The sequence below is a fragment of the Callithrix jacchus genome, chromosome 13, assembly GCF_049354715.1.
Source record: "Callithrix jacchus isolate 240 chromosome 13, calJac240_pri, whole genome shotgun sequence".
Taxonomy (NCBI): Eukaryota; Metazoa; Chordata; class Mammalia; order Primates; family Cebidae; genus Callithrix; species Callithrix jacchus.
This window is the reverse complement of record NC_133514.1, coordinates 44,179,479-44,250,187: the sequence shown is the minus strand read 5'-3', so window position 1 is coordinate 44,250,187 and position 70,709 is coordinate 44,179,479. Positions and strand designations below refer to the sequence as shown.

Here is a 70,709-nt window from a genome sequence, read left to right as displayed (position 1 = left end):
TGGCTCACTGCAACCTCTGCCTCCCGGATTAAAGTGATTCTCCTGCTTTAGCCTCCTGAGTAGCTGGGATTACAGTTGTGCACCACCACGCCTAGCTAATTTCTATTTGTAGAAGAGATGGGGTTTCACCATGTTGGTCAGGCTGATCTCGAACTCCTGACCTCATGATCCACCCACCTTGGCCTCCCAAAGTCTTGGGATTACAGGCGTGTGCCATTGTGCCCAGCCAAGTTTGGGTAGTTTTAAAAATTTGGTATTTGTCCAGTAGCAGACAGACAGATTATTGGGATAAAATAGTCCAGAAACAGACCCTTGCTTTTATAGGAATTTGGTGTAGATAGATGTGGTCATTTATCAAATCAGTGGACCGGGGGCAGTTGTTAACTATATTGTACTGGGACAGTCAGCTTCAATATGGAAAAAATTAAGTCCCTCCACTTCACAGTATGCACAAAATAAATTCCAGGTAGGTTAAGGAATTAAATGCAAGCTTTATAATTATTAGACTAAATAGAATTTCTTTTTGATGAGAGAGAAGGGTAAATCCTTTTTTAAAAACTTCTCTTCTAGTTTGTTTATTATTTTATTTTTGGATTTAATTCTTTAATCCATTTGAAAATTATCTTGGTTACCAGGCACAGTGGCTCACGCCTGTAATCCCAGCACTTTGGGAGGCCAAGGCAGGCAGATACCTGAGGTCAGGAGTTCAAGATCAACCTGGCCAACGTGGTGAAACCCTGTCTCTACCAAAAATACAAAAATTAGCCAGGCATGGTGGCAGGCGCCTGTAATCTCAGCTACTTGGGAGGCTGAGGCAGGAGGATTGCTTGAACCTGGGAGGCAAAGGTTGCAGTGAGCCGAGATTGCACCGTTGCACTCTGCCCTGGGCAATAAGAGCGAAACTCCATCTTAAAAAAAAAAGAAAAAAAATTATCTGGATATACAGTAATGTTTATCTCTTCAAAATAGTTTTTCTAGCACCATTGTATAATTGTCCCTTTTCCCTGTTTTAGAATGACATTTCTGTCTTGTCCTGTCTTATTGATTCTTGGTCTGTTTTTAGGTTTTCCTGCCTTTTCCCTAGACTGCTCTGATTATTATATCTTGATGATACATTTGAATACTTAGTTCCTCTTTTTAAGAAGACAAATTTGGTGGTTTCTTCAATATTCTGAGTTTATTTTAAGCCATAAAAACGTTGTTAGTACCTGAATCATTTATGAATATTATGAAGTTAGTTAAGCCTGTATCTCACCTTAATCTAGAAAAGGGGAATCTGAGAACCACTTTTGAAAAGCCAAAATGGGCCTGACACATTGGCTCACACCTATAATCCCAACACTTTGAGAGGCCAAGACAGGAGGATCACTTGAGCACAGGAGTACAAAACCAACCTGGGCAACATGGTGAAACCCTGTCTTTATAAAAAATACAGAACTTAGCCAGGCATAGTGGCACATGCCTCTGGTCCCTGCTACTCTGGAGGCTAAGGTGGGAGGACCACCTGAGCCCAGGAGGTCTAGGCTGCAGTGAGTTATGACTGTGCCTGTGAATAATCACTGCACTCCAGCATGGGCTCCATAGGAAGACCTATCTCTTAAAATGATCTTTTTAGTCAGGTGTGGTGGCTCACACCTGTAATCCCAGCACTTTGGGAGGTTGAGGCAGGTGGATCATAAGGTTAGGAGTTCAAGACGAACCTGGCCAACATGGTGAAACCCCTTCTCTACTAAAAATACAAAAATTATCCAGGTGTGGTAGCATGTGCCTGTAGTCCCAGCTACTTGGGAGTCTGAGGTAGGAGAATTGCTTGAACCTGGGAGGCAGAGGTTGTAGCGAGCTGAAATCGCACCACTGCACTCCAGCCTGGTCAACACAGCAAGACTGTCTCAAAAAAAAAAAAATTTTTTTTAAAGAGAGAAAAAAAATAAAACAATCCAGGTAATGGAAGAAGGAAATATAATTCAAACTAATTTATTTTATCCTTTTGAATTTTTTAAAAATTTTATGCCTGTAAAGGAAAAAAACAAGTGAAGAAATTGGTCTCTAATTCTTGAAGACAGAGATCAAATTTGTGTTTTCCTAAGTTTTAGTATTGGAGCTTAGGAGTGAGACAGATCATGTTGATATATACATTTTAATATCTCCCATAAATGTACCTAAGAACCTACCTCAGGCCCAAATACTGTTTTTACCCATGAAATGTTTATATCAATATGTAGATTACCAACTCTGCTGAAAGCCAATACATTATTTAAGCTGCAAGCTATTGTGGAATCTGAGATACTAAGTTCAGGTTACTTTCAAAACCAAAATATGATGTCTGTTTCTCAGGGGACTTTTTCTTAAACCTTTATTCTGCTTGAAGAGGCAGACCAGATGACAACAAGGGGTTTTAAAAATAGACTAGGTTGCCCTATATGGAAGTTGGGAAAACTCTCACCTTTTGTTTGAAAAATTATTCAATTAAACACATGAATAATGGGAGCATAGAAACATCTAGGGAAGTGTTCTGTGGTTTCTAGAGTCAAATTGCTTTTAAAATACAGTAATTTTAATTGTCTTAGGAAGCACCAATGTGGGTGACCAACTTCCCACTGGGCAGCTGTCAGTGGTGCCTTGGCGACGGACTGGGGTGAAATACACCAACAATGAGGCCTATTTTGATGTGATTGAAGAGATTGATGCCATTATTGATAAATCAGGTAGGTGCTTTTAATATGTTCTCAGAAATATGAAAATAGAAAGGGGCCTCTTTCATATAATGCTTGTAGTTTCAGAATTAATCTCCATTCAAGGTTATCCACTTTAATTAGGTGCCTACTTTGTGTCAGGCACTGTGCTGGGTATTGGAAGTGGACTTTAATATTACAATGCAGACCAGGGTTTATTTCATACATTTACTTGCTTTATTGGTCTTAACCGCTTGAATAAAAAAGAGAAGTAACAGGCCAGATGCAGTGATTCATGCCTGTAATCCCAGCACTTTGGGAAGCCGAGGTGGGAAGATTGCTTGAGCCTGAACAACATAATGAGACACTGAGCGGCATAGTGAGTCCCCGTCTCTACAAAAAGTGAAAAAAATTAGCTGAGCATAGTGGTGCATACCTGTATTCCCAGCTTTGCATGGGGCTGAGGTGGGAGGATTGCTTGAGCCTGTGAAGTTGAGGTTGCAGTAAGCCCTGATCATGCCACTGCACTCCAGCCTGGTCAACCGCAAGATCCTGTCTCAAAAAAAAAAAAAAGAAATAAAAAATTAATTTCTTATTGATAAGATTTCCTTCTTGAAAGTATTTGACTCCCAGTTCTGATGGCAGAACTAAAGTTGTAATCACAAAATTCAGGGAGCCTTCTTTTTTATGTGTTCTGAATTAGGTAAAAATGACTAGAAGTCCTAGAGCTTTGGAATTTGTAGAAGTCAGTGCTGGTGGTATGCACCTATAGTTTCAACTATTGGGAGGCTGAGGTGGGAGGATCACTTAACCCCAGTAGTAGGAGACTGCAGTGAGCTGTTGTTATACCTGTGAATAACAACTGCACTCTAGCCTGGACAACATAGTGAGACCCTGTCTTTAGTTGAAAAAAAAAAAAAAGGGCAGGGTGCGGTGGCTCGCGCCTGTAATCCCAGCACTTTGGGAGGCCAAGTCAGGTGGATCACAAGGTCAGGAGTTCAAGACTAGCCTGACCAACATGGTGAAACCCCGTCTTACTAAAAATACAGAAATTGGCAGGCATGGTGGCTTGTACCTGTAATCCCAGCTACTCAGAAGGCTGAGGCAGGAGAATTGCTTGACCCCGGGAGGCGGAGGTTGCAGTGAGCTGAGATTGTACCACTGCACTCCATCTCAAAAAAAAAAAAATTTGTAAAAAGTTCTCTTCACATTAGTGAACTTATTCATTTAACAAATGTTTATTGAAAACTTGCGTCATAGCAAAGTGCTAGATAGTTGGCACTTGATGATGAGTAAGACATAGTCTGTGGCTGCAGAAAGCTTAGTTAAATCTAGTGAGGGAGAAAGGAAGTTAAAAAGGTGGAGTATATGAGAGAGGTACCCACCCCTGAAGAAAGCGTAACGGAGACATGGGAGGGTTTATGCTTCATCGGTGTGAAATGAAATTATTAAGATATGTGGATTTGGAAGCAAATTATGCACAAACATCACAATATTGAGCAAAAAGTCAGATGTGTAAGATTATAGACAGTGGGATTACATGTATATGAAGTTTGAAAACAGATGCAATTTAGTCTAAGGTAATGGAAGTCAGAATTCTGGGGATGTGGATTACCTGGGATGGTAAGAGGGAGTGCTTGGTTGCTGAAAATGTTTCTTGGTGTAGCCAGTATTTGCATAAATGTGCATATATTTAAAAAATCATTGAGCTGTACATGTTAAGATTTTTACATTTTACTGTTTTATCTCAATGAAAGAGTAAAATATATATGGCCAGATCATGAAGAACCTTGCCTGCCACTTTAAGGAGGGCAGTTTTGAGTGATTAAAGAATTTTAAGTTGGGGAGTGACTTGATGAGACTTGTAGTTTAGAGTGATTAGTCCAGCTGTTGTGTGGAGAATGGCCTGAAGTGGGGCAGGCGTGAAGGCAGGGAGCAGCTAGGAGGCTGCTGCTGAAGTCCAGGCCCAAAGCATAGATGTCCATAGTGCAATGAGGATAGAGAAATGCACAGACCAGAGAGAGGTGAGTCCTAGAAAAGAGAGGAGCTGATCATTGACTGGACACGGGTGGAGGAAGTGGACGTCATCAGGATGCACCTGTATTTCTGGCTTAGGCAGTGGGATAGATGGTACTGTCACACAGATGTGGAAATGGGAGCAGCAGGTCCAGGGCATGAGAGAATGGACTCACTTCTGACATGTGCCTCAGTGACATCCAAGTGGAGAGATCTATTAGGCAGGAATGGGGCTGAACTTGAAAAGGAATAGGTAATAATAGGCCACAAATGATCATGGAAGCCTTAGGAAGTACGAGAGTTAAAGAAAATAGACATTCAGAACTGAAAAAGCATCTAAGGGAAGTGCAAAGAAAGAAAACCTGCTGAAGACATCGAGGAAGAGGAGCTGGGAAAATAGGAGGACACCAGGAAAGGTTAGGACGGAGGGCGGAAGTGATAGACAGTGACACATGCTACAGAGAGGCCCTGTAGGATAGAGACCAGGAGTGACCACTCACTTTAGCAGCAGAGCTCATTGGTGACCTTAGGGAGAACAGTTTCTGATAGGAAATTTTCTCAACGGTTGGCTGAAATAATGATGCTCTGTTTAATTCTGATACTAGACTGAAAACTCCTTTTGGTTAGGAACTACCTCATTAATCTTTTTATTACCATTACCTCATCATAGTGTCTCATACTTGATATGCAGTTGATAAGTGTTCAGAATGATGGATAGATGGATTGTATAAATGAATTGGATGGTTAGACAGAAAGAAAGAAAGGGAGAGAGAGAGTAAGGGGAAGGTAAGAGGAAAAGAAGGAGGGATGAAGTAAGTTTGTTGAGAAGGACAGAGAAGTATTCAGTAATCTGTGCTCTTTTTGTCTTATTCCTGTCTCAGGCTCGACAATTACTGCTGAGATCCAGGGGGTGATTGATGCCTGTGTCAAGCTGACTGGCATGCCAGACCTTACGCTTTCCTTCATGGTAAAATCCTGGGCTGGAGATTGAGTTCTTGAGAAATGAAATGCTACTGGAAAGACAGAGTAGTGGGAATGGAATAGAACAAGAAGAAATATTTAGGACAGCCACGAAGCTTGTATCAGGCTTGAATTTCTAGAAGTACTACATGATTTCTGTGTGTGTGTGTGTGTGTGTGTGTGTGTGTGTGTGGTATTTTAATTAAAAAAACAGCTTTTAAATTGCTTTCCTGAAAGCACCGTGGCTGTTTAATTCCCACTTCTTGCTTCTCCTCTCCTGGTGACTGTAGAACCCTAGGTTGCTGGATGACGTCAGCTTCCATCCTTGTGTTCGTTTCAAGCGCTGGGAATCTGAGCGCATCCTCTCCTTCATCCCTCCTGATGGAAACTTCCGCCTGCTCTCTTACCATGTCAGTGCACAGAAGTAAGCAGCTCTTATAATTTTAAGAATGGAATCTGTGTATGTATGTGTAGTGGAAACTGTATCTGTAGTGATTAGGAACTCAGGCTCTAAAGTTACCTGGGTTCACATTCCAGCTTCTGTGGTTACTAATTGGGTAACCTCAGGTAAGTTGCTTAACCTCTCTCTATCTGTTATCTCATTTGTAAACTGAAAATAATAAAGTGCTTTGTTCTGAGGATTGAATAAGAGAATCTGAATAGTGCTTAACACGAAGTGCTCATTAAGTTTGCTGTTATTTTTGTTGTCACATGTCTAAACAAGAACATTATTTTTTCAAATCAGAATCTGATTGTGTTCTGATTTGAGAAACATTATTTTCTCAAATCAGAGTCTGCTGTGTTCAATACCCCTCATCTAAAAGAAGCATTAAGTTATGCTGTGAAAAAGCAGAAAATTCAGTGATTTTTGGTCTTGAACATTCTCTTTAATTTGGAATCTAAAGGGTTTTGGAAGCAGTGTTGTATAGCATAAGGCATACAGACAGAAGAGAGTCAGGAGACCCCAGAGTCACAATTCCCTTCTCATGGAATAAATCATTTGGGAAAATATCTGAGTGTTTGAGGTCAGAGCCTCTGGAGTCACACTCCCTGGACTTAAACCCCATCTTCAGTACTTAGAACCTTGGGCAAGATACTTAAGGACATTCAGTATAAAATCAGTACCTACTGCATAGTTACAGTAGCAGTATCTACTTCATACTTATTGGGAGGATTAAACACAGTGGGGGTTAAATGGATAGAAACCATTTAGCATAGTGACTGGCAGACAGGAAGTACTCAATAAATGTTAGGAACTGTTATTACTTCAGGAATATTCTGTGACTTCTCTGAGTCCTTTTCTTCTGTCAAATCATGACAGCCTACTTTACCTTATGGGATTTTTGTAAGGACCAGATGAGGTCAGATGTGCTCAGATGAAAGCATCCTAAAAAAAGTGTATAGAGACAGGTGGATCACGATCCCAAGAGTTCAAGATCAACATGGGCAACATGGCCAAACACGGTCTATACAGAAAAAAATATAAAGATTAGCTGGGTGTGGTGTTCTCTGCCTGTGGTTCCAGCTACTCAGGAGGTAGATGTAGGAAGATCACTTGAGCCCTGTAGGCTGAGGCTGCAGTTAGCTATGATCATGCCACTACACTCCAACCGGGTAGCAGAGCCAGACTCTCTCTCTAAAAAAAAAAATATATATATATATATTTAATATATATATATATAAAAGATCCGTGAGCTATGAATCTTATTCTCCCCAGTGCAAATGATGATTGGTCATATGTTACAAGTTAAAAACAGACATAGTGACATACATTTTTGTACATTATGCCTTTCTCATAGTAGTATACTCTTTGATTTTGTTTATATTATTCAGAGTCATCAGAAAGGTTAGTTTACTTACTAGACAGTATCTTAGCTTTTCAAAAAGAAAAAAATAGATTACTGGGGTTTTTTTCTGTTTATTTTTTCAGATAAAAAGTAAGGACATAGTTAAGGGAGAAGAAGCTACCAACAGGGCAGAAAGAGTATCATGTGGAAGGAGGAAACACTGCTATTTTCCCAGTGCACAAATGAAATGGCTCTTTGTCTCTCCGTTCCAGTCTGGTTGCAATCCCAGTGTATGTCAAACATAACATCAGTTTCCGGGACAGTAGTTCTTTTGGACGCTTTGAAATAACGGTGGGACCCAAGCAGACAATGGGGAAGACCATCGAGGGAGTGACTGTCACCAGCCAGATGCCCAAGGGGGTCCTGAACATGAGCCTCACTCCATCGCAGGGGACTCACACATTTGACCCAGTCACAAAGGTAGGAATGGGTAGGACATCTTGAATTGCTGATGTTAAGCACAAACCAGTCTGCAGGCTCTCTCTGTGTAGACTCTAGACCTTGTTTAGAAGGCGAGATGAATCGAAGGGAACTTGTTTTCTTCTGTGAGATAACTTAAAGTAACACGTAGGATTCTCAATGGAAAGCTACCCAGAGGTAGCTTATAATATTTTGAAAAGGTGTCCTGAGATGAGATCTCGGCCACCTCAAATGCAGGATTCTGCTGTAACTGTTTTTTGGAAAGACAACTTCTCCATTTTTATTTTCTTTGAAGATGCTATCTTGGGATGTAGGAAAAATAAATCCACAAAAGCTACCAAGTTTGAAGGGGACCATGAGTCTTCAGGCTGGAGCTTCCAAACCAGATGAAAACCCCACAATTAACCTGCAGTTTAAGATACAGCAGCTGGCCATTTCTGGTAAGTGACCCAGAGCTCAAGAGGCTCCAAAGGGAACAAAAACGGCTTTCTCCCACATGGCGCAGACAGCAGGAAAACATTCTGGGCTTCCTGTTTACAAGGTTTAGTTTCATTACCTGATATACAATCGTTAGTAACATCTTTTCTGGCACATTTCTGGGGAAAATTTACAACCCTTACTTTGAAGTTGGCATAAGTGACCTGAATAAAAGCGCCTAAGACACACTGAGAAAGAAACAGTATTGATAGACAGAACTGTTCACCAGCCTTTTTGAATCATCCTAGGGTTGTTCATTTCAGGTTCCCAAGGTTTTCAGTATGAGAATGCGTGTGTATTCTCAGCTATACCTGAAAAGAGGAATTTCCACTCCTTTCTCCTAATTTCAGAAGACTTTCATATTTGCTCTTATTTCTATTTTGGAACCACTGGGCCTCTAGGTCAGTTCGTTATAGTCTGTGCCGACTATAGCACAATAGAAATCAGTTACCACTTTGGGGACATTTACTATGTACCAGGCAGTGTTTTAAGCTCTTTTCATATGTTTTCTTTTTTAATCCTTAGAACAACTCTGATGTGGAAATGAGATGATTTTAGCTTTGGAGTTTCTGTTTTTCTCTACAAACAGGCCTTATACAATTTATGTAATTGAAATTCATTTAAATTATAAACTCTTCCATCTTAAAACAATAAAGCTCTATATGGTATAAAATATTTTTGGCTTAGGCTAGTGAGAATACTTAGGAAATATTCATCTATTAATTCATTACTTTTGATGTTAATTCCTTTAGTTATAATTTACTTCACTATTCATTTGTTTTGTTATGAATTCATTTATTCCATCCAATAATTTGAGAAAAATCATGCAGCGGTCTAATTTTTTCCTTATCTTCATTTCAGTCTGCACATCACTTTGTGCCCTTTCCACTTCAGGGACAGGTCTTCTCATAGGTAGCTTTTCTGTTGGAGCCTTTTTTTGCTGTCAGTGTCTGTCCCAAGACTGGAGAATCCATCTGCTCTGCATAGTGGTTCCCTGTCACAGAGATGCCCATCCCACTGACCTTGGTGTATTGAAGTGAATGGAAACAGTTACGCGGCCTGCTCGTTTTGAATAATCCTCATGTCTTATTTTCCCTGTCTCCCTCCTTTCTAGGACTCAAGGTGAATCGTCTGGATATGTATGGAGAAAAGTACAAACCCTTTAAGGGTATAAAATACATGACCAAAGCGGGAAAGTTCCAAGTTCGAACCTGAAGGGAGCGTTTGCAGAGGGAATCGTCTTGCACACTTTTTCATTTCTTACTTGTCTAAAAGTAAAAAAATACCAGCCTGTCTCCTAGGTCCGTCCCCTCCTGGACTCACCCGCTCCCTTTTTTCCTTAGCCTTCAGTGCCATGGAACTAATCAAGGGAGGAAAAGGTCACCAGGGAGAACTGGGCAGAACTGAAACACAGCAACACCAGTTCTCAAGGACGAGGTGTGTGATGAGGGTAGGATGCTTGGTGCTTATGTAGCCATTTTAAACATGGTTTCTATAGGAAAGACCAGCATTTGTTAGCTTGCTAGGCTTTAATTATCTAAAGCCAATGAAATTCTTCTTTGTTGGATTTTTAAGGTAGAAAGATTAGAAAGAAGGATGGGAAGAAAATGAATGTTAGTCAAGGAAAGGCCAGTTACGGGTCTGATCTGTGAAGAAGAAGAAAGAGGACATAGAAGTAAAGGAGTTACGAGGAGACACTTAAGTGAAAGATTGGCAAGAAAAGCAGTCAGACTCTACCTTAAGGAGGGATGGGAAGGAAAGAGTTGAGTTGGTTTCTTTCTGATTCCTCTACTCATATGTAGAAAACACTTGTACTTCTGGAAACAGACTGGAAACTTCTTAAATTTGAGTCCACAATTGACATGCAAACCCCAATGGAATCAGATTTTCCCTCGAAGACCATCATGGTATCAAACTGGTTTTCAGACACTGCCTGTTGCCGGCCATCAGCACTTGGTGTCTTATCTTCAGTGAGAAGGTGACCCGTCTTCTTCCCATGATGGCTGCCTAAGATGCCTCTTTTCTCACCCACAACAGTTCTACTCCCTTCCTTTTGCAGAGTTCACCAGCCATTTTCCTGTTACCTGATCCTTCCACAAGATTTTTGAAAAGTAGGAGAGTTTCAGAGAAGCCAATCCTGTAATCCCAGTGCAGTCAGGGTTTGTGTGTCCTCATAGTGGAGTAGAGGGGGCCGACTCATTTCCCATGAAGATGGGCACAGCTGTGAGTGAGCTCATATGGTTACTTGTCAGTGCTGGACTGGTACCGGACCCTAACCTTCCCATTGGAAACTTTTCCATCTGTCTCCCTGGGAAAAGAGAAAGCTTACCGTCAAGGGCGTGGTTGATCCTTGAAACTGCCTGGTAAAATTATTTCTTCACAGTCTTGTTTTGTACTCGATCATGTATTCATTAATATCCACCAGTCCCTTTTCATTCTGAGACAAAACATTTCCTCTTAATCTGAATAAAATCAGTAGGAAGAAGGACTGTGTTGATCATAGGTGTAAGCAACCCAGTTTAAGAAACATGGCAACTAAAGGAATACCTCAGGTTTTCTTTCCCAGTGGGTCATTTTTGTCCTAGTTCAGTGTGTCTATTACTATTTAAATATTTATTCAAAGGCTTTTTGTTTAATTATAGCTTAAGAAATGATACTGTGCTCTGCTTCGTGTGTGGAGAAAAAGGAAGACCCTAGCTCTCCACACCCTAGAATTTTTCTCTAATACTTGTGCAAAGTTTTTGCTAGTTTTCTCTTCTGACTTTGGGATTAGTTTTGCTGCAGAGTTGTGTTGCTTTGCGATTTCCCTATGGGATAAACTGTGCTATCCACACATAACTCTGCAATTTGTCCTGGAGTGACATATACACCGACCCCGGAAAGAGAAGCATTTCTGCCTGTGGATTCCCAAGTCCTTGGAAGCACTTTTCCTGAGGGACCTACAGGATTCTAAGGTTTCCTGGGTCACAGAACAACTAATCTTGGTCCCTGAATATTTTTAGGTTTGTAAGTGCAGCTGTTTTATTTCCTCTAGAACTCAGCCTGTTTCAAGGGCAGTGCCTAAGAAGAAATAGAGTGTTTCTAGAGTAAGGTACCTGCAGGTGTAAGCACAGATGAAGTGACTGCCCTGTCACGTGCAGCAGGCCGTGGAGTGCAGCGGGCATTGCCGTTACCATCCCTGTGGTGTCAGCATAAGTACAGGGTGTCTCCATCGAGCTGTTCGGTTCCATGTGTGTTTAACGTGCAGAAGTAGCTTCAATGTTTGAGTTTAATAAAGTTGAGTTTCACCAGTCCTCTATGTCCTCAGTGATTTGTTACCAGGACTAATAATAATACTATGCCACTCACATCTTAGGAGAAACTGAGTAAGGAACTCAGCAACTCAGGAGGATCTTGCTGTTTCTGTCCAGCCAGCAGACCTGAAGCATGTGTTTTGATTCCAGATTCTCTAGTCGCATCTGGAAAATAGCGGATGCTGATATTAATGTCATTTTTAGGGTTCTGAGAAGTAAGGTCCAGATCCATCTAGTTATTTTTCACCAGAGTGTAAAAGACAAAACCATTGAAGCTGCAGATGCTTAGCACTTTCCCCATTCTCTTAACCTGCTTCCCTTGCTCTGTTAATTTAGGCGTGAAACAGGGTGTTGTGGCACTCAATGTCTTTATTCCAGGAGAGGCTTCATACAAGATAAGGCACTGGGAGCCAATTGTTATGCCACACCTGTAACGATTTTCTGTAAACATCTCATGACCGTGAAAAGATCTTAAAACTCGTGCATACTCCCTTGAGTGTTCAGGGCCTGCTAGTGCCCCACCCCATCTTCCTCTCAGCCAGCAGTGACTGCCTCTTTGCCCCTGCTACCTTGTTTCTGTGCCCCTGTGCTCTGACCTTGAAGATGGGACGGGAAGTTGGTTGTATACATGTACTTTTATCTCTGGCCAGTAGGTGGGGACTCCGTATCATCAATACTCATTGTTTTGTTAGAATTTTTTTTTTTTTGAGACGGGTCTTGCATTGTTGCCTGAGCTAGTGTCCAGTGGCGCGATCTCTGCTCACTACAACCTCCGCCTCCCAGGTTCAAGTGACTCTCCTGCCTCAGAACGCTAGCATTACAGGCGTCTGCCACCATGCCCAGCTAATTTATTATTTATTTTTAGTCGAGACGGGGTTTCACTATATTGGCCAGGCTGATCTCGAACTCCTGACCTCATGATCCTCCCACCTCAGCCTCCCAAAGTGCTGGCATTACAGGTGTGAGCCACCACGCCTTGTCCATTGTTAGAATTTTTAAAAGGAAATTTGACCAGCCTGGCCAACATGGTGAAACTCATCTCTACTGAAAAATATAAAAATTAGCCAGTCGTGGTGGTGGGCACCTGTTATCCCAGCAACTCAGGAGGCTGGGGCAGGAGAATGGCTTGAACCTGGGAGTCGGGGCATTGCAGTGAGCCGAGATCACACCACTGTACTCCAGTCTGGGCAAAAAGAGTGAGACTCCATCTCAAAATAAAATAAATAAAAGAAAATTTACTTTCAAACTCTTAAACACCCTCCAAGATCCTAAGTACTGAGGATTGTATGAGTCTTTGGCTTTTGAAGTTAGGTGGAACCAAAAGTTCGTACACTTTTTGATAAACAGATGGGACTGGGGCTCTGGGAGGGTACAGTGTCACCATGCGAGTTCCTCTAGGCCTTCTCCCAGTAAGAAGAGTTGCACAGGTCTTTCTTGTTCTCCAGGACTGTTACCATCGATTTGTTTTATTAACCAGCTGGGAATAATGAGGAGATGATATTTAATTTCCATGACACCTATTCCGGGTAATGATATGTTGTTCTTTGAGCATGTTTTAGTATCTGCCTCACTGGGCTGGGACTCTGTCCTGTCTCTCAGTCAGGAGCCTCTTCTGAGCAATTGTCTCCATCTAGTCTGTGGTTTCAAGACTGCGTGGGAGGAATGCTGGGGTCTTTTAACCTCACATTTTCATTCCCAGGGGCCTCACTGCCTCAGTTCATTTCACTGACCATGAAGAAGAGGGGAGGGGTTGAAACCAGAATTTCTGCCAGAAATTCAGTGCCTGGGGGTTCCATCTTACTGGCCCTCAGTATTTTTCTTTTCTTTTTTTGAGACAGCCTTGCTCTGTTGCCCAGGCTGGAGTGTAGTGACACAATCTTGGCCCATTGCAACCTCTGCCTCCCAGGCCCAAGCAATTCTCCTGCCTTAGTGTCCTGAGTAGCTGAGACCACAGGCCTGCACCACCACACTCGGCTAACTTTTATATTTTTAGTAAAGATGTGGTTTCGCCATGTCTCAGGCTGGTCTTGAACTCCAGGCCTCATCTCCACCCACCTCAGCTTCCTAAAGTATCGGGATTACAGGCGTGAGCCACCGTGCCTGACCTCAAATGATATTTTTCTGAAATGGCTGAGATACACAATCTGTCTAAAGATTGTAGAACAGGCCGGGCGCGGTGGCTCAAGCCTGTAATCCCAGCACTTTGGGAGGCCGAGGCGGGTGGATCACGAGAGATCGAGACCATCCTGGTCAACATGGTGAAACCCCGTCTCTACTAAAAATACAAAAAATTAGCTGGGCATGGTGGCGCGTGCCTGTAATCCCAGCTACTCAGGAGGCTGAGGCAGGAGAATTGCCTGAACCCAGGAGGCGGAGGTTGCAGTGAGCCGAGATCGCGCCATTGCACTCCAGCCTGGGTAACAAGAGCGAAACTCTGTCTCAAAAAAAAAAAAAAAAAAAAAAAAAAGATTGTAGAACGTGTAAGCAAGCAGTCTGTGACTTAAGTCTCTGTGGCCTGCATTTATTTACTGGCCTGGGGACTTCAACACTTCAGAGATGTTCCCCGCTATCTCCCCCTATCCCAATCAAGCTCTTGGGCATTAAAGAATCTTTCTTGGCCAGGTGCAGTGGCTCACACGTAATCCCAGCAATTTGGGAGGCTGAGGTGGGCGGATCACAAGGTCAAGAGATTGAGACCATCCTTGCCAACATGATGAAACCCTGTCTCTGCTGAAAATACAAAAATTAGCTGGGCATGGTGGCACGTGCCTGTAGTCTCAGCTATTTGGGAGGCTGAGGCAGGAGAATCACTTGAACCTGGGAGGTGGAGGTTGCAGTGAGCCAAGATCGTTCCACTGCACTCCAGCCTGGTAACAGTGCAAGACTCTGCCAAAAAAAAAAGAATCTCTGTTTTGTGAATTTAAATGACTTTTCTTCCAAGACCTTCTAAACTGAGCAGCTCTAACAACCCCACCAGAGAGATGACCACCTTCCTCCTCTCTGAGGAGCTGTGTCAGCATATCCCCAACAGCAGCACTGCAGCATTCGATTTATTCTTGGAACTAGAGTGTCAGCAAGAACAAAAGCTGCCTGCAGCAGCCAGGAATAGGAGTTGCATCTTACAGGTAGAAAGTAGTCTAAGAGAAGCAGGATGCAACATTACTTAGATAACATACTTGTGTGGACTGGTCTAGGGGTTCTTTCTAATGAGCAGAAAATTAAGGCAGGATGGGAAACAGGAGGTCCAAATACCAGCTTCTAGGCCAAACCAACAGTTGGGATGTTGCTGTGTTAGCAAGGTCACAGTGGGGTTCTTCCTCCCTGTCCCCCAGCTTTCCTCTCCTGCTGCCTGCCCGCTCGCCAGTCACCTCGTGGTTAGGTTTCCTAGGCCATGCTCAGTTCCTCATTTCCCTGAGCAGAAGTCTCCTTAGCTCCTTGTTGCCTACAGAATTGAGTCAAGTCCAAACTCAGTTTGGTGTTCAGAGCCCCCATAATCTAAATTCCAGCCTCTGTTCCTCTTCCTGACGTTCAACTTCAGACAAGCTCAACTCCCTATTTCTCCCTGTACTCCCGTCTCTTGGCCCTCTAAATATTCATACCTCCGTGGAGAGTGCCTTTTCCACACTGTCCACAGTCCACATTTCACCCAGTTTGTAAAAGTCCTCCCCCACACTGCACCATTCTGTTTTTTCCTTAAGATTCCCCAGTCCCTCTTGCAGCTAAATTCCATTACAAGTTTCTGCCCTTTTGTGGCCAGCTCCACTGTACCTTGGTACTTCTCTAAATGCCGTATCATCCCATCAGACCCGGCATCCCTGTTCCTCCTTTTCCCTGTCTGGGGAGCACCTAGCCCATTGCCTTGTATGTTATGTGTGTGTGTATGTTGAGTGAATGAAGCAGACATTCCGAATGATTTTAGAATGTGAACATAAATAAACAGTGGGATACAGCATCCATAACAAAACCATTCCACTTTGATTTTGGAAAAACTGTGAAAAATAGATCTGAATTTATTAAGTACAGTATAATACAGGGTTATGGCAACAGAAAGTAAAAACTAACATGGATTGCTATAAATATGCTGAAGCCTACTTGTTCAAATAACACAATTCTCTCGTTCTACTCTAAAGTTTATAAAGAAAAAAGATTTACACTTTACACTGTACACAAAAGGAATACCTTCCCAGAGCCAAGGAGTGGGGAAAGGGGAAGGAGACGTGATGTCAAGGGTGCTTTTGAGGAACATGACTGGCTGCCCTGCCCGCCCCAACTTTGAGGCCCTGCTGGGCTCTCATGACTATAAATATACAGTTTCTTTCTAATGCAATCTGTCTTTCCTGAAAGATCTTGTTTTACTATTGAGACATGCTTTTGTCTTTGTGGTCCTGTTTCCAAAGGTGCTCATGGTGACAGGTCAGGAGGTTGGGCTTAGCTGAAAATGGTGGCATGCCCACTCTGCCCTGGGAGGAGGTATTCCTGGAGAGGTGAGTGTGCATTCATGTCTTCCCATCTGACAGAGTATCCTGAAATCAGACCAACTCCTGAAAACTTCCAAAATGGGAAGTATCTGGGAAAATGCACCCTTCCCTCTCCTGGAGGCTCTCCTCCCACTTCTGTGGTGTGGTGGGTCTGGAGAAGTCTGTATGGAGAATCACTCCAGCTTTGCAGTGTCTTCTGAAGAAGAGGAAGAGGCTGGGTCTCATTTGCTTTTGAGAAGTCGAGTGTTCCGGGTCATGGTCGCATGTTGTCTTGAATCCAGTCTAGGTAGTTGGTAACCTTGGTATACACACCTGGGACATCCTTCTGTCCACAGCCCAGGCCCCAGCTGATTATGCCCACCAAAGTCATGCGGCCATCCTTCGAACACACCAGGGGGCCTCCCGAATCGCCCTGCAAAGGAGATGGCAGGTTTGGCGTTTGCAAAAAGAGCAGACTATGGGGAAAGTCAGTATGTGTAGCATGAACACTGTATTCTTCAAAAGACTTTTAAAAAAATCTATTTCTGTCTGGGGACACTGCCTGGGTTTTGTCCAGGTACTCCAGTTCCCTTCCACATCCCAAAGCTGTGCATGTTAGGCCAGCTGAGGATATGTCTACATGGGCCCGGTCTGAGTGAGTGTGAGTGAGTGTCAGTGGCTCTGCAATAGGATGGCGTTGTCTGTCCAGGACTGGTCCCGCCTTGCATCCTGAGCTGCCTGGTGGCTCTGGCCACCCCTACCCTAGACCCTGAACTGGAATAAGCGGGTTGGAAAATGAATGAATGAATGAATACAAAGTGTTGTAAAGTAAAAATCTGTCTAGTCTATGATAACTACACAAATGAATGATGATAAACCATGTGGTGAGGAGGCAGTCAGGAAGCCTGCCCTATTTGTGATTTTTTTTTTTCGAGACAGTCTTGCTCTGTCACCAGATTGGAGTGCAGTGGTGCAATCTCAGCTCACTGCAATCTCCACCTCCCGGGTTGAAGTGATTCTCTTGCCTCAGCCTCCTGAGTAGCTGGGACGACAGGCACAAGCCACCATGCCCAGCTAATTTTTCTATTTTTGGTAGAGACAGGGTTTCATCATGTTGGCCAGGATGGTCTTGATCTTTTTGACCTTGTGATTCACCTACCTTGGCCTCCTGAAGTGCTGGGATTACAGGCATGCGCCACCACGCTCAGCCTGTGATTGTTTTTGAACTTCATGGTAGTGAGAAGTGTTCCTTACCATTTTTGCTTTGCAAACGTTTATTCCCTGAATTAACACCCCCACTATTATGACTACCATCACTCACTTATTCTCCAAAAATTGGGTAAATAAATACGATGTTTGTCTTTATTAATCTTTCTTAAATATATGTATAGCTCACATTTCTTTCAACAATGAATATTAGAAGTGTTTTGGGTCTTTGTTTAAAAGTTTGCTGATGTTTTTATGACTAGAAATATTGCCACAGGAACTTTACTTTTTTTTTTGGAGATGGAGCCTCACTCTGCCACCCACTCAGGCTGGAGTGCAGTGGCGCGATCTCGGCTTGCAACCTCTGCATCCCAGGTTCAAGCATTTCTCGTGCTTACCTGCATGCACCACCACACCTGGCTAATTTTTGTGTTTTTTTAGACATAGGGTTTCACCATGTTGGCCAGGCAAGTATCGAACTCCTGACCTCAGGTGATTCACCTGCCTCAGCCTCTCAAAGTGCTGGGATTACAGGCATGAGCCACCTCGCCTGGTAAACTCTTGTCTATATCAATTAGCTGATGGTAAAATTGGTTTTGTTATACATCATTTCACTTACAGGTGCAGTTTCTAAGAACCTGTTTTTTCCAGGCATGCTGTTAAGTGGAGGATTAGGCTGTATCTATTCTGGCAAAGTAAATTGTTCAAATGTTTCTGACTTGGCTCCACCACTTACTAGCTGAGTGGCCTTAGACTATCCATGCTTCGGTTTTCTTATCTGTACCATAGAGATAATATTAATACTAACCACAGGGTGGTTATGGCATTCAGTAGAAGAATGCATGGAAAGCATGGAGACAATGGAAGACATAAAACTCTTGGTAATTGTTAGCTGTTCTTATATTGAAATAGATTTTTTGTTTTTGTTTTTAACTAAGCATGCAGATAGATAATGGTTTCATTTTGGTACAACCTTTTTCTTTTTGGACTGTGAGCTAGGTGATATAGCTGAGGTTTCTGAAGAAACCATTCAAAAAGAAACCAAATACGTCAGGGAATCAGAGGCGAAACCGCTGATATGACTGCCTTGCAAGAACAAAGCCTGCCCATCCTTCAGCGCCGGAGCCTGGCCTTGCTTCTCTTTGTATCTCTTCTACCCCCAGCCCCTAAAGGAGAGTCTGGCACGCTGCAGGCACTGAAATGTCTGAGGAAGAACAATCCTTGGCTATGTGTGGGTCTTAATACTAGCAGGCTGGCCTGTCCTCCAGCACCCCAGTATCTGCTTAATCATGAAATATAAGTACTAATTCTGATAAAGCTGCCCACACAAAGAACCTGAAGTAGTGTACTTTCCCAGGGTCTTAGGGCTGACTGTGAGGTCTGAAAGCTTCTTTCTCACATCATCTAGATCCTGCTTCCCAGTAAGTGGCCTTTCTGCCTTCTCCTCTACAAAGCAGACTCCGATTCTCTAGCACCAACAGAGGCAAACATTTCTCAATTGTGTGGCTCTCTCCATCCCTTCAGTAGTCAATCAATTGCTTGGGCTAAAAGGAAATCCTGCACAGGTGGAGTTTCCTGTGCAGACCTCGGGGAAATTTCCTGCAGTTTAGAGTTCTTAGGCTTAGGTGACTTTGATCTTCCTCCAGTTGCTTTATTCTCTGAGGGCCCCATCTAGAATCCCCAGGGGTATTGCTAAGAGGAAGTCACTCCACTCTGGTGATAATTTTTTTCCTTGGTGAAGACCTGTTGTCCCAGGGGGATTTCCCCCAGGTTGTGCCCAACGTGGGCACAGCACTCCTGGTTACCTGGCAGGCGTCGTGCAGGTTCGCCTGGGGCCCGCCACTCCGAGTGTCTCCAGCACACAGCATGTTGTTGGTGACCGTTCTGTTAAATAAATGTTGGGATGTGCAGCGGCTAGATGGGTACAGTCTGACATGAGCCTCCTTCAGCCGCTCCGAATAGAAAGGAGAAGCTGAAAGGGGAGAACCATCATACGGTTTTAGGGAAAGTTATTTATGAACCTTTTAGAAAGAGAAAGTCAAATTTTCCAATAATAGCTAACAGCAATCAAGAATCAACATGTATTAGGTCGAATCCTATGACATCGCTGGCATTTTATTGTTTTGACCCACAAAAACAGCAGGATTCCAGGATTGAACCTGTGGCCTCTCTGTAGTGGAACTGAGGCTTCTGGCCAGGCAGGTCCCTGTTGTGGGGGAGGGCACAACCCTGCATCCCTGGCTGCACTCACTGAAGGCCAGTGTCAACCCTCAGCCTGAGCTATAACAACCAAAAATGTCTCCAGACCTTACCAAATGTTTCCTGGGAGGGGCAAAAGCACCCCGGCTGACAACCATTCATTCAGTATTATCTCATTTAACACTCCTCATCTAATTAGGGAGCTAGTTCTGTCTCCACTTTTCCAATGAGGAAACTGAGGCTGGGAGCAGTTCCAAATAAAAATGCACGTCCACGGTCACACAGCTCAGCAAGTGGGATTTGAAATTGCGTCTACACAATTTCAGCTTCCCAGAACCCACATGCTTGGTGACCGTACTCCACTTCCCACTCAGAACCTTCCCGACACCTGCAGCACTTCGAAGCCCTCATGCTGTTATGCCCTTTCCTGGCCTGCAGTGTCCCTGGGAGGCAGGGACAACAGAGACGGGCGCCCATGGCACCGGGAGATGGGACTGGCATCAGTGCCTAACCCGGGGCTGGAACCTTGCTCTCCTGACCCCATTTTCCTCTGGTCCACAGCAGCCTCCCCTGCTGTCCCGCAGACAGGATGGGGCTGAGACTTCCTCCCACTTACTGGCCTCATGCTTGCCATAGCCAGACAGCTCACACTCCGTCCAGTCAGGCAGCTGCAGATCAGCCACCGGGAGGCACACGGTGCGGACCACGTTGCTCTCTTGGGCACAGTGGGACGAATCAGACTTCAGCTGCAGCAGCGCTGGGAGGGAGAGAGGAGGAGTGAGCCAGGTGTAAAGGCTGTGGCCCCATGGGAGGGGAGGAACACACATGAGGGGCAGGGGCTGGAGGAGGAGGCCCGTGTGTGCAAACACAGGTGAGTGCACATGGGTGTGCCGTGTGATCTGGAGTGTGAACTGGAGCCGGGAATAACGACCTCTTACCAATGTCATTGTCATAAGTGTCATCATCGAATTCCTTATGGACAATGTATTTTTCTACTTCAAATTTCTGCTCCTCCTCACCAGGGACCACCCGGTATGTTCTGCCCAAGATCACCGTCAGGTGGTGGGGCGGAAACCTGGTAGAGAAACAGCCTTAGAAAGCTATTTTTGCTGGGGGATTTCCCCTAAAGGATTTCATTTCTAGGCTTTAGAGGGTGGAAAAACCCACTGCGTTCCTGGGCTCCTACCTCTCCTGGAAGCAGTGGGCGGCGGAGAGAATCCAGCAGGAGCTGATGAGGATGCCCCCGCACAGGAACCGCTCTCCTGGCGACCTCCTGTGCTTGGCGAAGATGGCAGCCTGCCAGGGGTGGGAGGCGATGTCAGCAAAGAGCCCTCCTTTGATGCGGAACTGAGGCTGGTTGTACTGTCTCAGGCCACAGGTGGCTGGGGAGGAAAGGATGAGGAGGCCGTCAGACCGTCAGGCTTCCTGCACATGTGTAGGTAGAATGATGGGGTCATCTGCATGGCTGTAAAACCACAACTTTCACTTGTTGGGATCAGCCTGCCAAGTGTTGTCCATACATTCTTTTTAGTTCCCACAGCAGAGTTTCAGGAGGTGGAATCACTTTTGCCCAAGGATGCAATGGCACCTGGGTTAGTTCCCAAGTCTGTTTGACTCCAAAACTGGGGATCTGCCATCCTTCATTCCTCCTAATGTTTTCCTACAGCCATTTCCTTGCCTAAGAAATAAAGGATGGCAGCTTCCTTCTGGGGAATGGCTGCTCATTTCTTTTCCATCTTCCCAACCTTACCCATGCTTCAAGTCCCAGGTGCAATCCTGCCTCCTCGCAAAACTTTCGTGACGTCCCCACCTGCTCAGCTCTCAGGAGCTTAGGAGCACGGACCACTGAGGACTCACATTAATGGCCTTGGATGTGAGTTAGCTGGTGGTCTGTGTCTCATCTTCCCAGTTAGACTTGTGTTCCTTGGGGGAACACTTTGCCTGATCTGTGTGTTCACGGGAGCTGATTAATAACCTAGTTTCTGGCCATTTCCAAACTAAAGTTTCATTTTTTAGCAACACGCACCAACTTGAATCTCCTGTCTCTCACCCACATCCTGAGCCCACCTCCCTTGTGTGAAATGGGGTCAGCAGGAAATGTGGAAGAGCTCACAGTAGAAGTACAAGGCTTGGAGTCAGAGAACGTGAGGGCAGGTCCTGGCTTTACCACCCGGTGCCCAGCAAGCTGGGGCAGGCCACCTGGTGTCTGGGAGACTGTTTCCTACTCAGTAAACTGGAGGTGGGAAGACCACCTCCACCACGCTATTGGACAAATATGGTGAAAGGACTTTATCTTGCAAGGAGCCATGCCTGCGAGGCCTCCCGCATTCCCCACCATCCTCAGCATCACTGATAGATGCGTCTAGAGAGCAGGGTAGAGCCTACTGACTTCTCAGTGAGGTTGCAGTGTTCTTTTCTTTCTTCTCGCCCCTCCCCTTCACTCCCATGCGTGGGATGAGGACACCTGCCCACCCACCATGGCTTCAGTCATGGAAGCCGCAACCCCACCAAGCCTGGAAGTCTGGTAGGCACACAGTTGGCACCAGATGGCCACGAAGGCCTAGAAAGTGGAAAGGAGACAGCAAAGCAGGGGGACCAGGTGCAGGGAGGTGGCCGAGGCCCAGCTCTTACAGCATGAGGGTATATCACAGTACTCCCACGTCAGCCTGAGGTTCTTCAGCACGTGGCACCAGGGCTTGGCATCCCCGTCAGGATTCCTAAATAATAAGAGAATTTAAGGTTTCCTTTTTATCTTCTTATTTTTTATTTTTTGTAGAGATGGGGTCTTGCCATGTTGCCCAGGCTGGTCTTGAACTCCTGGGCTCAAGTGATCTTCCTGCCTCAGCTTCCCAAAGTGCTGGGATTACAGGTGTGCCCCACCATACCAGGCCAGGAGTTTAAGTTTTCAATCCCATTTGCAGTCACATCACAGGCCATGGAAGAGTAGAAGGAGCCTCACTAAACTGATGAAAACCACTGAGCTGGGAGGGAGAACACTGAGCTCAGTTTGACTCTGTGGCACACCCCCACCCTAGGAGAACATCTCTGCAACTTTGTTATTCAACCAGTAATCCTGAGTGCTAATCTCATAGGGCTGGTGGACAGAACTGTGAGCTCTTCTGCTATGGAACTCTCACAAGTCATTGGAATAAAGATGTGATGAGAACAGATGAGGACTGAATGGTTACAGGCCAGGACCCAACTTGGGATTTGGGTTGGAAAACTGGCTCGCCTTACTTTTCACAGTAAGTGTTTTTCTAGCAAGTGAAGAGGCTGGACTGGGTAATATCCATGGGTGTGTCCCATGCACTGGGTCTGTTGTATAACTTGAGGCATGGACTCTTCCCCCATCTCACACCCTAATCCCGCTTTCTGCCAAGCCCTGAACCCCTGCCCCTGTGCTACCTACCGGCAGAAATTATGTTTGCCCAGGCCCAGTGCCTGGGCGTTGGGGTTGTGTGCCGTATAAACCTTGTCTATCAGGATCATGGAATTCCACGGGAGGCAGGAGGCACCCGATGTGGTAAGGCTGTGGGTGCCACGGTAGGTTAACCCTTTCCCAAAGTAGCAGTCACCATTTTCTCCTGGAAGAAAAGAATTCTCAAACTGAAACAAAAACAAATTCTAAAGCAGGCAAGTTGGGGCTGGGGCTTGAAGTGGAGCAGCCAGCCAGGGAAGCTGGAGAAGTGCTGAGAAAAGTGTAACACCTCGCACTTCCCCTTTTCTTGCCCAGGCTGGAGTGCAATGTGTGATCTCAGCTCATGGCAACCTCTAGCTCCTGGGTTCAAGTGATTCTCCTGCCTCAGTCTCCCGAGTAGCTGGGATTACAGGCATGCACCACCATGAACAGCTAATTTTGTATGTTTAATTGCAATGGGGTTTCACCATGTTGATCAGGCTGGTCTTGAACTCCTGACCTCAGGTGATCCACCCACCTAAGCCTCCCAAAGTGCTGAGATTACAGGTCTGAGCCACCACGCCCAGCCTTTTTCCCCTTCTTTGAGTCCTTTTAATAGAGATGGCAAGGGGGTTTCATCTCCACTGGAAGTGGCTCCCTAGATCCCTCGCTGTGTTGAGAGAGAGTCAGGGGCATTTTCAGGTTCAGGAAGGCTGCTACGCTCCATGAGTGGGGACTGTTTCTGGAGCTGCTCTGAAAGCTGTTAGAGATTTCTTAGTGTAGACTCAGAGGCTGCAGTGAACCAAAGTGCTTCGGTGGGGTTGGGGTGGGGGTTATTTCTCAGATTGTGTCTGCCAGTGTCCTGAGGATCTGATGATGGGCTTAGAAAGGAGGAGGGTATGAGCTGTAGAGTGCTGCCTGTTTTCATCGATTTCTCCCATTTCTCCATTGTTTTCTCCCCATCTGAAACTGACAAAGCCTACCTCTATACACAAACACCATAAATGGAGGGATTTTTAAGATTATCTAGCTCTGTGAGACCTCATTTAGACCAGACCATGGGTGATGGGGAAGATGCTTTAGAGTGACCATAAAGTCGTAGAGTCACAAGCATCACCCGTGGACCCATGCGCTGAATGGTAGCTGCTGAGTGTTTATATATGTGTGTGTGTGTGTGTGTGTTAGACATATACATACAAATAATATATATACATATATAAATTTAATATATATCTAACATATACATATATATATATACACACACACATATTTATGCATTTATTTTGAGATAGGATCTCACTGTCACCCAGGCTGGAATGCAATGTGGCACAATCATTGCTTACCAAAGCCTCAACCTCCTAGGCTCAAGCTGTCCTTCCACCTCAGCCTCCCACCTCAGCCTCCCAAGCAGCTGGGATCATAGGCACATGCCACCACACCTGCCTAATTTTTGTATTTTTCATAGAGATGGAGTCTCACTTTGTTGCCCAGGCTGGTCTCAAACTCCTGGGCTCAAGCAATTCTCCTGCCTCAGTCTCCCAAAGTACTGGGATTACAGACATGAGCCACTGCACCTGGCCCTATATGTGTTTAGAACTTTAATAAGTATCTTTCATAGTGCTGTGATAAATAATGTAATGATTTGTAAAAGTACCACTGAATCCATAGTGCCTTTTTGTAACTTAGTATTTTTTTCTTTTCTTTTTTTTTAAACAGTTTTTTGTTCTATCGCCCAGGCTGGAGTGCAATGGCATGATCTCAGCTCACTGCAACCTCTGCTCCATTCAAGCAATTCTCCTGCCTCAGCCTCCTGAGTAGCTGGGACTACAGTGCCCACCAACATGCCCAGCTAATTTTTGTATTTTTAGTAGAGATGGGGTTTCCCCATGTTGGCCAGGCTGGTCTCGAACTCCTGACCTCAGGTGATCTGCTTGCCTCAGCCTCCCAAAGTGCTGGGATTACAGGCATAAGCCACTGTACCTGGTCTTGTAACTTAATATATTTTTTTCAGTCTGGGAAGTTTTGTTTTATTTTTTTTCATTACAAGGTTTGAGAGGGAGTGAAAGAGAGAAAGGCCCATTCGCCCATTAATAAAAAATGGGAGAATCTCCATTTATTCTCAAAAGGACGGAAAACCACTGATTCTGCCCATCCTCTCCTCCACAGAGGAGGAAACTGAGGGTCAGAGGGCAAGGAGATCAGCTCCAGGTCAGACAAACAGCCAGTCAGAGGCCAAGCCGAGGCACAGACCTAAGTCCTGCCTTTCTGCCCTCTGCAACCAAAATGACTCCCTCCTGGCCTCCCCCTCCTCCCCTCAGACGCAAGAGGGCTGTCAGCCTGTCCTCCCAGACCCTCCTCCCCCAGGGGCACTCAGGGGAAGGTGGGGTGGCTGCCACTTACCCTTGGAGCAGGCGGGGGTGCTGCAGAACTCTGAGCTGTACTTCCCTGCCTTGAAGACATAGCACCAGGGCTTTGAGTCTCTGTCTGGGTTTCTGAAAAATCAGCCCCAGGAGGGCCAGGGTAGGTCAATGGTGAAGCCTCTCATCTGGGACCCAAGGACTCTTGTATCCTCTTCTTGCGGAATGGGGAGTGCTTTTTTTGTTTTGTTTTTTTTTTTTTGAGACAGAGTCTCGCTCTGTCTCCCAGGCTGGAGTGCAATAGCGTGATCTCGATCTCAGCTCACTGCAATCTCTACCTCCTGAGTTTGGGCAATACTCCAGCCTCAGCCTCCGGAGTGGGTGGGATTACAGGTACTCCCCACCAGGCTTGGCTAAGTTTTGTATTTTTAGTAGAGACAGGTTTTCACCATGTTGGCCAGGCTGGTCTCGAATTCCTGACCTCAGGTGATCCACCCGCCTTGGCCTCCCAAAGTGCTGAGATTACAGGCGCGAGCCACCATGCCCAGGCAGGAGTGCATTTTTGGTTGTACACTGGTAGTTGTATCGTGTTAGGCAGGAGTATGACTTCATTCCTATGTTTACTTGGAGGTGGTGTGGTTTAAGGAGATGCCCGTGGGTGCCAAGTTGACAAGGTGTGGACTGGCACAGTCTTATGTGTCGACTTGGCCAGGCTGTGGTACCCAGTTCGTTAATCAAACATTCATCTAGGAGCTGTGAAAGTGTTTTATAGATGTGTTTAACACCTACAGCCAGTTGACTTTAGAAAAGGAAATTGTCCTAGATAACGTAGCTGGGCCTCATCCAATCACTTAAAGGCCTCAAGAGCAAATATGAGGTTTCCCGAATAAGGAATTCTGCCTTCAGATAGCAGCCTCAGCTCCTGCCTGTGTCTCCAGCCTGGCTGACCTACATATTTCAGACTTGCCAGCCCCCACGATCCTGTCAGCCAGTTCTGTAACATAAATGTCTTTCTATCTATCTAGTGTGAAAGAAAATAAAGCTCGGGTTGCCAACATCACTAAGCAAAGGGGAATGTCAGGCTAGGAACCACGCCAGGCAAACCTGCCTCCCATTTTCTTCCTCAATAAGATAGCTACAAAGATTTTTATTTAAAAATTCCCTACAAGGAAATTGCTTGCGGACCTGAAGATCTTTACTTTAAAACAGTTCTGCTGAATTTCACCCTGGCGATGTGAAGGGACAGCTTATCTTCCCAGGTGCGGGACAGGAAGTCATCCCTCACCCATCTGAGACTAATGCATATCTGATTGCTTCCTCTGCCCTATCGTTTACGTAAAAATGCAGATCAACTGAGCCAGACTGAATTGTGTGTTCAGTGAAAAGCTCATCAAGGACTCAGAATGCAGCCTTTTGTCTCTTATCTGCCTATGACCTGGAAGCCCCTGCTTTGAGTGGTCCCACCTTTCCAGACCAAACCCATGTACATCTTACACATGTTGATTGATGTCTCACGACTCCCTAAAATATGTAAAAGCAAGCTGCGCCCTGACTGCCTTGGGCACGTGTCCTCAGGACCTTCTGAGGCTGTGTCACCGACATGTCCTTAACCTTGGCAAAATCAACTTTTTTTTTTTTTTTTAGATCAAGTTTCGCTCTTGTTACCCAGGCTGGAGTGCAATGGCGCGATCTCAGCTCACTGCAACCTCCACCTCCTGGGTTCAGGCAATTCTCCTGCCTCAGCCTCCTGAGTAGCTGGGATTACAGGCATGCACCACCATGCCCAGCTAATTTTTTGTATTTTTAGTAGAGATGGGGTTTCACCATGTTGACCAGGATGGTCTCGATCTCTTGACCTCGTGATCCACCTGCCTCAGCCTCCCAAAGTGCTGGGATTACAGGCGTGAGCCACCGCGCCTGGCTGCAAAATCAACTTTCTAAATTGATTGAGAGCTGTCTCAGTTACTTTGGGTTCACACGCACACACTCTCTCTCTCTCTCTCATCTATCATCTATGTATCTAACATCTATTTATCTAATCTATCATCTATCAATCAATCATCTATCATCTGTCAATCTATCATCTATCTATCACCTATCATCTATCCATCTATCTTCTATTTATTATCCATCCATCCATCAATCTATCCATCTATCTATCCATCCATTCATCCTGTATTGGTTCTGTTTCTCGGGAAAACCCTGATGGATCTGCTAGAATCTTTCCCTAGCCATAGCAGATTCTCACCAGGGGAACCCACCTCGGGATCATGCCCTTACCTGCAGTAGTTGTGGTTCCCCAGGCCCAGCCTGACGGCATCCGGCCTCCGCCCGCTATAGGGCTTCTGGGCCAGCACACTGCTGTTCCAGTTGGTGCACTCAGCGCCGCTCTCTGCCGTGCTCCACGTGCCCCTGTAGCTGATGCCCTCGTCCTCGTAGCATGTGGCCTTGGTATCTGACGGAGAGCAGGGCACAGATGCTTCACATGGGAATCCCCTTCATTCAGCCCTCAGGGGGCTTCCCCTCTGCCCTGTCATCCCCCAGGCCTGATGTAGGCTGGCTCAGAAGCCACAGGCTGGTGGCAGGAGTGCCAGCCTGGTTCCAGGGTCACACCCAAGCTCTGCCTGCTACCTGGCACTGTGCTTTCCCACCCACGTCAGAAGCGCCTTCTCTGTCCCTGGCCCCTACCCTGGCCCTGCCATTGCACCCTGCCTTTCCTTCCTGGGGGGCTGGGGAAGTGGCATTTCAGACCCTCTCACATGCTCCCACCTACTCACCTATTTCACATCTCTTCCCAGTAAATCCTTCGGGGCACTGGCACACGAAATCTGAGAAGTACAGGGCTTGCCGGCAGGTGCCCCCATTAAAACACCTCGGCTCACTGCAACCTGTCAAGTATAAGAAGGAAGCCCTAATGTCAGCCTCCCTCTGTGCACACGGGCCAGGGTTCCAGGAGCCGCGTCCATATGCACTCAAGTCCTGCAGCGCGGAACACACGTATACCAGTTCCACATCCTACAAATACTGTTTTCATCCTGCCTTTGGTTGAAAAAAATTCATACATAAATGGACCCTGCAGGTCAGACAAGTGCTGTTCAAGGGTCCACTGTACCCTTGAAGCAGCTCCGAGGATGATGTGAGTTAAAGCGTTGAGCGTGTGCTCTACGTGCCAGGCACTGTTGGACAGTCTACAAAAATCAGCTCATTTAATCCTCCCCGCAAACCATGAAGTGTGCACTATTATTCCCGCCACTTTCCAGATGAGGAAACCGAGGCAAGCGGGCATTTGCCCAAGGTCGCTCAGTCTCACTCCCTTTCTGCCATCCCTTCACCTCTGCCTAAGGCCGAACAGGCCTGGAAGCTCCTTTTGAAGATCTGAACTTGCTGGGGACCATGGAAGACAGGGTTCAGGCTCCTGAGACTGGACCCCTGAACGCGAAGCCTCAGCCTAAGTCCATTCGGACTGGGCTTTTTTGGTTTCTGTTTTTGTTTGTTTGTGTTGTTTTGTTTTAGAGATGGGGGCTTGCTCTGTTGCCTAGGCTGAAGTGCAGTGGCACAATCATAACTTACCACAGCCTCCAATTCCTGGACTCAAGTGATCCTTCTGCCTCAGCCTCCCAAGTAGCTGGGACTACAGGTGAGCCCCACCAGACCTGGCTAACTTTTTATTTTTTGTAGAGACAGGGGACTTGGTCTGTTGCCCAGGTTGCTCTTGAACTCCTGGACTCCAGCAGTCCTCTCATCCTGGCCTCCTAAAGTGCTGGGATCACAGGCATGTGCCACCTCCCAGCTTCAGTACATACTTTTGATGGGCACCGAGTGGCACTGTGCCCTGCCACTGTTGCACCAGCAATATTCCACCCGGTTGCTTCTGATCACGGGGCGCAGCCATGACTCGTGCTGCTGGTATATCATCTGCGTTTTCTCATCTCTGCAGAGCACTGTGAGAAAAGACAGGCCGGCCTCATCAGAGTATGACTCAAAATGAAATGACTCAACGCCCCTGGACCTACTGGGAAAACTCCCTCGCTTGCTTTCCATAGACACCATTGCATACTACTTTTTTGAAGAGACACAACTGGAGACAACAAGATAATGAATACCACCCAGGTGCTGTGGCTCATGCCTGTAATCCCAGCCCTTTGGGAGGCTGAGGCCGGTGGATCACTTGAGGTCAGCAGTTCGAGACCAGCCTGACCAACATGGTGAAACCCCATCTCTACTAAAACTACAAAAATTGCCAGCCTTGGTGGCAGGTGCCTGTAATCCCAGCTACTCAGGAGGCTGAGGCAGGAGAATCGCTTGAACCCAGAAGGTAGAGTTTGCAGTGAGCTGAGATTGCACCACTTCACTCCAGCCTTGGCGACAGGGCAAGACTCTGTCTCAAAATAAAATAAATTTGCATTTCTTTTCTGAGTGCCATTGAGTATCTTCTCATATGATTTATTTATTTATTTTTATTTATTTGAGACAAAGTCTCACTCTGTCACCCAGGCTAGAGTGCAGTGTCATGATCTCAGCTCACTGCAATCTCCACCTCCTGGGTTCAAGTGATTCTCCTTCCTCAGCCTCCCAAGTAGCTGGGATTATAGAAACCTGCCACTGCACCTGGCTAATTTTTATATTTTTAGTAGAGAGGGGATTTCACCATATTGGCCAGGCTGGTCTCAAACTCCTGACTTCAAGTGATCCACCCACCTCCTCCTCCCAAAGTGCTGAGATTACAGACATGAGCTACCACACCCAGCCTAATTTTTCATTTTCTTTTCTTTCTTTCTTTCTTTTTTTGAGGGTCTCTGTCACTCAGACTGGAATGCAGGGTGTGATCTCAGCTCATTGCAACCTCCGCCTACGAGGCTCAAGCAATCCTCCTGCCCCAACCTCCCAAGTAGCTGGGACTGCAGGTGTGCACCACCACATCCAGCTAATTTTTAAAATTTTTTGTAGAGGCGGGGGAGGCGGGGGGCTCTCACTATGTTGCCCAGGTGGTGGGGTGGGGGAGGTGGTGGTGGAGTCTCACTATGTTGCCCAGGCTGGTCTTGAATTCCTGGGCTCAAGCCATCCTCCTGGATCAGCCTCCCAGAGTACTGGAGTTAAAGATGTGAGCCATTGCACCTGGGTTTCTTCTCACTGGAATCCACCAAAAAATATATATGTATACATAACTGCCTGCCAGAGTTTTTGTTCCACATAAGTATTACCACACAGAAATGATGCATTTTTGGCCCCAAAGAAAATTGACATTTTAGTCTTTGCAGAAAATGTGCCACTTCTCCAAATATTTTTGGCATAATGAAAATAGTTGAAGTACTCCCGTTAATATTCTCATGCCATCTTTCTGTTTCAAGCCAGAATGCCAACTTTAAAAACAACAACTTTACTTTCAAGTAATGAAAGAAGTGGCACGTCCTCACTGTAAGTCGGACCCTTGCTGCTTCTGAGGTCGGTGAGGCCAGGATACCCTCGTAGGAAGCAACGGGGCCATCCAATAACAAAGGTGTTAAGAGTGGAGGTGTGGCTCACTCTGGGGAGTCAGTTACCCTTTTTAATACCTTTACAAAGGGTATTGTGAAGTCTTCCGGAACCAGAAGAACTGGGTGGTGAAGGAGGGAAAATGAGGGCCTAAACTGATAGTTTTGGGCCTGAAGCTGAGCCTCACATTCCTCAGCCTCCTAGAGTCAACTCTAGACGTGGATTTAGAGACCCCGCCACGTCTGGGGGTTGCCCTGGTGGGACATCCCTGTTGTGTCAACAGAAGGTAATGGATACGCTGGGATATTGTTAGCAAAGCCGCCGGTGCACTGTGGCGGGATCACAGCCTAGGACGAGACCCAGAGTGTGGGGCTGGCCACGGCCATGCCTGCCCTGGCCCTGCTGCTGGAGGCTGCATGACCCTGGGCAAGCCGCTGTCTCTCTCCTGGGATCTGCCTTCTAATCTGCATAACCAGGACCTCGGGCCAGTGGCCAGCCACCCCCCACCAGCTTGCAATCCCTGACAAGCTGGCTCCTTGGGGGGACACCTGTTTTTGCTCCCCTCAGAATCAGAACCCCAGCAGCTGCAGCTGATGGGAGGATGGTGCCGACATGGGCATCTCTGTAAAATTACACTGCGATGGCACTGTCACACCATAGGCAGGTGGCGGGTGGTGGAAGGCCTCACAGGGCCCAATGCACCCTGCGCCCACCTTGCCTCCTGCTCCCATGACCCCATGTACTAACCTCGGTAAGATCTGGCTCCTCTTCTGAATCGGGCATGGATTTCCTGCAAAGAAACCAGGGGTAGAGGAAGGATCAGCACATGCCAGGCATCCTAAGAGTAAAGGCGGAACCCAGAGGCCCACATGAACCTGCCAGCCAGGCACCCTAGCTCAGAGACCCCCTGGGGTAACTGGCCCAAGTGAGCGTCCATCTCCTGCCTTCTGGCCCAATTCTCCCTCTCCTTCCTAACTGGCACCATTCAGAAGAGCTTTCTGCATGGCGGAAATGTTTTCTGTCTGTGCTATCCATAACAGAAGCCACACAGGGCCACCGTGTGCTTGGAATGTGGCCAGTGGGACTGAGAAACAATTTTTAACTTTAATTTTAATTATTTTAAATTCAAACAGCTACACGTGGTCAGTGGCCATCACACTGGGCAGTTGAGTTGTGGCTGCCTGTCTATTCCACGTAGTCACCTGGGCTCTCCCCGCTCTAGGGTTCTGTGGCAGAGGTGGGGCTAGTTTGGTCTTCTGTGAGGCCCTTTACTGCTAGGCATTCTCAGAGTGTGTAGCGCTTCCATATCAGCTAGACAGTACCATGAGTGATGCTCACTTGCTGCTCTGGCTCATGGCACTTGCATTGCCTTTTTTTTTTTTGACACAGGATCTCAGTTTGTCACCCAGGCTGGAATGCATTCGGGCAATCATATGTCACCAAAGTCAACCTCCTGGGCTTAAGCGATCCTCCCGCCTCAGCCTCCCAAATAGCTGGGACCACTACACTCAACTAATTTTTAAATGTTTTTGTTTTGTAGAGACAGAGTCTCACTATATTGCCCAGGCTGGTCTCAAACTCCTGGGCTCAAGCAATCCTCCCACCTTGGCCTCCCAAAGTGCTGGGATTACAGGAGTGAGTCACCGCGCCCAGCCCAAATACATTCTTTAAAAACGATTGCAAAAAAGGCAGTCACAGGCAGGGAATGGAATTAACTGCTTACTCAGTTCAAAATAAGTGCCTAGGGCTCTGTGCTGGGCCCCCAAATAGAGTCTGCTGTACAGAGGGGAGTGTGGGAGGTGTGCTCCACAGCGATGCTGACCCCTCGTCCCTATGCTTCTCCTCTCCCTGACAGCATTCCCACCCCATGCCCGAATGGATGCAGACCCCTGGAGCCTCTGGAATCATCGCAGCCTCAAGGGGCAGGACGCGGGGATCCTGGACACCCACCTGGCTGGGCCAGGCGAAGACTGCTCCGCAGAGCAGCAGCACACAGCAGAGCCCTGTCTTCACTGTACGCATGACTGCTTCACAGTGTTCCTTAAATTCTGGAGGGAGAGAAAAGAGAGCTTGATCATGTGGTGTGAGAGGTCCACGATGGCAAAAGAGGAGAAGCTGCAGCATTGTCCTGGCCAGCTTCCTCCAGCACCAGCCCCGCGGGAGAAGCCAGACGTGCATCTAGAAGAGGATTCTAGAAACTACATATTTTTTTATTGTGGCAAAATATACATAACACAAAGTTTACCACCTTAACGATGTTAAGTGCACAGTTGAGTCACAGTAAGCACTTCACACTGCTGTGCAGCTGCCCCCACAGCCCATCTCCAGGACTTCTCCATCACCCCCAACTGAACCTCTGCAGCCATTAAAACTAACTCCCCTCCCCCTTTTCCACAGCAGCCACCCTGCTACTTTCTGGCTCTATGAATCTGACTGCTCTTCACACATCGTACAAGTGGAATCAGACAGTGTTTCTTATTTTGTGACTGGTTTATTTGCAAATGTCTTCAAGGTGCATCCCTGCTGTAGCATGTATCAGAAGTTCCTTCTCTTTTTTTTTTTCTTTTCTTTTTTTTTTGACGGGATCTTGCTCTGTCATCCAGACTAGAGTTCAGTGTCATGAACACGGGCTCACTGCAGCCTTGATCCCACTGGGTTCAACAGATCCTCCTGCCTCAGCTTCCCAGAGCTAGGACTTCAGGCATGTGCCACTGCACCTGGCTCTGTGTGTGTGTGTGTGTGTGTGTGTGTGTGTGTATAGAGACAAGGTGTCTGTGTGTGTGTGTAGACAAGGTTTCTGTGTGCATATAGACAAGGTTTCTCTGTGTGTTTGTGTAGAGACAAGGTTTCTGTGTGTGTGTATGTATGGAGACAAGGTGTCTGTGTGTGTGTGCATAAAAACAAGGTTTCTCTGTGTGTATGTGTGTGTGTAGAGACAAGGTTTTTCTGTGTGTGTGTATAGAGACAAGGTTTTCCTGTGTGTATGTACAGAGACAAGGTTTCTGTGTGTGCGTACAGAGACAAGGTTTCTCTGTGTGTGTGTGTGTGTGTAGAGACAAGATTTCTCTGTGTGTGTGTGTAAAGGACAAGGTTTGTGTGTATATTATAGAGACAAGGTTTGTGTGTGTGTGTGTCTATGTATATAGAGACAAGGTTTCTGTGTGTGTGTGCGAGTGTGTGTGTGCGTGTGTGTGTAGAGAGAAAGAGACAAGGTTTCTCTATGTTGTCCAGGCTGGTCTCAAACTCCTGGGCTCAAGTGACCCTCACTCCTCAGCCTCCCAACGTGCTGGGATTACAGGCGTGAGCCACCACGCCCAGCATTTTCCCTTCCTTTTTAAGGCTGAACAGTACTCCACTGTGTGGATAGACCACGTTTTGTTTATCTGTTCATCTGCCAATGCTGGGAGATAATTTTGCACAGAGATCCCTGTGGGCGGAAGGGCTAGACCATTTCTGAGACTTCTGGGCAGCCCGGAGACCACAGTGCTCTGGCTTGGTTTCCTGGAAGGGAATTCCTGCCCTGGGCTTGACTAGATGGAGCCGCGTTCATGTGCTCTTGGGCTTCTGCAGCAGAAGCCGTGGGGATTTTATTGCCAGCACATCGTAGAGCCAGCCTGCCTCAGACTGCCCGATTCCTTCACGAGGGATGGAGCCTACTCCCCTGCCTGAGGGTCTCCCTGCAAAGCAGAGCCCTCCTCTCCACCCTCCACCCCTCCCCACCGCTCTGCCAGAACATCTGTCTCCTGTTTCATAAACTGCAGCAGATCCGGCAACGTGCATATTTTCAGGAAGGAGGGGAGGCATCTCGTGTTTGGTCAGAAGAATCAGATCTCCCTGGACCCCAGAGCTCGAGTTTCCATCTGCCTCTCCCGGGTCACCCTGCCCTCGGCAGCTCAAAGTAGGTTAGTCGGTCGGGTGTTATTTTGCGGTCTGGTGGCCTGCTCTTCCTTCATCCACAAGGATTAAAGCATGGCATTTCTTTCCCTGACTCATTTCCCTTCAGTCACAACAACTTCAGGTCCCACCTCCCCTCCCCCGAGCTCCTAAGGCCCTGGCGGCTCAGGGGCTTCCAGGCCTTGCCTCCCTGCCTGGGTCCGGCTCTGGATCTTCGCTGGTTACTTAGAAAAGAGCTCCCCCGTGGGAGGCGCCCATCGCCCTCCTCGACTCGCCACAGCCCACGCCTGACAGATTCTCCCTGGGCTGCTGTGTCAGGCAGAGTGGTGTGGGGAGAGGGTGGGGGAGGCCTGCGGGACAGCGACTCCAATAGGAAAACACCGTGCAGAGGGAGGCTCGCCAGCCTGGCACCCTCCTGCCTCCCTGCACCTATCCCATCAGGAGGAAACAGAAGTCTCCAGTCTTTGCGCGCCCCCGCAGTGCCCGAGGTCTCCCTGGAGTGCGCTCTTCGTGGGCCCCTTTCTCTTGGAGGAAGGAGCTGTGCTACTCACTGGCTCCAGGAAGTTTCAGAAACCAGGCGTCCAGGGTGGAATCTTCTTATCACGGGACTTTCTCCAGATCTCTTCTTTATCAAAGTTCCTCAAATTTCCCATTTCTCAAAACTTCCCAAAATTCCTCCTAAATTCCCCTTTTTAATTTTATCCCATTACTTAACCTTGTAAAAGCAGCTCATCTGAAACTCCTTCCGTGCTTCTCCCTGATGTTCATGTATTTCTAGGTTACCCCACTCCTTACTCTTAGGCAAGCCCCAAGGATGGTGAGTGCTCCCACCTCACAGGAATTCTGAATGAAACCGCCAGTGAGTGAGTGAACCTGACCTTCATCCCGGTCCACACCACCCAGCCCTCTTGACAGGCTCATGCATCCCAGCCTGGGGTATCAGTTTGGTTGATTTTTCCCGATGCCCACCAAGTTACTGCTTTATTTTAAGAACTCAAAGTCTTCCTACAGGGAATGCAATCCTAGATGGTGGGAAGCTGCAGTGTGAGTGCAGTATGGACACACCAGTGTTGCCCGAACATCCCCCTTTCTGGATAACCAGGGGTTGTGGGGACCAGTGGAGGAGGAGCATGACCTGGGGCTGGCCCACACACACCACCAGCTGCATTGCACTCCACCCTTTTGCAACTGAACAATTTCAATAAGAGCTAAGGGAGCAGGAGCATCTTTCTGTCTTTGTTCTCCTCAGTGAATTAGAGACTTGTCTCTTCTCTTCCTCTGACTCCCTGGACCTTCCTGCCCCTTGAGCTGACTCATCGCAAGCGAATCTCACCCCAGCAGGGTGATAGCTCTGTCCACATCATGTAGAGGCAACTGGAGCAGCTGGAAAGGCCTAGTGGGTAAGAGATGACAAAGAAATGAGTCATCCAGCCAGCAGAATAACAGTGCAGTCTGAAAACAGAAAGAGAAAAGAGGGAGGAAAAATGTGTCCTGTTTTGCCTTCACTGAAGAAGAGGGGGGCGTTGAGGTCTGGCGGCAGTGCCAGGATGCAGAGCAGAGTGAAAGCCAAAACTCTAGACTCAGACCCAGGACTGCAGGGTGTGGCCAGGATGGACTTCGGGCCTCACCAAAGGGAGGTCCACGAGTGCTCTGGCAAGGCCAGGAGAGATGGCGTTGGCAGAATGGATGGAAGAAGCCTTCAGAGGCTTGTTTTTATCAATACAAAGACTTGTAATTTTGTTCTGTGTTATCTTCCTTTTGCTATATTTAGTAGTTTCTCATAATCATCAAAGAACTAAAAAAGCAGGCAAAGAAGAAGAAGGAAGGAAGGGGGTAGGAAGGGAGCCACAGAAAAACAGGAGAAAAAAAAGAAAGGAAAGCCCCAAGGTTGCTGACTTTTGCTGGGCTGGAATCCTGAATCGCTGTATGAACGAAGAGGTGGAATGCTGGTCCCAGGACCCCAAGGCCTACCCTGTCAGGCCACCCTGGCACACAAAGTTATTTTTGCAGATTTGCAAAAGGGACCCTCTCTGTTGGATGAAGTTCAGCAAGGCACGGCAGGTTGACAAAGAATCTGTGCAAATTAGAAAAACAGGGCCTGTGAGTTGGCTGACAGAATGCAGGCTGGATCTGAAGGATGTGTGGCCAGGCACCTGTGTGTCAGACGCAGCGTGTGGATCTGTGCTCGGCCGGCCCTGTCTGCTTCCAAGCTGCATGCGTGTCCCACGGAGCAGCTCTGACCTTCCTGGCTGGAAGCCATTTTTGGTCTGTTGACTGCAGCAACCAGAGTGACTCTGTTCCCCGGCCCTGCCAAACAACCTGAAAATGATGACTGTTCTCGGGGAAACATGGGAACAATAGTCTGGTAACCAGGGAGTAGGGTACCGCGCTGTAAGCACACTCTCCTGGAAGATGGACTGTTTCCCAGAGCTAAGGATGTGTGCCATTTTGGCCGAGAACACCAGAAAGGTGGTGGTCATTTCTGTGGTGGCCACATGGCGGAATGATGGTCAATGAGCACCAGTGAGTAACTGATTCTGGATTGGGCACAGCCCCTGGAAAGGTGGAGGTCAGCTGGAGGAGGGACAGGGGAATGTTGGTGGGGTGCTGTCTCAACGCCCTCCCCCTCTATCTTCCTCCTACTGGCTCCATCTTCCCTCCATAAAAACCAGCTCCCAGGAAATGAACTGATCAACTCATTCACATAAGGTAAAAATGACTGAGCAAAAATTAATGTGCGGTCTTTCCCCGAAAACATCTATATTTTGCGACATAAAATCTGCTGCCAGCAATGCAGAACCAAGTGGGCTGGATGCTCCAAGGTTGTCTCTGGGGCTGACATCCTGTGGTTTCTGTTTTTTTGTGAGAACATGTGATATAGGGAGTGTGCACATGCGGTGTAAAACGGGAAACTGCTACAAATGGTGCTGCAGTTCTATTGTTTCAATTATATAGGAAAGTGAGGTCGCATGTGGTGGTTCATGCCTGTAACCCCAGCACTTTGGGAGGGCAGGGTTGGAGGATCGCTTGAACCCAGGAGTTCAAGACCAGCCTGGGCAACATAGTGAGACTCTGTCTCTATATATTTTAATATAAAAACATTTAAAAAAAATAGATTATATGGCCAGGCATGATGGCTCAAGCCTATAATTTCAGCACTTTGAAAGGTTGTGGCGGGTGGATCACTTGTGGTCAGGAGTTTGAAACAAGCCTAGCCAATATGGTGAAACTCCATCTCTACTAAGAAAACAAAAAAAAAATTAGCCAGGCATGGTGGCAGGTGCCTGTAATCCTAGCTACTTGGGAGGCTGAGGGAGGGGAATCGCTTGAACCCAGGAGGTGGAGGTTGCAGTGAGCTGAGATGGTGCCACTGCACTCCAACCTGGACGACAGAGTGGGACTTTGTAAAAAAAAATTATATAGAAAAGTGACTTGCAGGCTGGGCACAGTGGCTCACGCCTGTAATCCCAGCACTTTGGGAGGCCAAGGCAGGCAGATCACGAGATCAAGAAATCGAGGCCATCCTGGCCAACATGGTGAAAGCCCATCTCTACTAAAAATACTTTTAAAAATAAAAATTAGCTGGGCATGGTGGTATGCACACGTAGTCCCAGCTACTCTGGAGTCTGAGGCAGGAGAATCACTTGAACCTGGGAGGCGGAAATTGCAGTGATCCCAGATCACCCCACTACACTCCAACCTGGTGACAGAGTGAGACTCTGTCTCAAAAAGAAAAGAAAAGGAGACTTGCAATAAAGGAACTGTACACATGTAGTCAATCAATCAAATTACAGACAGTGCAATTGCTCCAGATGTTAATGAACTGAAGAATTATAGTCTGCACTCTTGCCAGCAAGAAGAAGGCAGAAACATCAGCAAGCTAGTGGAGGAGGGAAATTGCAAGGGAAACACAAAAGTAAACTGATACTATTATCAAATGTTGCACCATGTACAAGGTCTGCTACATTCATCTTTGGTCAAGATTCTTAGGTTATTGTTGCTTTGCAAAAGGTCTGTCTCCAAATCAGAGCAAGAGAAAGTCAGTCTCCGAGAGTACCAGTACCCTAAAATGACTCATGGGTTTAAAGAAAACAACACCCTCTCCACTGCCACCCCCACCACAACCACCATAGCCTGGAAGGATGCCTTGGACCAGCAAAGGCAAGTTTCTAGAGCACGACGAGAGCTGAGGTGAGATGCTGGGAGAGGAACTAGCCTCTCGAGGGCGGCAGGCTCCCACGAAAGCACACCTTTGTTCCGAACAGGAGCTTCGAGCCTGGTAGCTCTCATCCCACTTCTCCAGGCCCTTCTTATTACAGAGGCCATGACCTCAAAAGAAAAACCACTTTCAAAAACTACCATCACATAAGTAGTTCTTACATTTTCAAAAAGGTGATTTTCTATAGGCGAAATGATTATGTTCCCTCTCTTAACAGAACTGTTTATAACTAGGGGAGAAGAAACTGTTTCCTATCTAATATCTCCAGTTCCAATAAGGTAAAGAGAATAGAATCCTCTCAGAGCTGAGTGTGGTGGTTTGTATCTGCAGTCCTAGCTACTCAGGAGGCTGAGGCAGGAGGATCACTTGAGGCGAGGAGTTCAAGACCAGCCTAAGCAACATAGCAAGACCCCATGTCTTAGAAAAAGAAAAATAAGAGGCCGGGCGCGGTGGCTCAAGCCTGTAATCCCAGCACTTTGGGAGGCCGAGACGGGTGGATCATGAGGTCAAGAGATCGAGACCATCCTGGTCAACATGGTGAAACCCCGTCTCTACTAAAAATACAAAAAATTAGCTGGGCATGGTGGTGCGTGCCTGTAGTCCCAGCTACTCGGGAGGCTGAGGCAGAAGAATTGCCTGAACCCAGGATGTGGAGGTTGCGGTGAGCCGAGATCGCGCCATTGCACTCCAGCCTGGGTAACAAGAGTGAAACTCCGTCTCAAAAAAAAAAAGAAAAAAGAAAAATAGAATCTCTTCCTGGCACACCCTGCCCCCACCCATCAGAGCAGAATTTTCTCCAAAGCATCTTCCAAATGTAGGCATATGGCCTGTGTCTAAGCTATATGGAATTAAACTCAGAAAAAGCTACAGCAGGCATGTGCAGCTGTCATCCCCTCGAGGCGCTACCCTCGGCCCAGTAATCCTGGTTATTTGGAGGAGTGGGGAATGTTGGTTGTGGGTCTAGGAAAACAGAAGGCTATCCTGCCTCCTCCCACAATCAAAACAGAAGAAACCCTGTTCTAATAAACTTAGATCCTTCTGAAGCAGACACAAGGTCCACCTGGTGAAAACTAAATCAGTCAGTGCAATAAAATGTTAACCGCAAAGTCTGCATCTAAACAAGCCCTGGAATCTAAAGTGAATCTAAATGGATGTCGTGTTCGGTGATGAAGGTCATTCGTGCCTCATGTTCCTTCCACTCCCTAAAGCAAACATCCTCACAATGTAATTAAACACGCAATGATTTGACAATTCTCCAGCACATCTCCACATTTCAACATGCTTGAATTAGGAAATACTGATCAGAAACTTTCATCGTATCATTACATGACTTGACCTGCATTTTACTGGCCTTCCTTACTTGAAAGTGACATTATAGTCGCATGAGAAATGTACACAGATTAATGCCACTCACTCAACAGGCATTCGAGCAGCTTCCACCTTCCCAGGCACAGAGTTTACAAAACGCTTTCATGTCCGTTAAGTCATTTGAGGCAATATTATTACCTCGTTTTTTACAGATGAGAGAACTGAACTTCAAAAAAGTTTCAGGGGCCAAGAGCATGTCCATAATCCCAACACTCTGGGAGGCCGAGGAGGGTGGATCATATGAGCCCAGGAGTTCAAGACCAGCCTTGGCAATATAGGGAGGCCCCGACTGTACAAAAAAAAAATACAAAAATTTGCGAGGTGTGGTGGCTCATGTCTGTAATCCCAACACTTTGGGAGGCCAAGGAAGGTGGGTAGCTTGATTCCAGGAGTTTGAGACCTGCCTGGGCAACATGGCAAAACCCTGTCTCTACGAAAAATACAAAAACTTAGTTGGTCATGGTGGTGCATGCCTGTAGTCCCAGCTACTCAGGAGGCTGAGGTGGAAGGATGGCCTGAGCCTGGGAGTTTGAGGCTGCAGTGAGCTATGATCATAAGACTGCTCTCCAGCTTGGGTGACAGAGAGAGACCCTGTCTCAAAAAAAAAGTATAAGGGTCGTGCTGTACGGTGACACACCCTGTGAGAGCTGGCATCAGGACTCGAGCCCAGGAGACACAATTCTCTTACCCCAAACCTGACACTCTTTCCACTACTCCTCACTGTCTGTGTGACACCCGATTGTAACTTTTTGAAGTGGAGGGTCACTCTGTCACCCAGGCTGGAGTGCAGTGGCATGATCTCAGCTCACTGCAACCTCCGACTCCGGGGTTCAAGCGATTCTCCTCCCTCAGACTCCAGAGTAGCTTGGATTACGAGTGCGTACCACCACGCCTGGCTAATTTTTGCATTTTTAGTAGAGACAGGGTTTCGCCATGCTGGTCAGGTTGGTCTCCAACTCCCAACCTCAGGTGACCTGCCCGCCTAGGCCTCCCAAAGTGCTGGGATTACAGGCATGAGCCACCGCACCTGGCCTCGGCCGTAGCATTCTTAATGTGCTGTTCCACGTGTTATACAACAGCAGAATACCGCACAGAAGGGGCATGGTCACCGGATTCTTAAGCGGGAAACCTGACTGCATTTACAGCACAGGTTCTGTGTGGGCAGCTCACTCTCTCTGAGCCTCAGTTTCCTGGTTTTTCTCATGAGCTAATCATTTTCATCTTGCTGAATTGTAAGGTAACTGGAGAAGCAGGTAAGTCCTTCCTCCACACCTGGTTTGTGGCAGGAGCGACCTGCACCTACTGTCATGAACTTCCTTCCGCAACCAGAGCTCCAAGGCTTTCCAGCTTCTCCCTGGAACAGCTTGAAGCTGCCGACATTGAAGAGACACCACGCTCCGTGGGGTCCTCATAGATCCCTGTTAATACTGAATCCTGCTTCCTAGATCATCTGGCCACCTGTGTTAGCCTATAACCAATTCCCTGAAATTGATGGAGAATTTTGTTCCTTCGTCTGTGTTCATAGAACAGTATCAATAAGAGCCATTATTTCCTTAATACAGGGTGGTGTCTTTAATCTGGTTTTTACTGTTTTTTATTTGCCTTTCTCACACCACGCATGCAGAGGCCACTGTGGACTCCCAGCAGAAGCTGGAACTAGAAGCTGACAGCTGGGAATCAGGCCATCTCTTTTGATAAAGCCCATCTGACCAGCCGCATCATAAAAGTCAGAGGCATCACGTGAGAAAAATAAGGAAATTGAAGCTTCCCCCCAAAAATCCTTCCCTTTCTCTCAGTTGCCCAGGTGGTAGACCCTGGCTCTTGCTACAACAAGACAAAATAAAACAAGTTTCTCTTTTTGGTGAGTATGACAGAATGAGAATAGCCAGCAGAAATCAAGCTGACGGGTAGTCTCTCTCTCTATTTATTTAGAGGCGGGGTCTCGTTCTGTCACTCAGACTGGAGTGCAGTGGCGTGATCACAGCTCACTGCAGTCTCAAACTCCCTGGCTCAAGAGGTCCTCCCACCTCAGCTTCCCAAGTAGCTGGGACTACAGGTGCATGCCACCATAACTGGCTACTTTTTTTTTTTTCATTTTTTGTAGAAACAGAGTCTGGCTAATGTTGACCAGGTTGGTCTCGAACTCCTTGGCCCAAGGAACCTGCCCGCCCTGGCCTCCCAAGTACTGGGATTACAGGCAGGAGCTGTGCACCTGGCCTCTGCTAGCTTATCCATGCTGGTTTAGCAGTCCCCTTGCCCCAGTCCCCATCCCCTGCCTTCTGGAGACTCAGCTGAAATAAAACTGCTCACATCAAGAGCCCCACCTAGGGGGATGGAGAAGTTGCAGGGGTGTCCTCCTCCCAGTGCCTGCCAGACCCCTATCCCCCAGGCCTCAAGCACCCACATGAGCCGCTTCCCTCTTAGGCACTCGGAGACCATGATCAACCCGTGCCATCTATTCACCATCAACGTGAACAGAGCACCAAGCGTGCCCTGGCACAGGCTCTGGCGATGCAAAGACGCAGCTCTTATCCTCAAATAGCTCATAGTTAAGAAGGGGCCTGATGAATGACTAGACACTCTGGGTCCAGCAGAGCAGTGCCGTGCCATGCAGTGAGGTGAGGGCGGGGTGGGCTTGGAGGGGAATGCGGAGGAGGGTGTCCATCCCAGGCTTGTTGAGGTGATCCTAGGAGGACATGTGCTTGAAATCTCTGAGCATTCTAAGGATTTAGGGGCCTTTGGAGGAATCCAGCATGGATTCTCTAATGCCTAGCTCTATGTTAATGGAATATTTGTGACTACATAATAAATAGAAAAGGCTCTCAATACGCAGGTCTCCTGGTATCCGGGTTCCACCTAGCCCGGAAGTAATCACGTCAGAGACTCCAGGTGGAATCAGATCTTCTGATCAATCCTCAAAAAACCTTCCCCAAGCCACCAGTGTGTGTGTTTGAAGCATTGCGCCATCACCCGTGTGCATCGGCTGGGTCTGTTGGCCGAGGCACTGCTGGGTCTTGGCCATTGGCATGTGTAATTCATGCAGCTGCTGCAGACACCCAGTCATGTAACCCATATAGGAAGAGCTGGCTAGCATTTCCTGGCAGTCATGATCAGCACCACCACTCCAGCAAAGTTGAGTTCAAAAATGTTTTTAAAACATCTGCTGTGTGCCTAGAACCTGTTTCATCTTCACTCTGTCACAGGTGTTATTTTTTAGTGGATCAAGAATTGGGTTTATCTGTCCCTCTATCCCATTCTACAAAAGTTTCCCAAGTGGGATAAATATGAAATTTTTTTTAATATAAAATTTGTAAAATATCACTAAGAGGAGCTGGGTGCAGTGGCTGTTGCCTGTACTCCCAGCACTTTGTGAGGCCATGACAAGAGGGTTGCTTGAGACCAGGAGTTTGAGACCAGCCTGGGCAACATAGCAAGACCCCGCTTCTACAAAAAAAATTTTATTATTAGCTGGATGTGGCAGCACGCACCTGTAGTCCTAGCTACTTGGGAGGCTGAGGTAGAGGATCACTTGAGCCCAGGAGTTTGAAGGTTCAATGAGCTATGATCATGCTGCTGCACTCCAGCCTGAGTGACAGAGTGAGACCTCATCTCTAAAAATTACACACACACACACACACACACACACACACACACATATTGCTAAGAGAATGTGCTGTTTCAGGCATGGTGGTTCACACCTGTAATCCCAGCACTTTGGAAGGCCGAGGCAGGTGGATCACGAGGTCAGAAGTTCAAGACCAGCATGACTAACATGGTGAAACCCTGTCTCTACTAAAAAATACAAAAATTAATCAGGCGTGGTAGCACACTCCTATAATTCCAGCTACTTGGGAGGCTGAGACAGGAGAATCACGTGAACCTGGGAGGCAGAGGTTGCAGAGAGCAGAGATCACACCACTGCACTCCAGCCTGGGTGACAGAGCGAGACTCCGTCTCAAAAAAAATAAAAACAATAAAAAAGGAAAACTCAATATTTCAACAAGAACCTAAAATTTTCCTCAACACCAGAGACTCAGTGTCTCAGAGAAGTACATGGATTTTGAATTCCAAAGGGAGCTACATTCACTACCATTGTTTATCAACCACATTGCCCTCTCAGCCATAGGACTGGAAATAACCTTTACACACTCTGGAAGCTTTAGAAGTCCTGAAGCCAACACTACTCCTTCCAAATGGAGGAATCCAGCAAAAGGCCCCCTTAAGCTGCTGTAAAACGCCTTGACCAAAAAAAACCTCCTGTTGGCAGACCAGCAATAGGCCTCATCTGAGCTATACAGTAACTTTTCCCAACTGTGGTCTAATCCTGGCTACTCATTTACCAGAAAAAGAGAAAAGCCCTAAATGGTAATGATGGCTTCAAGTGACACAACCAAGGTGTGAAAGGAAAATAAATCTTGAGACCCTCAAATCACTAAGCCAAAGGGAAAAGCCAAGCTAGGAGCTGCACGAGGCAAAGCTGCCTCCCATTTTATTCCCACATAGGCAGCTACAGAGATAAAAAGCTACTTACCTCCCTCACCATTTACCCACAAGGAAAGTCTTTACGGCCTTCAAGTTCTTTACCCTAAAGCAGTTCTGCTGAAGTTCACCTGGCAATGCAAATGAATACAGGACAAGATACAGGACAAAGGACAGACCTCAAGTCATCCCTCTGCTCACCTGAGAAAAATGCATATCTGATTGCTTCCTCTACCCTATTGTTTTTGTAAAAATGTAGATTCAGGCTGAGCATGGTGGCTCACGCATGTAATCCCAGCTCTTTGTGGGGCTGAGGTGGGTGGATGACCTGAGATTAGGAGTTCAAGACCAGTCTGGCCAACATGGTGAAACCCTGTCTCTACTAAAAATACAAAAATTAGTCAGATGTGATGGCAGGTGCCTGTAATCCCAACTATACAGGAGGCTGAGGCAGGAGAATCACTTGAACCCGGAAGGTGGAGGTTGCAGTGAGACTGCACTCCAGTCTGGGCAACACGAGTGAAATTTCATCTCAAAAAAAAAAAAAAAAAACCAAAAAAAGTAGATTCACTGAGCCAACTAAGGCACAAATGACTCTTCCTCTGCCCCACTCTCACATGTAAATTGTGTATTCAGTGAAAGGCTGACAAAGACTCGAAAGAATGCAGCCTTTTGTCTCTTACCTACCTATGACCTGGAAGTCCCTGTAGAGTTGCCCTGCCTTTCCCGACCGAGCTACTGCATATCTTACACACATTGTCTAATGTCTCATGTCTCCCAAGCCACACCTTGGCCACCTTGAGCACAGGTCCTCAGAACCTCCGGAGGCTATGTCACAGATATTTCCCTAACATTGGCAAAATAAACTTTCTAAATTGACTGAGACCCATCTCAGATACTTTTGGGTTCACAAAGAAGTGCCTGGGTTGCTTGCTGGAATCCTTTGAAATCTACTGACCACTGGCTCCGCTCAGCAACGCATCAGGCTCTGGGGGGAATCAAAGCCTCAGTGAATTCACAAACCGACAAGGGGAATGGCTATTCCCAGCTACTCCCCAGCTGCCCGGCCTGGCCCAGGCCCGTGATGAAGCAGGGGGAGCCACAGACACAGAGAATCCAACACGAGATATCGTGCAATAAACAGCTGATCTTGGAGAGTCAGGCAGAGAAGGAGCACTTTAGAGAGAGGTCAGCTTTCGTTTGCTCCTGAGATTTTGATCTGGGGCTTTATCATTTGATCCAGAGATTGGAGGCTGGTGTCTATGAGAACATTTGAGGTGGAATAAATGGATGGGCGGGACGGAGCTGTTCATATCTCAATACTCACCGTGTCCCTGCCGGTGCCAGAGTCCAACTCCGCCTGCACAAGAAGCACTCATCCAGCAGCTCATGCTTTGATTGATTTGATTGTCATGGATTGATTCTAGATCCCAGAGAGAGCATTCCTGCCACAGCAAGAACTGCTAGGAAGTCACCTTTGAGGGAACTCCACCTGACAGTGGCATTCGCAGGACTGCTTCCTGGGATTGCAACACACGTGCGTGCACACACACACACACACACAACATTTTTTTCTGTCATCAAGTAGCTACGGGAGACCACCATATTATTCCCAATTGGCCACCAAATGCATCCTTGTTACCACACTTCTTTGAGCTTGAGTTTGTTATTAGTTACCTGGGACCTCGGCGTGTTTTCCTCTTTCCTCCCTCCCTTTCTCCCTCCCTGTGTGGTTAAGAAAATAAAGATAATAACAGTGAAAATCTAGAGAGCTCATAGGCTTCCTACAGAGTGCTTTAGGAATAAAAGACATTGATGTTAGATTTTCCCCTGTGATTGAAATGGCCTTTAAGGGGTACTGCACACTAGACTGAGGCACCCTGGGCAAAAAGCCAGAGCACCAAACTGACCTGTGGAGACTTGCAGGGGCAGCACCTGGGGAGGAGATCAGAGGCATTTCTCTACGGGGTAATGTGGGACGTGAAAGTCACCTGCTTCTCTCTCCCAGCACCTAGCAAATCATGCCCTGGAAGTAAGGCCCCCTCTGCCCCATCCGCAGCCTCAGTTCCTTCCTAGGGGTTTACTGGGGGAAGGGGTTAACTGGGGGACCCCAGAGGACCCTCCTGGCTGTCACAGCCACGTGTCCAGTGACACATGGGTTGTCCAGAGCAACCCAAAGCCAGTTGTTCTGAATTTTCCCTGCATTGCCTGCTCGTCTTGGGGTGCTTCTGTAGCCTACTTGGGGCATTTCTGTATGTCCTTTTCACTTTCCCCTTTACTCTGCCAGCAGAGGCTTCTCCAAGGAATGCATCCCCCTTAGTCTCCATTCCCCCGACTCCCTCTCCTCTCCAAAACACTCCAGTCTAACCCAGTCACATGCAAATGCAAACAGACATCTCTCCTCTGGAGTGGATTCTAGCGAATCCTCTAGTTGCCTGAATTACAAAGTTGAAATGCTTCGTTAAAGCATTCCTTCACCAGCTCCGCTTGCCGGAAAGACTTTTAAGGGAGAAAAAGAGGAGACAGACCCCAGGCGCAGAAACTCGACCTACCGAGACTTGCTCCTTGCCTTCCTCGAAGAGGTTTTCTCTCCAGCCCAGGACTCCCGTAGGATCTCAGCTCTGAGCTCCCTGAACAGCTCCGGCCTCCTTTAAGTTCCCAGGCAGGGGGTGGGTTGCTGGCCCCGGCTGGGCGGGTTTCTGTGCCGCAGGAGGATGCCCAGTGGACAGGCCCATGAGGGAGCTGGGGCGGGGCCTGTTTTTTTAAAGCAGGGGAGGAAGTTTGCACAGTCCATCCTGGCTTCGGGCCAGGCTGATTATTCACAGCCCTGATGTCATCGATTCGCAGGAATTTGGGAGTAAGATGGAAGAATCATCTTCCTTTAAAATCCTGATGTCCAAGGCTTAAAGGGACTCTCAGGACCCTGTGATGACAAAAAGTGTTTATAATTCTAAAGGCACCAGATAGGGCTGAAAGTGGGGTGTCTTCTTGAATCTGTGGTTGTAGCTCTGGCCTCTCAGGATATGAGAGGCTAAAAGGACTGAAGGATGCCCCAGGATTGGAACACTTTGGTGGCGGGAGTGCAGGGGGTTAGCCACAGAGAGGGCAGACCAGCCTGGCTCACCCGAGGTGGGAGGTGCCCCCAGGGGGGTTTACTCCAGTAGGCTTCTCGGACCCAGCTCTGTAATTTTAGGGAGAATCATTTGTCTTCTCTGTAAAGTGCAGGGCTGCAGTAGGTGGCCTGTAGGGACTTTCCAGCTCCAGCATCCCCAGAGTGGGCCCAGGAAATACACACAGAGCCTGGGGGCCAACATGCCTGAAATTCTATCAAAGCCATCAGCCTTTAAGCCCACAGAAGCCTTTCAGTGTTTGCTTGTAAAATGCCCCTGGAAATAGACAAGCCATTTCCCTTGCTGACACCTTTTCAGATGACTGAGAAATAAAAGCCCTGTGGAGTAGGGGAAAGTCTTAGGTTTAAATCCGGCTGTGCCAGTAACTGGGGTATGACCTCAGTCAGGGTTTTCAACTATGCTGAGCTCTGGCTTTTGCATCTGCAGGTCACGTGGGGAGAGAGAAGCCACACATGTCAGGTCCCTGGCACGTCATGAGGCTCAGCAGGAGCATCTATCGTCATTGGTTCATGTCTGGCTGAGACCAGACCTTGTAAAAATGAGAAAGAGAAGAAAGAATGCAGGAGGCGGGGAGCAGTGGCTCACACCTGTAATCCCAGCACTTTGGGAGGCCAAAACAGGTGGATTACAAGGCTCAGAAGTTGAGACTATCCTGGCTAACATGGTGAAACCTGGTCTCTACTAGAAATACAAATACAAAAAAAAATTAGCTGGGCTTGGTGGCATGCGCCTGTAGTGCCAGCTACTTGGGAGGCCGAGGCAGGAGAATCACTGAACACGGGAGGTAGAGTTGCAGTGAGCCAAGATTGGGCCACTGCACTCCAGCCTGGGCCACAGAGTGAAACTGCATCAAAAAAAGAAAGAAAGAGAGAAAGAGAGAGAGAAAAGAAAGGAAAAGAGAGAGAGAAAGAAGGAAGGATAGAAAGAAAAAGAAAGAAAGAAGGAAAGGAAGGAAGGGGACAAAGAAAAGAAAGAATGCAGTAAGAGGAGAGAAGAGAAGGTTGGCAGAGGAAATTGTGGGATGACCAACTATTCAGGAGAGGCCAGATTTCATACATTCTGATCCTAAATATACTCATATTTGTCAAGCCTCGAGTGCTGAGTTTGAAGTCAAACTGCTTTTCCACATTTGTATCACGCTAGAGCCCTGCTGATGGTCGTTGTAAAAAAGGACCACTGGGGGTGGGTTGCATGCTGAGCACAGGAGGTAGACCTCCCATGAGCGACAGCAGCTGTGGGCCTGTCTGGTGGGCGTGGGGCTGCTTTCCTGCAATGTGGTCTAAGATAGTGAGGATGGAGGTTTTTTTGGGGGTAGGGCATTGTGGTTCAGCAGGGCGTGCTGGTCATGAGGACTCTCATCTGAAGTCTTGAGGGATGGTTTTCCACTGAATGGTCATACTTAAATCCTGGATCCTGTACAACCTCTGTGGAAAACAGCATGAAGATTTCTCAAATAACTAAAAATAGAACATCCATTTGACCCAGCAATCCCACTACTGAGTATCTATTCAAAGAAAAAGAAATCATTACATCAAAAAGACACCTACACTCATACATTTATCACACAAAATTTGTAATAGCAAAGGTACAGAATCAACCTAGTATCCATCAGTGGAGGACTAGATAAAGAAAATGCACATATACACCAAGGAATACGACAAAACCATAAAAACAATGAAATCTGTCTTATGCAGCAACATGGATGAAACTGGAGGCCATTATCCTAACTGAAATAACTCAGAAACAGAAAGTGAACAACCACGTGCACTCACTTATAAATAGGAGCTAAACAATGGGAGACTGAGAGGAGTGGGTTTGCAGATCTTTAGCGGGGGCCCCAAGCTTTGCTGAAATATATTCAAATGACTGAGACGCAGTAGCACTCTGCAGCCCTAGAAACTGGGGCCTCTGTGTTCCTTCTGAATGTGCAATCAGTTTCTCTCGGTCTGGGGAAGCCTGAGAATGCAGAAGTAGGCGTGGGCAGGCTGATACGGTGACAATGGGAACCTTGATTTTAGTCAAGGGATCTCTTGGAGGAAAAGAAAAGAACAGGGAAAAAAAAGGAAAATAAATCTTCGTGACCTCATGTCCTGGGAACACTGCATCAAAGCCCTTTATTTTCAAAAAAAGAGAAATAAAACCCAGACCTAGATAACACACAGAGACAAAGCAGGCACAGAAAAACTGGATGGAGAATTGCTGCAGGGCTTTTCCCAGCCTGGCTGTTTCTGCAGGGGATACCACCATAGAATGCATGAGTAATGGAGGCGGTGGGGCAGAGAACAGGAGTTGCTCCGACCTTTCTCACTGGGGCAGGTGGCAGGATGTGCATTCGAACGAGAACCATGCTGAGACTCTGCTCAGCTGGGTGAGAAATGATGTGATGTCTCTGGAAACTCAGGGAAAAGAAAAGTGGGCAAGAAACTTATGACAAGGTGGATTTGGACCAGAAGGCAGATATTTTGTGACCAAACTAAGAAGGTGTAATTTTGATAGCCACCTGGTTTTGCAGGGAATGGGGTAAATTCATGATGGATCTGAAATCAGTGTTAATGTTGCATGCCTTGTCTAGGTCTCCATCTAAACTTGCCATCCCCAACTCCTGGGCCACAGACTCATATCCATCCATGGCCTGCTAGGAACCAGGCTGCACAGTAGGAAGTGAGTAGCTGGAGAGCCAGCGAAGCTTCCTCTGTGTTTGAAGCCGCTCCCCATCGCTGGCATCGCTGCCTGAGCTGCGCCTCCTGTCATATCACCAGCAGCACTACATTCTCATAGGAGCACAAACCCTATTGTGAGCTGCACATGTGAGGGATTTAAGTTGTGTGTGTGCTCCTTATGAGAATCTAATTCCGGATGATCTGTCACTGTCTTCCATCACCCCCAGATGGGACCATCTAGTTGCAAGAAAACAAGCTCAGGGCTCCATCGATTCTACATTATGCTGACTGGTTCCATTATTCATTACATATTACAGTGTAGTAGTAATAGACTGCACAATAAATGTAATACTCTTGAATCATCCTGAAACTACCTCCCCTCCCCCTGTCCATGGAAAAACTGTCTTCTACAAAACTGGTCCTTGGTACCAAAAAGATTGAGGACTGCTGATCGAGACTAGACTCCCATGCTGGTAATAGCACCAGTTGTGTGAATTCCATACAAACGAGAAACATCAAAACAGGACAAGCTGAAGGCATGGGAAGACCCTGCATGATCTGCACATGTACCCCAGAACTTAAAGTTTAATATTAAATAAAAGAAAGAAAATTAAAAAAAAAAAAAAAAGAACCCTTACAAATGCTGCTTCTTGTTAAGGGCTGCTCACCAAACTGTAGGAGTAAGTCTTTATTCTTGCAACTCTTTGGTAAGTTTGAAATTATTTCAAAATATTAAGTTAAAAGTTGGATTATTCTCTTGATGCAGCAATTATTTTCAATATTTAACCCACTGAAATTCATTTTTAAATTCCCTACAAGATAGTGATGGGTCCTCAACATTGTTTTGACTATCTAAAAACTGAAAATAGATGCCAAGAAATAGGGCCTGGTAGACTAGGATATAATAGGCAATATTGTGTAGCCATTGTGATGACTAGTAACATAATTATCCTGACATATCAAAATCAATCACAAAATTGCCTTGCTCAAAAGAAGAAGAAAATAAATTTGTACTTGAGCTGTGATATAAATAATGTAGGCCAGGCACGGTGGTTCACACCTGTAATCCCAGCACTTTGGGAGGCGAAGGCAGGCGGATCACTTGAGGCCAAGAGTTTGAGACCAGCCTGGCCAACATGGTGAAACCCCATCTCTATTAAAATTACAAAAATTAGCCGGGTGTGGTGGCGGGTACCTGTGTTGCGAACTGACCCTCCCTCGGTTCTTACTTTCCCTCAGCTCGACTCCCCCAGCTAGGGATCTGTGTCTAGGCTTAAGCTCACCGTATGGTGAGGCCCATTTCCCAGGGGCCTCACACGGGAGCGATCCCCACAGATTCCCTCATACCTGTAATCCCAGCTACTCGGGAAGCTGAGGCAGGAGGATTGCTTGAACCTGGGAGGTGGAGGTTGCAGTGAGCCAAGATTGTTTGACAAGAGTGAGACTCCATCTCAAACAATAATAATAATGTAAACGCGACATAGATGTATGGATAGAGATTAAAAGAGAAAATTAAGTGTTGGAGTACTGTCATTATTGGTGAATTATTTTTCAGTTCCTTTTGCAATGCTTCTAAATGGCTTTCACTGGCTCCACACTGGATGTGAGTGAGTCTGGGTGTGCCCAGCCCAGCACTCTCTCTTTGGCACTGGAAGGGTCTGGTTGTTCATAGGAGCATGTCAGAAGAATAGGAGTTTTCCTTAATAACCTATGATGGAGTATCCACGAGTTCATTCAAATTGTTTTTGAACACATCTCATTTTCAATCATCTCCTTTGTGGAGTGAGTTGAGTTTCTGAGATTGGTTTACTGATTCTCCAACACAGAATTTTCTTTCCTGCACCTAAATCTACCTCTTTTGAGCCTCTAACACATCCCCAGCTATCAATTTTCAAATACACCCCCCTGCTGAGTGTGCAGGCTTCTGGAGGGAGCCTGGGGCTGCAAGTCAGAAAGTTTCCTTCCTCTCCTCTGAGATCAGTTGCATGACTCTGGGCAAATACATTTGCCTGTGCTAAGGATAAGGAAGTAAACTCACAGGATTATTATTTGACTCAAATAGGAAAGTGTGGGAAGGAAAATGCTTTGGGACATGCTACTGGTGACTTAGTAAACTGTCTTATAAACATCTTTTGTAGCTTTATTCTTTAGCTATATCCATCCTCAGACAGAAAGCACTTTGTAAGGGAAAGCCTCGTACTCTTTTCTCAAAGATAAAGAAAGGAATTTTAAAGAGCCCCTGCCTCACATTTTTCCCAGCTGCCTCTTAAGCAACATTAGTGTCACACACATGAACAAGAACCAAGGCTACAAAGTTAAAAATTGGAGTATTCTCTTGGAGCAGTATTTTTTTGAATATTTAGCTGATATGGTTTGGCTCTGTGTCCCCACCCAAATCTCAGCTTGAATTGTAATCCGCACAATCCCTATGGGTCAAGGGCAGGACCAGGTGGAGGTAATTGGATCATGGGGCTTGTTTTCCCCAGCTGTTCTGGTGATAATGAGTGAGGCTCCCGAGATCTGCTGGTTTTATAAGTGTCCGGCTTTTCCCCTGCTTGCACTCATTCTCTTTCCTGCTGCCCTGTGAAGAGATGCCTTCCTCCATGATTTTTAAGTTTCCTGAGGCTCTGCCAGCCTTGGGGAACTGAGTCCATTAAACCTCTTTTCTTTATAAATTACCCAGTCTCAGTATTTCTTTAAGCAGCATGAGAACAGACTAATACATTAGCCCCATGAAATACATTTTTTAAATTCCCATACAAGATAATGATAGGTCTACAACTTTGTTTTGACTATCTAAAAACTGAAAAACAATAGTAGTTTAAAAAAAAAAAAACAATATTACCACACTAAGTGCAAGTTAATAACAGGGGAAACTATGGAGGGAAGAGAAGGGATAATCATATGGAAGTCTGTGCTTCCTGCTCAGTTTTTCTGTAAACCTGAAACTGCTCCAAGGAATGTCTACTAATTCAAAAAATATTGACAAAGTGCAGTGCCTAACATCTATAATCCCAGCACCTTGAGAGGCCAAGACAGGAGGATCGCTTGAGTCCAGGAGTTTGAGACCAGTCTGCGCAACAGAGCAAGACCCTGACTCTGAGAAAATACTTTTAAAAGCCATTCAGAGGTCTAGGCAGGCAGATCACTTCAGCCCAGGAGTCCAGGACTGCAGTGAGCTATGATCAAGTACAGCCTGGCAACAGAGCGAGACCCCAACTCTAAAAACAAAAAAAAGAAAGTACTTGCAAATGAAAAATATGATCATTTCTGATATTATAAAATTATATCTATATTTATGTATGCATACTATACATAAGAATTTAATTTTATTCACTGACATCTGCTTATTTACTTATCTAAGCATATCATAGCTAATGAATATCTGTAGGCATTCTATCAGAGTCTTATAATTTTAAGGGTGCCTGTGGTCAATCTGCTTAGGAAAATTGAGCTCTTTATTTAATTACTCTTTATTTAATTACAATCATTAATTAATAATTTGAGACAGGATCTCACTCTGTCGCCCAGGCTGAGGTGCAGTGGCATAATCTTGGTTCACTGCAACCTCCACCTCTCTGGTTCAAGTGATTCTCTTACCTCAGCCTTCTGAGTAGCTGGGACTACAGGCACACACCACCATGCCCAGCTAATTTTTGTATTTTTGTGTTGTTTTGGTAGTGACAAGATTTTACCATATTGGCCAGCCTGGTCCCAAACTCCTGAACTCAAGTTATCCACCCACCTCGGTCTCCTAAAGGTGCTGAGATTACAGGCATGAGCCACTGTGCCTGGCCTACTCCTTATTTTAAATGTGCAAACTCTGCAAAGAGGCTGTGCTGAGGCATTTCCAGGTGCTACCCAGCTGGTGCTCAAGGTCTGGCTTCTGATCTCTGGGCCCTTCTTCTGCTGGACCTGGTACCACCAACCCTTCCAACCTCCTATGGAGGATGCTGCTTGTTTCCTTTTAGCCTTTCTGGTCATTTCTTTTCTTGTTTTAAAATAACAACACCAGGCCAGGTGAGATGGCTCACCAGCACTTTGGGAACTCAAGGTAGGAGGATTCCTTGAGCCTAGAAGTTTGAGACCAGCCTGGGCAAGATGGCGAGACCCCATCTCTACAAATAATAAAAAAATTAGTCAGGCATGGTGGCACGTGCCTGTAGTCCCAGCTACTTAGGAGGCTGAAGTGGAAGGATCCCTTGAGCCTGAAAAGGCAAGGTTGCAGTGAGCTGTGATCACATCACTGCGCTCCAGCCTGGGAGACACAGTGAAACCTCGTCTCTAAAAATAAAAAACAAATAAATAAATAACACTGACAATAACCAAAACTAAATGAATACAGATAACTCAATTCCTTCTGACTCCAGGCTGACCCCAGAATCCCAGGCCATGGCTGCGTCTGGGGTGGGCTCCTTTGGGAAAATGACTAAATCCCTGCTCACCTCAGTAATTAGATCACTCAGATCTCGGGGGAGGCACCTTCCAGGAGAGCATGCTGACTTCCACAGCAGAGGCTCTTACATCAGTTCTGGTCACCCACGCTTCCACGACATGTGCTTGGGGTGACAGGAACACCACTGTTTACATGGGACCCACCTCCCACCATGGCATCACAGGACTCCCGGCCCTGGCCTCCTTCCCAAGTCAAGCATTTTTGTCCAGTGAATACAGCTTTGGTGTAGCTTTCCATAGCTCCAATCTCCTCCCCGCCAGGGAAGTGATGCATATTTTATAGAGATATTCTTTCACCTCATTCTAACTGATCGTACATTTTTTTCTCTGTGAGGGGTTTGCACCAATCAAAATGAAATTGAGATCATGTTCTCCCCAGCCTTTCTTTATCTAAGGGCACAGAGCTTCCTGTCTGATTTTAGTTACCGATTAGATTGATGGGCTTAATCACATCCTAAATGTCTGTTGACCTATCTCCCTGTGTGTGCAGGACTGGCTCAGTCTGCAGCTTTTATTAGAAATCAACGGAAGCCACCAGAACGCGGAGCCCTGAATGAGCACTGTGAATTCGAATCATCTGACCTGAACTTCAATGTAGAAGAAAGCCCCTCTGTGTGCACCTGCTGACCTGTCACCACCCTCACAGCTGTGCCGGGTCAATGGCACAGACCCAGCCATTCCAAAGTTACCATCTGATATGTGCGTGCTCATACAGAAAGTATGCTGTAATGTGAAGACATAAGTCAGATGGAAAAATACATTGATGCCAACTTTTTTTTTTTTTTGAGACAGAGTCTTGTTCTGTCACTCTGGCTGGAGTGCAGTGGTGTAATCTCAGCTAACTACAACCTCTGCCTTCCAGGTTCAAGCGATTCTCCTGCCTCAGCCTCTCAAGGAGCTGAGATTACAGGCACCCACCACCACCCCCAGCTAATCTTTGTATTTTGAAGATTTTTGAGACAGACTTTCACGATGTTGGCCAGGCTGGTCTCAAACTCCTGACCTCAGGTGATCCACCCACTTCAGCCTCCCAAAGTGCTGGGATTACAGGCTTGAGCCACTGTGCCCAATGCCAACTTTTTAAAAATGCACACTCCCTCCAAGGATTAACAGCACAGGAGAGGTTGCTGCATTGCTCTGAAATCAGATTGGAAACCAAAGAAGTATGTGTGCTTCCCTAGTAGAGTCTTCACAGGGCCTTGAGTTTAGAATAAGAAAGGAAAAGTTTCCAGCATGTCAATGAGCATGGTGGTAGTGGTTCACGATGGGTCATTGAGTTTAGGCTGGCAGAGGGCAAAGATGTGAAAGATAGAGAGGAGTGGCGCTGAAGAGCCAAGAACACTCCAGGAGCAGGAGGCGGAGAGCTGCGAGGGTCATCACACACAGCCGTCCCCCTTAACCATGGGAATGTGTTCCAAGATCCCAATGGATGCCTGAATCCATGGGTAGTACCAAGCCCTATGTATACGATGCCCTTCCCCATACATCCATAGCTGTGATCAAGGTTAATGTAGCCGGTGTGGTGGCTCATGCTCATACAGCACTTTGGGAGGCCAATGCGGGCGGATCACTTGAGGTCAGGAGTTTGCTGACCAATGTGGTGAAACCCCGTCTCTACTAAAAATACAAAAAACTTAGCCAGGTGTGGTGGCGGGCATCTATAGTCCCAGCTACTCATAAGGCTGAAGCATGAGAATCCCTTGAATCCAGGAGGAGGAGACTGCAGTGAGCCAAGATTATGCTAGTGCATTCCGGCCCGGGCGACAGAGAGAGGCATTGTCTCATAAAAAGTTAATGTATAAATTAGGTACAGCAAGAAACTAACAACAATAACCAATAATAAAACAGAACAATCATAACAAGGTACTATAATAAAAGTTATATGAATGTGGTCTCTCTATAAATATCTCTCTCTCTCAATATAACTTATTGTTCTGAGCTGATCGCAGTGACTCACACCTGTAATCCCAGCACTTTGGGAGGTCAAGGTGAGGGATTGCTTAAAGCCAGGAATTCCAAATCAGTCTGCGCAACATAGTGAGACCCCATCTTTACAAAAAATACAGACGATGAGCCAGGCATGGTGGTTTGCACTTGTGGTCCAGCCTCCTGGAAGACTTGGGTCAGAGTCTCTGCAGCCCAGGAGCTTGAGGCTGCAGTGAGTGCTGTAGCCCAGGAAGTTTCCCTGTGGAAAGTGAAACCACAGATAAGCCGGGGGGTCACTCTAACACCGAGCAGTGGGGAAATGAAAGTTATTCTGGGCCATCAAAGAAGATGGCAATGATTCCTGATTCCACATGGTGTGGCCCTCCAAGTCACCATGCTCCCACCACAATACCTCAAAGATGGCAAGGATTTAGAGAGAAGAGGGAGACAGGAAGGAAAATCAAACAAGTAGAAGCAAGCGACTTCCTCAAAAGCCTGCTTTGCAGTCTCCAGGTGGGCCTAAGGACCAACTTTATTTGCACATCACCTGTCACAAATCTCCGTAACACACACCACCACACATGCTCTTCACAAATGTCACATCCTGAGGAACGGGCAAAGATGGTGTCATACCCATGCACAGAACAGGAAACCAAGGCTCAGAGAGGTCAGGTGACTTGCCTGTGGCCACAGGTTTGCTCACTGGTACATAAGGGAAACTAACAAGGCCAGCCACAATGGAATCTGGGCTTTAGCCAGTTTGCCACGCGGCAGGGATGCCCCAGGCCTCTGAGCCACCCGTCAGCCTCCTGGAGGCAGCTCAAGTGAGGACGGAATTTGTTGATGTTTTATCTGCTGTGCTACCTGCAGAGCCCACACCAGAGGAGAAACACCAACAACAGCATGCTGGCCAGGAGGGATCGCGGTGGCAGTTGCATGCCCTGTAGCTTCCTGGAGCTCACGCCGCTCCTACAGATGCCGCGGCTGGGTCCCTAAGGCAGAAAAAGCAAGTGGGGCTCCTGTCTCTGCAGAATATTCCCGAGACTTTGCATGGTATTTCCTCCTGCTTGCTCACCCACAATGGGAACAGAAGACCCCTCCGTAGTCCCACAACTCTCCCATATCTCCTCTGGGACCTTTCATGCCCAAGTACCAGTCAGGAGCTTCTGGCTGAGCACAGGAACTATTGATCTCAGTGGCCTCAGCCTTCTGGCCAGAGGGTGGGCACTGACCCGGGAAGCTGCAGCTGCCGTGGCACTTCACCCTCACAACAGCCTCCACCCCGCCGGGCCGGGACAGATGGCCCATTTTCCATCCCCAGAGATGCCAAAGGTGTCCCCTGGTCAGAGTCCTTAAGTTGTCCCTCCAGATGTTGGCAGCCTCCTGGTCTGCACTCAGTCACTGGGATGTCAGAGCAGTGTGAGGTTGTGCTCCATGGGGCCGGAAGGGCAGAGCTGTCCTGGCTATGCCATAGGGCCAGGAGGGGAAGCTGCTTTCCAGCTGAGTGAGGCTGGAGGAGGAAGGTGGGGGAACAGTCCCATATCTGGAACACATCTGCCCAAAGGCCCTGGAATCCTGTATTAGCATCAACATGATCCAGAGGTCAAGCCACACCTGAGACCATCTGCTGTGAGCTACTGAGCAAGACACTTTGCTTCTTGGACTGAGTTTACTCATCTGTAAAATGGGAATGCGGGCCGGCACAGTGGCTCCTCCCTGTGACCCCAGCACCTTGGAAGGTTGAAGCAGAGGGTTCACTTGCACCCAGGAGTCCTAGACCAGCCTGAGCAACATAATGAGACCTCATCTCTACAAAATATTTTAAAAAATGAGCCGGGTTTGGTGGTGTGTGCCTGTGCTAACAGTGACTCGAGAGGCTAAAAGTGAGGTAGGAGGATTGAGTCTAGAATGTCGAGGCTGCAGTGAACCACGTTTACACCACTGCACTCCGGTCTGGGCAACAGAGCAAGACCCTGTCTCTTAAATAACTAAATAAAACAAAATTAAATAAAAAGGGAAGGCACCTGATACTATCTACCCCAAAGGGCTTTCAGAGGATCAAAGGAGAATTTGTGCAGCATTGCTATGAGCCTGGCATATGTTAAATTATTATTCCCTAATAAGTAACTTTGTAAAGTGCATAGACCAGAAAGGAGGATTGGGAGCAGAGAAGGTGGGAAGGAATGCAGCTACTTCTGCAGGCTCTGCCTGGGAGCTCAGCTGCATGCGATGCTGTTCAGGCCACCCTGGGGTCCTCCAGCTGTGCTAATGGGAGCACCAGAGGCAGAGGGGATCAACAGTACAGGGAGCAAAGCACCACAAAGCTGAATGGCACCATTTCCCTGAAGCACTCTTGCCTCTCCTAAACAGGAAGTGGTACTTGACTGCTGAATTCCTATACATGATGCAAGGTAAAGTAATAAACAAAAATACATCTGAAGTGTTCCTGTCCGGCACTTCAGGATAGGAAGTCAAAACACAAGTGTTTACTAATGTATGAAGTCACCACCGTCCCTAGCTGAAAGGAGAACACGTTTCGGTGGATGGTCCAAACTTCCTCAATTGTGACAGGAAACATCAAAGGACCGTGGCTCCCCCGTTGGTGTGTGTTGGCATGCCACTGCGGAGAACATTTTGGCAACCCAGGAACCTGCATTCTTATTTCCTGGCGGTTTCAGGTCCCTGGGAGAGGCTGTGTTGCTGAGTGACTGCCATCCACAGACGAACTTCTCTGTGATTCTGTGTGGCTTTCTTCTGCCTCCACAAGATGATCCAGCATGCAGGGGAGGCCTCTGGGGTCCTGCCTCTTGCTGGAACCAACAGTGACCACTGGCACTCCTGTTGTCAAGGTTTCAAACATTTCACCACCACGGGTTCCCTTGACCTAATTGTAATATAAAAAACAGGCTAGGTGTGGTGACTCCAGGCTACAATCCCAGCACTTCAGAAGGCTAAGGTGGGAGGATTGCTTGAAGCCAGGAGTTTGAGACCAGTTTGGGCAACATGGAGAGACTCCGTCTCTATAAATAATAAAAAAAATTAGCCAGGCATGGTGGTGCACAACTGTAGTCTCAACCATTTGGGAGACTAAGGTAGGAGGATTGCTTGAGCCTAGAAGATTGAGGCTGCAGTGAGCTATGATTGCTCCACTGCACTCCAGCCTGGGTGACAGAGCAAGACAATGTCTCTTGAAGAAAAAGGGTGGGGAGAGGTGAGTGGCTCACTCCAGCACATTGAGGAGCTAAGGCAGGAGGATTGCTTGAGCTCAGGAGTTCGAGGCCAGCCTGGGCAACATAAAGAGATCCCGTCTCTACAAGAAAAAAGTCCCAGCAAGTTTAATGTCATCACTTCCTAAGAAACTGATTTGATCATTTGTCAAAATCTGAAATTTACAAAATCTGACTGTGTGACACTTCCTTGGACAGAACTTCTGGCAGGTTTCTCTGCTGTTCTCCTATCCCCTGAGTCTTTTTTCTGGTTCTGAGGCATCCTGGGAACTGTCTTCAGGAGCACTGTGCCGGGAGGGAGTATCTCCTGATAGAGCTTTTCCTGATCCAGAGAGGCTGCTGTGCATCACAGTTTCACTCTGGTCTACCTACTAGAACCCAGGAAGCCTTGCCTCCATCAAATAGACTCTATGCCTCTAATTCAAGTCACACTAGGGGCCCTCACTCGCCTAGAATGAGAAGGACAAAGAAGAAAACACACGCGTGTGATTCCGTGCTCAGCCTTCTCCTCCTCAGTGCTGGGTTCTGCTGGGTCAGGCAGCGTGCTGCAGGGCCGAGTGACACTTGTTCTGCACCCTCAGTAGCCAGAGTCTAGGGAGAGGAGACAAGGAAGTACTAGAGCTGGTGGCTGGAAACACTTTTCTGGGAAGGGCTGGGTGGCGAATAGTGTAGGCTTTACAGGCCACAGGGTCTCTGTCGTAACTATCCAATTCTGCCCTTGCAGCATGAAAACAGCCAGGGACCCTATGCAATAAGTGTGGTTGTGTTCTAATAAAATGTTACTTATAGGCCAGGCGTGGTGGCTCATGCTAGCCGTTTGGGAGGCTGGATCACTTGAAGTCATCAGGAGTTCGAGACCAGCCTGGCCAACATGGTGAAACCCCATTTCTACTAAAAACACAAAAATTAGCCAGGTATAGTGTTGTGGGCCTGTCATCCCAGCTACACAGGAGGTTGCAGCAAGAGAATCACTTGAACCCGGGAGGCGGAGTTGCAGTGAGCCGAGATTGTGCCTCTGTACTCCATCCTGGGTAACAGAGCCAGTCTCCATCTCAAAAAAAAGAAAAAGCTGGCCGGGTGCAGTGGCTGATGCCTCTTAGCCCAGCACTTTGGGAGGCCAAGGCGGGTGGATCACGAGGTCAGGAGATTGAGACCATCCTGGCCAACATGGTGAAACCCTATGTCTACTAAAAATACAAAAATTAGCCAGGTGTGGTGGCGGGGGCCTGTAATCTCAGCTACTTGGGCGGCTGAGGCAGGAGAATTGCTTGAACCCTGGAGGCGGAGATTGCAGTGAGCCAAGATCACGCCACTGCACTCCAGCCTGGTGACAGAGCGAGACTCCTTCTCAAAAAAAAGTTATTTACAAAATCAGGTGGTGATTTGGATTTGGTCCCTGGGCTGTTGTTTGTCACACTACACTAGAGAGGAGATGCACAGGACAGAAGCAGTGCCTCGTACGGGACCGGTTGCTTTTACTGAGCCGGGTTAGGATGGGACAGGCTTTGTGGGACAGGCTTTGTGGGACAGGCATTGCTGTGCTGAGCTGAAAGAGGGAAGTAGCATTTGCCAAGCGGGCTGGGGTGAAGGCCACTGCTGGAAAGGGAAGCACAAGTGAAGCCCAGGTCCTGCAGCATGGCATCGCAGGGGCCATGGCAGCCTCAGCTCATCAGTGTGGCTGGAGACAGAGGAGGTGGGAGCCAGAGATGAGGCTAGACAGGGAGGCAGGGGCCAGCTCTGAGAGGTACTATGAGCCATGCTAAGGCCTTTGGTCCTTCTCCTCAGGGCAGGAGGAAAAGGAGCTAACGAAGCCTCTGGGTTCCATCACTGTTCCAGATAGTTTACATAAATGATCAATGATCTTATTCATTCTCATGAAATTTGATGAGGTGGGTGTTACAAATTCCATTTTGTGAAGCAATACTAGCACAACTTTCACTGTTTCCCCTAAGTGCAGAGTCCGATCAAACCCGGATCCTCCAGGAGCTGGACCTTGCTCTCTCCACAGTGCAGCCTGCAGTGGCGGCTGAGCCCCAGGACGCTTTTCCTCCCTAGCCCTATTGCCAGGAACCGCCTTCCTCCTCATCCCACCAGCAGGAAGGGTTCAGAGAATGCCGCAATTTCCCAGAGTTGGACCCTGGAACCTGGGGTGGTGCAGGGCGGGGACCTCAAGGCGTTGGCCACTCACCCCTGGAGGCTGTCTGGGGATGCAAAAGCTTGGCTCCCTTGGGGAGAAGGGAGTGGAGTGTTTGTCTGCTGTGCTCCCTTCATCCTGGCTGAGACCCACCTGGAGTGCGCACGAGGGGCCAGGGCTCTGCTGCTCTGTGACTGACGTCACCAAGCAAGAGGAATTCCAGAGATTCCTGCTGAGGCATCAGCCCCAGCTCATCTCCTCTCTGCACCTGATTCACTCGGTTGCTTAGTTGCAGAACATTTTGGTTATTTTCATTCCACCCTCTGAAACTTGGAGCAATTTGCAAGAGCAGGTCTCTTTTTCCTCTGTCGCATTCGCCAGGCATTTGGGGAACTCTCACCAAGTACTTGTTGAGTTAAACAGTTAATACTGAAGTGTATCATTTGCACAAATGTCTTTTATTTACTCCTTCACATTTCCTCCACCCTAAGCAAGATCCTCTGCCATCATTTTACAGAGATTTGTCCTTGAAGAAGTCTGGCTCAGGCAGGTGTGGTGGCTCACGCCTGTAATCCAGGCACTTTGGGAGGCCGAAGTGGGCCGATCACCTGAGGTCAGGAGTGTGAGACCAATCTGGCCAATATGACAAAACCCAGTCTTTACTAAAAATACAAATTAGCCGGGTGTGGTAGCAGGTGCCTGTAGTCCCAGCCACTCAGGAAGCTGAGGCAGAAGAATCACTTGAGCCTGGAAGGCGCAGGTTGCAGTGAGCAGAGATCACTACACTCCACTCCAGCCTGGGCGACAAGACTACGACTGCATATCAAAAACGAAAACAAAACAAACAATGAAATCTGGCTACTTGAAGCTCAAAGTGTGAACTCGGGACCTGCGACAACTGGGAGCTTGTGAGAAATGTAGACTCTTGGGCCCCGCCCCAGACCTGCTGAACTAGAAGCTTTATTATGAGAAGATCCTGCTGTGATTCACATGCATGTGAAGATCTGAGAAACACTGGGGACGTGACTTTGCAACTGTACCCAGAAACAATCACTAACCCCAACTCCATTCCTTCCACGACCTCTCAAGTGATATTCTTTATATATTCAGAATCAAGCTATATTCTGAGTTCAGGAAACATCATGGCCCCTACAGATTTCCTCTTCCGAATTCTTCCCCTTGAGTGCACCTGCCCCATTCCTGCTTTTGGCAACAATGATGGTTTTAAGTAGGTAAGAAGGAAGTGAGAGTAGAAAAATGTTGAAATGACACATTTGAGGGTGACGGCCGAACACCTAGTCTCTGAAATTGCCATGTAGGGTGTGGAATTCATTCCTTTGCCAAGTCTTTAGCCATTTAGAGGAAAGATAAGGTGGCTTTTCCAAGGTCACACACGTAGCAGCAAGGGATGGGGAGGGGAGTGGGATGCGTAAGCCCAGTGGATCCCCTGGTTGTGCCGATGCCCTCAAAAATACAGGAGAAAGCCATGTGCCAGGCCAGCGTCCTCCCTTGCCCCAGCAGGCAGGGTTTCTACATTTCTGGTTATGGCCACTGCCTGGGGTGGAGAGAAGAATGCCCTGTTTTGAATCTTAGTTCCACAATTTACCAGTAGCGTGGCCTTCAGTGAGACATATTCTCTCTGTTCAGAAAGGGAGAGTATTCACTTTGCAGACTGGCTCTGAGGACGGGAGAAAGTATCTTGCCTGGGCCTGCAGTGTCCAGCTCATACTAGATGTTATTTCTCAGAGAAGTGGTCCCAGTCATCTCTCAACCACGTGTTCTTCATATTGCTGCCTCGCTCCACAACCTTCACTGACTCCCTGCTACCTGTGGGAGAATGTGCAGGCTCTAGAACTCAAGACCTCCCCACTGGGTCTGCATTTCACCCTTTCAGCCTTCTATCCTACTTCTCCTTTAAACAAAGGTGTGCTAACACATCTAATTTTCTCATTTCTAACTTATATAACATTATTTCTTCTACAAATATGTAGACAAGTCCAATAGGGCAGAGATTCCCAACCCCTGCGCCACAGACTGGTTGGAAGTGGGCCGCACAGCAGGAGGTGAGCGGCAGGCCAGCGAGCATTACTGCCTGTGCGCTACCTCCTGTAGGATCAGTGGTAGCATTAGACTCTCACAGGAGTATGAGCCTTATTGGGACCTCCACCTGCGAGGGATCTAGGTTGTGTGTGTGCTCCTTATGAGACTCAAATGCCTGATGATCTCACTGTCTCCCATCACCCCAGATGGGACTGTCTAGTTGCAGGAAAACAAGCCCAGGACTCCCACTGATTCTACATTATGCTGAGTCATACCATTATTGCATTATATATTACAATGTAGTAATAATAGAAATAAAGTCACAATAACTCTTCTATCTTCCTGAAACCATGCCCAGGAACTCTGGTCTGTAGAAAAATTGTCTTCTACAAAACCAGTCCCTGGTGCCAAAAAGGTTGGGAAATGCTGCAATGGGCTATTAAGAACGCTGGTTGAGTCTGGGCTCAGCGGCTCACACCTGTAATTCTAGCACTTTGGGAGGCTGAGGTGGGGGTATCACTTGAGGTCAGGAGTTCAAGGCCAGCCTGGTCAAGATGGTGAAATGCCATCTCTACTAAAAATACAAAAATTAGTGGGGCATGATGGTGAGTACCTGTAATCCCAGCTACTCGGGAGGCTGAGACAGGAGAATTACTTGAACACAGGAAGCGGAGGTTGCAGTGAGAGGAGATTGTGTGACTGCACTCCAGCCTGGGCAACAGAGTGAAGCTCTGTCTCAAAAATAAAAAAAAAAAAAAAAGAATGCTGGTTGATCATAGGAATTAAGCCACTTAATTGATGACTTCTTTTATGCCTGCTAGGGAATTTTGGTGTTTTTCTTCATCAACAAATAATATTCCTTATTTCCAAATAGCTGTACCTCCTTTTTCTATTAAAATAATCCTAAGGTTATTATTGGCAAAAGTATATTTAAAGTTTAAACCCAAGTTTCATTTAAACAACTGTGCCTAAGTGAAGTTGGTCTCTCCCACCATTAATAAATCCTCTCCTTATTTTGCAACATAGATGACTTCATCTGTTGACTGTCAATGAGTTGTTCATTTAGTTATGGGATTTTAAACTGATAAGAGCTGGGGCGTATAGTTCCAGTTATTTTTTTATGCTAATGATGTAACTTTTTGTCTTTGCTAACTTTTATTATTACTTTGTTATTTTTTTCTTTTCTTTCTTTTTTTTTTTGTGACAGAGTCTCATTCTGTTGCCCAGGTTGGAGTGCAGTGACACTATCTAGGCTCACTGCAACCTCCACCTCCCAGGTTCAAGCAATTCTCCTATCTCAGCCTCCAAAGTAGTTGGGATTACAGGCACCTGACGCCACACCCAGTTAATTTCTGTATTTTTAGTACAGACAGGGTTTCACTATGTTGGTCAGGCTGGTCCTGAACTCCTGACCTCAGGTAATCCACCTGCCTGGCTTTCCCAAAGTGCTGGGATTACAGGTGTGAGCCACCACATCCAGCCTACTTTTCTCATAGAGCACTTTTTCTTTTTAAAAATTTACATCACACAAGTCATGTGCCGACATCTTGATAAGGTTTGAGGGAGGCACATCCACCCATGAGCGTGAAAACTCAGCCATCTGCTTGTGAGCTACGAAAGGATCACATGGTACTTCTAAATTCCCAGTGTTTTTCATGTCAATAACTGAATATGAATATTTTGGGAAATGTTAAACACAATTTAATTCTACTTGGGAAAGGACTAGCATAAATTCAGAGTAATCAGATGTCCCCAAAACTACCCCTAGTAAATCAGTTTCTTGGATTGAGCTGTAATTTGATTCCTCCAAACCTTTTAACTTCCTTACCATGTTCTGACTCATCTCCTTTAGAAGTTCCAATAAAATGCATCATATTATGAATTACAGATTTTTCACTGAGGAGAGAGAGAGGTGGTGTATGAGCACTTTATAGACTATTTTGTTAATCGTCAAATTCTCCTTTGGACTATTTAACCATGGAAACCTTCATAAACATTTAAGTCTACGCAAGTGAATGTAGCCGTTGATTTTAAATCCAGATTCTGTGCTTTTCCTAACAGTTTTGGTTTGTTTGTTTTTTGTTTTCATTTTTGTTTCTTGAGATGGAGTCTCACTCTGTCCCCCAGGCTGGAGAGCAGTGGTGCAATTTCAGCTCACTGTAACCTCGAATTCCCAGGTTCAAGCTATTCTTTTTCCTCAGCCTCCTGAGTAGCTGGGATTACAGGCTCTCGCCACCACGCCAGCTAATTTTTCTATTTTTAGTAGACATGGGGTTTTGCCACGCTGATCAGATTGATCTCAAACTCTTGATCTCGTGATCCTCCCATCTTGGCCTCCAAAATTGTTGGGATTACAGGTGTGAGTCACTCTGTCCCCCAGGCTGGAGTGCAGTGGTACAATTTCAGCTCACTGTAAGCTCTGATTCCCGAGTTTAAGCGATTCTGTTTCCTCAGCCTCCTGAGTAGCTCGGATTACAGGCTCTCACCACTGCACCCAGCTAATTTTTCTATTTTTAGTAGACACGGGGTTTTGCCATGCTGATCAGATTGATCTCAAACTCTTGACCTCGTGATCCGCCCACCTCGGCCTCCCAAGTGCTGGGATTACAGGTATGAGCCACTGTGGCCGGCCTTCCTAACAGTTTTATAACTACACTTGTACCGACGCTTCTATTCAACCAAGGCTTTGCTGATAAGGTGGGTAAGTAAGCTGAGATTGTAGGGGAATTTCATTTCCAGAAGAGGCTCAGAGAGACGGAGTCACCACACATTGAAGTTTAAGCCATTACTTGCAGATCTCCAGTAAAAACATTATTTGTCTGTATTTAGACAAAGCATGGTGAGACACCTAGTTCTTGCCAGGGTCTTGACTTATGTATTCTCTAATATTAAAGTCATTTTTGTGATATCACCTATTTACAAACCTAAATGTAATAATTTATTCAGTCAAGAATTATCAACAGATACTAAAACCATCAGGTGAAAGGTTATGGTAAACAGAATGTTTTCATGGCACTAAAGAATTATGCACAGATTCATTGTGAATTGCAAAGAGAAAATGTACCTCTATAAGAGAGAGATCTGGCAGTCACCACTTTAATAAGGCAATCAAAATTAGCCTCATAGATAGTGGAACAAAAAGCCTTACTCAATGTACCTCCTAATGTGATGCAGAAGGTACACCCCGTCATCCATGAACTCTTTCTTGTCCAAAATGTTTAATCTGAGTCTATTCAAGGCGGTAAACATACCTTCCAGGACCCTGGAAGTAAAGGGGATAGAGAAAAAGTTTAAAAAGGCATCAAGAGACCAATTATCCAAATCTAGGCAACTTCAACTTATGTAACATCCCACAAGACGACTGTCCCAGACTTACCAAAAATTCAAGGTCAGCCAGGTGCAGTGGCACATATCTGCCCAGCACTTTGGAGGCCAAGGCAGGAGGATCACTTGAGGCCAGGAGTTCAAGACCAGCCTGTGCAACATAGTGAGACCCTGTCCTTACAAAAGGTTTAAAAATGGATAGGGCATGGTGGCATGTGCCTGTGGTCCCAGCTACTCGGGAGGCCGAAGTGGGAGGATTGCTTGAGTTTGGGAATTTAACGTGCAGTAAGCTGTGATCACACCACTGTACTCCAGCCTAGGTGGCAGAGCAAGATCCTGTCTCTAAAACAAAAGAAAAAAAATTAAAGTTATTGAGGGGAGGGAAAAGGGCTGGGTGTTGCAGAGCTAGGCGGAAAGGGATGACGGAACACACAACTAGCACTTGCAAGCAATGAAAGCTACTAAAGACATTCCTGGGATCATTTCAGACACTGGAATATGATTTGTGTATAGATGACCTTATGGAATTATAATTAGTTCTTCTAGGTCTGATAATAGTACTATAGTTATGTAGGAGATTATTCTGTTTTAATTGTATTTATTTTTATTTATTCATTTTATTTTACTTTAAGTTCTGGGGTACGTGTGTAGATCTTACAGGATTGTTACACAGGGATACACATGCCATGGTGGTTTGCTGCCTCCATCCCCCTCTCACCTACATTAGGTATTTCTCCCAATGTTATCCCTCCTCAATCTCCCCACCCCCTGCTATCCCTCCCCTAGTCCCCTAACCCCCAACAGACCCCAGTGTGTAATGTTCCCCTCCCTGTGTGCATGTGTTCTCATTGTTCAACACCTGCTTATGTGTCAGAACATGTGGTGTTTGGTTTTCTGTTCTTGTGTCAATTTGCTGAGAATGATAGTTTCCAGATTCATCCATGTCCCATGAACTCATCCTTTTTTATGGCCGCATAGTATTCCATCCATTGAGAAAATATGTACCACATTTTCTTTTTCCAGTCTATCACTGATGGTCATTTGGGTTGGTTCCAAGTCTTTGCTATTGTAAACAGTGCTGCAATGAACATATGTGTGCATGTGACTTTATAATAGAATGATTTATAATCCTTTGGGTATGTACCCTGTAATGGGATTGCTGGGACAAATGGTATTTCTATTTCTAGATCCTTGTAGGAGACTATTCTTAGAAGATTAATGCTGGAGGCTGGGCTTGGTGGCTCACACCTATAATCCCAGCACTTTGTGGGTCCAAGGTGGGTGGATCACCGGAGGTCAGGAGTTTGAGAGCAGCCAGGTCAACATGGTGAAACCCCTTCTATACTAAAGACACAAAAATTTGCCAGGTGTGGTATATAGGTGCTTATCATCCCAGCTACTTGGGATGCTGAGACAGAATAGCTTGAACACAGGAGGTGGAAGTTGCAGTGAGTTGAGATTAAGACACTGCATTCCAGTATGAGTGACGAAAGAAAAACTCTGTCTCAAAAAAAAAAAATTAGCCAGGCGAGGTGGTGAGTTCCTATAGTTCCAGCTATTTGGGAAGCTGAGGTAGGAGCATCACTTGAACCCAGGAGACAGAGGTTGCAGTGAGCCGAGATCGTGCCACCGTACTCCAGCCTGGGCCACGTCTCAAAAAGAAGAGTCAGCCAGGCATGGTGGCTCACACCGGTAATCCCAGCACTTGGGGAGGCTGAGGCAGGCAGATCACCTGAGGTAGGGAATTTAAGACCAGCCTGACCAACGTGGAGAAACTCCACCTCTAGTAAAAATATAAAAGTTAGCTGAGTGTGGTGGCACATTCCTGTGATCCCAGGTACTCAGGAGGCTGAGGCAGGGGAATCACTTGAACCTGGGAGGCAGAGGTTGCAATGAGCTATCACCACTGCACTCCAGCCTGAGCAACAAGAACAAAACTCTGTCTCAAAATAATAATAATAATAATAATAAGAAGGATTCACACTGGAATATTTAGGGATGATCTGTCATTCATAATAAAGTCTACAGCTTATTTTCAAATGACATAGCGAAATCTAAACATAAATTCTCTCTCTCTCTCTCTCTCTCTCTCTCTCTCTCTCTCTCTCTCTCTCTCTCTCTCTCTCTCATTTGTCTACCTAACAGACCTTGGAGAGTGAAAGAGTGCACAAATATGATTATACATCAGCAATTGTTTAATCTGGGTGGAAGTTACGTAGATTTTTGTTGTACCATTCTTTCAACTTTTATGTGTTTGAAACCTCCCCCTTCAAAAATGGAAGAATAATTTTAGCTTCATTTTTACTTCGGATGGAGCTATCCACAATTTGGTTGAAACTTCTTCACTTTTTGAATCTTAAACATACTGTATGCTGGGGAGTACTGTTTTAAGTCAATGGTATGACTTCAGTTGCTAGGATGAAATTTACCATTCTGAGGATAGCTTAGTCAAACCCTCATTTGTCAAAATCACTGTTGGTTCTGGGGTGACACAGCCAAACAAGATGTGGTGAGCTGCCTTATGGCACGCTGCTGCCAGGGCCTTTTAGCTTTTCTGGTGAGGGAGACGTCCTGATGGCCAGTGAGCTGGTGCTCCCATGCATAGTTCTTTGATAGCGGACAGTGAAAGCCAGGCCCAACTTCTATGCTTCTGGGCCTATAAAAGCCCATCTGTGGGTTTCCATTGCCCGGCTCTCAGATAAGCTAAATTAACTCGGGATGATTTTGTGTCCTGTGTCTGTGTTATTATTACTTTTTTTGAGCCAGAGTCTCACTCCTTCACCCAGGTTGGAGTGCAGTGGGGTGATCTTGGCTCACTGCAACCTCTACCTCCTGGGTTCAAGTGATTCTCCTGCCTCAGCCTCCCAAGTAGCTGAGACTACAGGTATCCACTACCACACCTGGCTAATTTTTGTATTTTTAGTGGAGATGAGATTTCACCATGTTGGCCAGGCTGGTTTCAAACTCCTGACCTCAAGTGATCCACCCACCTCAGCTTCCCAAAATGCTGGGGTTACAGGTATGAGCCACCATGCTTGGCCTGTGTCTATATTAAAGCATGAAATAAAGTAATTCATGT

The 70,709-nt window shown here is 46.7% G+C and overlaps 2 protein-coding genes and 1 non-coding gene across 5 annotated transcripts in view; 1 reads left to right on the top strand and 2 right to left on the bottom strand.

Moving 5' to 3' along the window:
* AP3M2 (adaptor related protein complex 3 subunit mu 2) overlaps positions 1-11,685 on the top strand; it is a 19,519-nt gene extending 7,834 nt beyond the window's left edge. For both annotated transcript variants that reach the window (XM_002756998.4, XM_008979396.4), the window contains exons 4-9: positions 2,568-2,705; positions 5,570-5,655; positions 5,939-6,072; positions 7,708-7,915; positions 8,211-8,355; positions 9,507-11,685. In XM_002756998.4, coding sequence (XP_002757044.1) covers positions 2,568-2,705; positions 5,570-5,655; positions 5,939-6,072; positions 7,708-7,915; positions 8,211-8,355; positions 9,507-9,607 — 812 coding nt within the window. In that variant the 3' untranslated portion in view covers positions 9,608-11,685. The remainder of the gene's footprint in view (positions 1-2,567; positions 2,706-5,569; positions 5,656-5,938; positions 6,073-7,707; positions 7,916-8,210; positions 8,356-9,506) is intronic.
* Positions 11,686-15,663: 3,978 nt separating this feature from the next.
* On the bottom strand, positions 15,664-47,356 carry PLAT (plasminogen activator, tissue type). Of its 2 annotated transcripts, XM_008979398.5 has the most exons (15): positions 47,286-47,356; positions 46,411-46,458; positions 32,724-32,821; positions 31,521-31,563; positions 29,105-29,242; positions 28,079-28,189; positions 27,582-27,756; positions 25,345-25,436; positions 22,957-23,131; positions 22,179-22,264; positions 20,734-20,929; positions 20,486-20,622; positions 20,164-20,304; positions 19,154-19,320; positions 15,664-16,575 (listed from the first exon to the last, which is right to left on the bottom strand). In XM_008979398.5, the coding sequence occupies exons 3-15, from the start codon at positions 32,793-32,795 to the stop codon at positions 16,417-16,419; spliced, it is 1,692 nt and encodes a 563-aa protein (XP_008977646.1). In that variant the 5' UTR covers positions 32,796-32,821; positions 46,411-46,458; positions 47,286-47,356; the 3' UTR covers positions 15,664-16,416. The 2 variants fall into 2 exon arrangements, with proteins under 2 accessions (XP_008977646.1, XP_008977645.1); XM_008979397.3 differs by lacking the exon at positions 46,411-46,458.
* An 18,471-nt stretch (positions 47,357-65,827) lies between these two features.
* Positions 65,828-65,929, bottom strand: LOC118147087 (small nucleolar RNA U13). The gene has a single exon (XR_004733253.1). It is a non-coding gene; the product is annotated as a small nucleolar RNA U13 (small nucleolar RNA).
* Positions 65,930-70,709: the final 4,780 nt, after the last annotated feature.

Bases quoted from the DNA above. Each gene is read 5' to 3' on its own strand.
- PLAT (XM_008979398.5), bottom strand. From the start codon at position 32,795: ATGCGTACAGTGAAGACAGGGCTCTGCTGTGTGCTGCTGCTCTGCGGA. The intron at 28,190-29,104 runs GTATGTACTGAA...TATACTTGACAG, and splicing joins CCACTCGGTGCCCATCAAAA to GTTGCAGTGAGCCGAGGTGT. The intron at 19,321-20,163 runs GTAAGTGGGAGG...CTCCCCTTTCAG, and splicing joins CTATGGCAAGCATGAGGCCA to CTTCTCCTTTCTATTCGGAG.